The 56,882-nt window shown below is 65.3% G+C and overlaps 1 protein-coding gene across 1 annotated transcript; it reads right to left on the bottom strand.

Annotated features, from left to right (window-relative positions):
* Positions 1–26,275: 26,275 nt before the first annotated feature.
* Positions 26,276–54,528, bottom strand: LOC147412862 (ATP-dependent chromatin remodeler CHD3-like). Its single transcript, XM_086480936.1, is given in 14 exon segments — positions 26,276–26,379; positions 27,702–27,828; positions 31,471–31,634; positions 33,371–33,566; positions 39,370–39,502; positions 44,243–44,351; positions 44,466–44,579; positions 44,847–44,945; positions 45,061–45,196; positions 46,220–46,365; positions 48,295–48,400; positions 48,402–48,425; positions 53,968–54,112; positions 54,212–54,528. Coding segments are annotated over 14 exon segments (1,920 nt in total).
* Between the last annotated feature and the right edge of the window lie 2,354 nt (positions 54,529–56,882).

The raw sequence follows: 56,882 nt of genomic DNA on the forward strand, positions 1-56,882 counted from the left end.
TGACGTGATGGGGTGGCAGCTGGTGCCGAGGGGATGGGGGGGGGGGTGGCACAAGGTGACAGGGGGTGGGGGGGTCCCCAGGGGGGTCCCAGTGTGCCGAGGGGATGGGGGGGGGGGTGACAGTGGGTGACATGGGGTGACAGCGGGTGCTGGTGTCCTCAGGGTGGTCCCAGTGTCCCAGTATGGGGGGTGGGTGACACAGGGTGACATGGGGGTGGCACAAGGTGACAGGGGGTGGGGGTGTCCCCAGGGTGGTCCCAGAGTGTCAAGGGGATGGGGGGGGGGGTGACAGTGGGTGACATGGGGTGGCAGTGGGTGCTGGTGTCCCCAGGGGGGTCCCAGTGTGCCAAGGGGATGGGGGGGGGGTGACAGTGGGTGACATGGGGTGGCAGTGGGTGCTGGTGTCCTCAGGGTGGTCCCAGTGTCCCAGTATGGGGGGTGGGTGACACAGGGTGACAGGGGGGTGGCACAAGGTGACAGGGGGTGGGGGGGGTCCCCAGGGTGGTCCCAGAGTGTCAAGGGGATGGGGGGGGGGTGACAGTGGGTGACATGGGGTGGCAGTGGGTGCTGGTGTCCCCAGGGTGGTCCCAGTGTCTCAGTATGGAGGGGGGGGGGTGACACAGGGTGACATGGGGGTGGCACAAGGTGACAGGGGGTGGGGGTGTCCCCAGGGGGGTCCCAGTGTGCCAAGGGGATGGGGGGGGGGGGGGACAGTGGGTGACATGGGGTGGCAGTGGGTGCTGGTGTCCCCAGGGGGGGTCCCAGTGTGCCAAGGGGATGGGGGGGGGGTGACAGTGGGTGACATGGGGTGGCAGTGGGTGCTGGTGTCCCCAGGGTGGTCCCAGTGTCCCAGTATGGGGGGGGGGGGGGGTGACACAGGGTGACAGGGGGTGGGGGTGTCCCCAGGGTGGTCCCAGAGTGTCAAGGGGATGGGGAGGGGGTGACAGTGGGTGACATGGGGTGGCAGTGGGTGCTGGTGTCCCCAGGGGGGTCCCAGTGTCCCAGTATGGGGGGTGGGTGACACAGGGTGACATGGGGGTGGCACAAGGTGACAGGGGGTGGGGGTGTCCCAGGGGGGTCCCAGAGTGCCAAGGAGATGGGGGGGGGTGACAGTGGGTGACATGGGGTGACAGTGGGTGCTGGTGTCCCCAGGGGGGTCCCAGTGTCCCAGTATGGGGGGGGGGGGGACACAGGGTGACAGGGGGGGTGGCACAAGGTGACAGGGGGTGGGGGTGTCCCCAGGGTGGTCCCAGTGTGCCAAGGGGATGGGGGGGGTGTGACAGTGGGTGACATGGGGTGGCAGTGGGTGCTGGTGTCCCCAGGGGGGGTCCCAGTGTCCCAGTATGGGGAGGGGGGGGGACGACACAGGGTGACATGGGGGTGGCACAAGGTGACAGGGGGTGGGGGTGTCCCCAGGGTGGTCCCAGTGTGCCAAGGGGATGGGGGGGGTGACAGTGGGTGACATGGGGTGGCAGTGGGTGCTGGTGTCCCCAGGGTGGTCCCAGTGTTCCAGTATGGGGGGGGGGGGGTGACACAGGGTGACATGGGGGTGGCACAAGGTGACAGGGGGTGGGGGTGTCCCCAGGGTGGTCCCAGTGTGCCAAGGAGATGGGGGGGGGGGGTGACAGTGGGTGACATGGGGTGGCAGTGGGTGCTGGTGTCCCCAGGGGGGGTCCCAGTGTGCCAAGGGGATGGGGGGGGTGTGACAGTGGGTGACATGGGGTGGCAGTGGGTGCTGGTGTCCCTAGGGGGGTCCCAGTGTGTCAAGGGGATGGGGGGTGGGTGACAGTGGGTGACATGGTGGTGACAGTGGGTGCTGGTGTCCTCAGGGTGGTCCCAGTGTCCCAGTATGGGGGGTGGGTGACACAGGGTGACATGGGGGTGGCACAAGGTGACAGGGGGTGGGGGTGTCCCCAGGGGGGTCCCAGTGTGCCAAGGGGATGGGGGGGGGGTGACAGTGGGTGACATGGGGTGGCAGTGGGTGCTGGTGTCCCCAAGGGGGTCCCAGGGTCCCAGTATGGGGGGGGGGGGGGGGGGTGACACAGGGTGACAGGGGGTGGGGGTGTCCCCAGGGTGGTCCCAGTGTCCCAGTATGGGGGGTGGGTGACACAGGGTGACAGGGGGTGGGGGTGTCCCCAGGGTGGTCCCAGTGTGCCAAGGGGATGGGGGGGGGGGTGACAGTGGGTGACATGGGGTGGCAGTGGGTGCTGGTGTCCCCAGGGGGGGTCCCAGTGTCCCAGTATGGGGAGGGGGGGGGACGACACAGGGTGACATGGGGGTGGCACAAGGTGACAGGGGGTGGGGGTGTCCCCAGGGTGGTCCCAGAGTGCCAAGGGGATGGGGGGGGGGGACAGTGGGTGACATGGGGTGACAGTGGGTGCTGGTGTCCCCAGGGGGGTCCCAGTGTTCCAGTATGGGGGGGGGGTGTGACACAGGGTGACATGGGGGTGGCACAAGGTGACAGGGGGTGGGGGTGTCCCCAGGGTGGTCCCAGTGTGCCAAGGGGATGGGGGGGGACACAGTGGGTGACATGGGGTGACAGTGGGTGCTGGTGTCCTCAGGGTGGTCCCAGTGTCCCAGTATGGGGGGGGGGGGGTGACACAGGGTGACATGGGGTGCTGGTGTCCCCAGGGTGGTCCCAGTGTGCCAAGGGGATGGGGGGGGGGGGTGACAGTGGGTGACATGGGGTGGCAGCGGGTGCTGGTGTCCCCAGGGGGGTCCCAGTGTGTCAAGGGGATGGGGGGGGGTGACAGTGGGTGACATGGGGTGGCAGCGGGTGCTGGTGTCCCCAGGGTGGTCCCAGTGTGTCAAGGGGATGGGGGGGGGTGACAGTGGGTGACATGGGGTGACAGTGGGGCGCTGGTGTCCCCAGGGGGGTCCCAGTGTGTCAAGGGGATGGGGGGGGGGTGACAGTGGGTGACATGGGGTGGCAGTGGGTGACACTGGGGGGGGGGGGTGTGTCCCCAGCCTGGTCCCTGCGGGCCGAGGGCGTCAGCTCCGTCCTGGTGGGGGCCGAGACCCCCCGGCTGCTGCGGGAGCAGCTCCGCGCCCTGCAGGTGAGGGGGGGGGCGGGGGGGGGGGGTCTATGGGGTGTCCTGGGGTCCCTATAGAGGGTCCAGGGTCCCTATGGGGTATCCTGGGGTCCCTATGGGGTGTCCTGGGGTCCCTATAGGGGGTCTTGGGGTCCCTATGGGGGGTCCTGGGGTCCCTACGGGGGGTCCCAGGGTCCCACGGGAGGGTCCTGAGGTCCCTATAGAGGGTCCTGGGTCCCTATGGGGGGTCCTGGGGTCCCTATGGGGGTCCTGGGATCCCACGGGAGGGTCCTGTGTCCCTATAGAGGGTCCTGAGGTCCCTACAGGAGGTCCCGGGGTCCCACGGGAGGGTCCTGGGGTCCCTATGGGGGGTCCTGGGGTCCCACGGGAGGGTCCTGAGTCCCTATAGAGGGTCCTGGGGTCCCTACGGCGGGTCCTGGGGTCCCACGGGAGGGTCCTGGGGTCCCTATGGGGGGTCCTGGGGTCCCACGGGAGGGTCCTGGGTCCCTATGGGGGGTCCTGGATCCCTACAGGGGGTCCTGGGGTCCCACGGGAGGGTCCAGGGGTCCCTACGGGGGGGTCCCTATGGGGGGTCCTGGGTCCCTACAGGGGGTCCTGGGGTCCCACGGGAGGGTCCTGGGGTCCCTACAGAGGGTCCTGGGGTCCCACGGGAGTGTCCGGGGGTCCCTACGGAGGGGTCCCTATGGGGGGTCCTGGGTCCTGGGTCCCATGGGAGGGTCCTGGGGTCCCTACGGGGGGTCCTGGGGGTCCCTATGGGGGGTCCTGGGTCCCTATGGGAGGGTCCTGGGTCCCTACGGGGGGTCCTGGGGTCCCTATGGGGGGTCCTGGGTCCCTATGGGGGGTCCTGGGTCCCTACAGGGGGTCCTGGGGTCCCACGGGAGGGTCCTGGGTCCCTATAGAGGGTCCTGGGCTCCCTACGGGGGGTTCTGGTGTCCCACGGGGGGGTCCGGGGGTACCTATGGGGGGTCCTGGGTCCCTACGGGAGGTCCCAGGGTCCCACGGGAGGGTCCTGGGGTCCCTATGGGGGGTCCTGGGGTCCCTATAGAGGGTCCTGGGGTCCCTAACAGGGGGGTCCCACGGGAGGGTCCCCCCAACCCCCTGGGTCCGTGTCCCCCCCCCCCCCCCCCCCAGGTGCTGCCCCAGCTCAGCCCCGCGACGCTGCAGGAGCTCGAGACCCTCCTGGGGGAGGTGGCCCCGCCCTAGGCCCCGCCCCTCGCCTCCCATTGGCTGCCTCTCCTGCATGAGCACGCCCCCTACCCCCCCCCCATACGCCCCCCCCCCCCCCCCCTTTCAGCCGGCTCCAGCCCCGCCTCTCGCCCCGCCCCCTTGGGTGAAAGGGGTGCGGGCAGGAGGGCGGGGCCCTCATGGGTTGGTTGAGGGGGTGGAGCCAGCGAGCATAGCCCCGCCCACCTCGCCCCGTCCCCGCCCCCTTCCCACAATGCCTTGCGCCCCGGTGAGGGGGAGGAGCCATGTTAATCGATAGCAATAATACCGCCCCCCCCCGCCAGGGGGTGGGGCCTTTTAAGCACAAGCCCCGCCCCTTTTTGGACCATTTCCCCCTCCCTCCCAATCGCAGAGCTTCCAGTGGGGGCGGGGCCCCCGCCTTGCCCCGCCCCTTCCCACCCCCCCACCCCCCCCCCAAAGGTGGGGCAATAAAGTGGCTTTTCCCACGTGGGGGGCGGGGCCTCGTGCTTGGGGGGGGAGGGGCTGGGACTTGGGGGGGGGGCTGTATTTTGGGGGGGGGGGGTTATGGGGTGGGGGCTGGGGTGTGGGGGGAGCTGGGGGGGGCATTTAGGGGCGGGGCTGGATTTGGGGGGGGGGGGGCCGGGATTTGGGGGCTGGGGGTTCATTTGGGGGTGGGGGGGCTGGATTTGGGGGGGGGGGGTTATGGGGTGAGGGCTTGGATTTGGGGGGTGCATTTGGGGGTGGGGTTTGAATTTGGGGGTGGGATTTGAATTTGGGGGGGTGGGGGGCTGGATTTTAGGGGGTGATGGGGTGGGGGCTGGGATTTGGGGGGACTGGGGGTTCATTGGGGGGGGTGTGGGCTGGATTTTGGGGGGTCTTGGGGTGAGGGGGTGCATTTAGGGGGGTGGCGGGTGCTGGATTTTGGGGGTCATGGGGGGGCTGGGATTGGGGGTTGGTTAGCTGTTTTTTTGGGGAGTGAGGGCTTGGATTTGGGGGGCTCTGGCATGGGGGGCTGGGGGGGGCACTGCATTTTGAGGGGCTGGGGGCTGTAATTGGGGGGCTGGGATTTGGGGGGGGGGTCATGGGGTGGGGATTTGGGGCTGGGGGGGCCACTGAATTTTGGGGTGCTGTGGGGTGGGGGGTCTGGGATTGAGGGGCTGGGATTTGAGGGGGCTGGGGGGCTGTATTTTGGGGGGCTCACGGGGTGGGGGCTGGGATTTGGGGTAGGGGGCACTGAATTCTGGGGGTCTGGGGGGTGGGGGGGGGACTATGGGGGGGTGCCGGGATTTGGGGGTCCTGGGGGGCTGTTTTTTGGGGGGGTGAGGGCTGGGATTTGGGGGGCTGTGGCATGGGGGGTAGCTGGGGAGGGCACTGCATTTTGGGGGGGCTGGGGCTGTTTTGGGGGGCTGGGGGACAAGGGGCTAGGGATTGGGGGGGCTATGGGGGGGTGAGGGGGGCTATGGGGGTGTGCTGGGATTTGGGGGGCTGTGCCATGGGGGGTAGCTGGGGAGGGCACTGCATTTTGGGGGGACTGGGGGCTGTTTTGGGGGGCTGTGGGACAGGGGGCTGGGATTGGGGGGGCTATGGGGGGTGAGGGGGGCTATGGGGGGTGTGCTGGGATTTGGGGGGCTGTTTTTGGGGGGGCGTGAGGGCTAGGACTGGGGGGGCTGTGGCATGGGGATCCGGGGGGGCACTGCATTTGGGGGGGGGGGCTGGGATTTGGGGGGGGGTCATGGGGTGGGGGATTTGGGGGCTGGGGGGGGGGGGGGGCACTGAATTTTGGGATGCTGTGGGGTGAGGGGCTGGGATTGGGGGTAGGGGCTGGGATTGGGGGGGGGGGCTGGAGGGCACTGGGATTTTGGGGGAGGTGGGGGCTGTGGGGCGGGCACTGCATTTTGGGGGGGCGAGGGGGGGGGGGGACGGACATGGGGGGGTGTTTCTGAGGGTGCCCCCCCACCCCCACCCCGAGCGGGGGAGGAGAATCGAGGTCACCTCCCGCTTTGGGTGATTTTTCTCCCGCTTTGGCTCATTCCGCCGGTTTATTTTCGGCGCCGCCGAAACGGCCCCAATTTCGGGGCGGATTTGGGTCAAAGCTGCGATTCTCAAAGACGCCATTTTGGGGGGGGGGTGTGGGGGTGGGGGGTGGGGGTGGGGGTTGGCCGAGGTTCCCCTCCCCCACCCCAAAATAACCCCACCACCCCCACAGGGGCTGCCCCACAGGGGCTGCCCCACAGGGTCAGGGTTCCCCCACGGAATGGGTTGGGTGGGGAGGGACCTTCAAGACCCCCTGGGTCCAACCCCTCCCCCCCCCCCCCCCATCATGGTGGGGGGGCACCTTCCACCAGACCCAGTAGCTCCCACTTGGCCCTGGTCACCTCCCATGACAGAACCAGTGAAGGGTTTGGGGACACGGTCCCACCACCAGCATCATTGATGAGGAGCACTGGTCCCAGTATGGGTCTCCGGAGGGTCACCAGTTGTCATCAGTCTCCGTCATCGAGATGTTGACCTCAACGGTTGTCCCAAAGACTCATGGGATGGGTTGGGTTGGAAGGGACCTTGAAGATCATCCAGTTCCAGCACCTTCCACCAGACCCAGTAGCTCCCACTGGGCCTTGGTCACCTCCCATGACAGAACCAGTGAAGGGTCTGGGGACACAGTCCCACCACCAGCATCATTGATGAAGAGCACTGGTCCCAGTATGGGTCTCCGGAGGGTCATCAGTTGTCATCAGTCTCCATCATCAAGCTGTTGACCTCAACGGTTGGCCCAAAGACTCATGGGATGGGTTGGGTTGGAAGGGACCTTGAAGATCATCCAGTTCCAGCACCTTCCACCAGACCCAGTAGCTCCCACTGGGCCTTGGTCACCTCCCATGACAGAACCAGTGAAGGGTCTGGGGACACGGTCCCACCACCGGCATCGTTGATGAAGATGATGAAGAGCACCGGTGCCGGAGAGCAGAAGGTCTGGAGGCCGTGTCCCCACGATCAACTGGTTGATGGTGGTCGTGTCCCATGTTCAGCCACTGGTTGGGGGCCGTGTCCCCACAATCAGCCACTGGTTGGTGGCCGTGTCCCCATGATGAGCCCAGTTCCTGGTGGCCATATGCCCATAATGAACCAGTCAATGGTGGCAGTGTCCCCATGTCCAGCCAGTTCCTGGTGGCCATGTCCCCACGATCAACCAGTCAATGGTGGTCGCTCCCCATGTTCAGCCACTGGTTGGTGGCCGCATCCCCACGATGAGCCCAGTTCCTGGTGGCAACATCTCCATGATGAACCGGTCAATGGTGGCCGTGTCCCCATGTCCAGCCAGTTCCTGGTGGCCATGTCCCCACAATCAGCCAGTTATTGGTGGCCATGTCCCCATGATCAGCCACTGGTTGGTGGCCGCGTCCCCATGTTCAGCCAGTCAATGGTGGCCACATCCCCATGATGAACCAGTCAATGGTGGCCGTGTCCCCATGATGAGCCCAGTGCCTGGTGGCCATACGCCCATGATGAACCAGTTGACGGTGGCCGTGTCTCCATGTCCAGCCAGTTCTTGGTGGCTGTGTCCCCACAATCAACCAGTCAATGGTGGCCGTGTCCCCATGATGAGCCCAGTTCCTGGTGGCCACATCCCATGATGAGCCAGTCAATGGTGGCCATGTCCCCATGTCCAGGCAGTTCCTGGTGGCCATGTCCCCACAATCAGCCAATTATTGGTGGCCGTGTCCCCACAATCAACCAGTCGTTGGTGGCCGCGTCCCCATGATCAGCCACTGGTTGGTGGCCGCGTCGCCACGATCAACCAGTCGATGGTGGCCGCGTCCCACGATGAGCCCAGTTCCTGGTGACGACATCCCCATGATAAATCGGTCAATGGTGGCCGTGTCCCCATGTCCAGCCAGTTCCTGGTGGCCATGTGCCCACAATCAGCCAGTTATTGGTGGCCACGTCCCCACGATCAGCCAGTCGATGGTGGCCGTGCCCCCATGATCAGCCACTGGTTGGTGGCCATGTCGCTATGATCAACGAGTCGATGGTGGCCGTGTCCCCACGATCAGCCAGTCAATGGTGGCCATGTCCCCATGTCCAGGCAGTTCCTGGTGGCCATGTCCCCACAATCAGCCAATTATTGGTGGCCGTGTCCCCACAATCAACCAGTCGTTGGTGGCCGCGTCCCCATGATCAGCCACTGGTTGGTGGCCGCGTCGCCACGATCAACCAGTCGATGGTGGCCGCGTCCCCACGATGAGCCCAGTTCCTGGTGACGACATCCCCATGATAAATCGGTCAATGGTGGCCGTGTCCCCATGTCCAGCCAGTTCCTGGTGGCCATGTGCCCACAATCAGCCAGTTATTGGTGGCCACGTCCCCACGATCAGCCAGTCGATGGTGGCCGTGCCCCCATGATCAGCCACTGGTTGGTGGCCATGTCGCTATGATCAACGAGTCGATGGTGGCCGTGTCCCCACGATCAGCCAGTCAATGGTGGCTGTGTCCCCGTGATGAGCCCAGTTCCTGGTGGCCACATCCCCATGATGAACCAGTCGATGGTGGCCATGTCCCCATGTCCAGCCAGTTCCTGGTGGCCGTGTCCCCACAATCAGCCAGTTCTTGGTGGCCGTGTCGCCATGATCAACCAGTCGATGGTGGCCGCGTCCCCACGGTCAACCAGCCGGTGGGGGCCGCGTCACAGAGGGCGGCGCGGCGCTGACGTCACAGTGGGCAGCGCTGTCCTCAGCGGCCGTGTCACCGCCATGTCACAATGGGGTGGGGGGAGTCCCCTGTGCCTCACGCCCAGGGGTCCACAAGGGGCCGCGGGGCGGTGGGTCGCGCACCCTGCAGAGGCGCCCGCGGGCCGAGCGCAGGGCCCGGCTCCGCCATGGCCGTCGCCGGCGTGGGGGAGCGATTCGGCGTCCCGAGGCCGCCCGGGAGGCTGGACTTGTGGGACGGGCTGGAGCCCACCTGCACCGTGACCAGCACCACCGCGGCAGGTGCGGGCCCCCGCGGCCACCCCGGGGGTGGGGGGGGCCGGGGCCGGGCGCCGGCGGCCGCGCCGCCTCACCGCGTGTCCTTGTCTTGGCAGAGCGAAGGGCCGTCTGGGACGCGGTGGCCCGCTGCGTTCGGGGGCGGCTCCTGCGGCACCAGGTAGGGCGGCGGCAGAGGGGCGGGCGGGGGGTCCCCAGGGCCCCGCCGCGGCCGGCGGCCCCTCCCGCTCGGGGGCCACCCCCAGCCCTTCCCCCCCCCCGGCCCATCCTCACCCTCCGGCCCGTCTCTCCCGCCCGCCCGCAGGGCGTCCGGATTCCCACCCTCGGCTCCTTCGACGTGCTCCCCGCGCGGAGCCCGGCCGGCAGCGTCCCCCGCAGGCCCGTGTTCCGCCTGGCCAGGAACCTGGTCCTCGTCCACCACCTGACGGACGACAAGGACTACCTGCCGGGTAAGACGGCGGGCCCAGCCCTGCCCGGCGGCCGCCCCCGCCGCCTCCTCCCCGCTCCCAAAGCCCCCGGCCCCCTCCGCCGGGCGGGAAGGGCCCCCGGGGACGCGGCCCCATCCCTCCCGTCCGCTCTCGCAGGCCACAGGGAGCTGGAGCCCCTCAAATACTCCAAGGTGGCCGCGGCCGCCAGCGTGTCGCGGCGCAAGGTGGAGGCGTGCGTCGAGGGCACCACGTCCCTGCTCTCCCGCTGCCTGGGCAAGGGGCAGAGCGTCGCCCTGGTCCTCCGCGACGTCGGCGTGCTGCTGCTCGAGGGCACCCGGGTGCGGATGTGGTTCTACGGCGACTTGCTGGAGCAGATGGCGGCGCCGGCGCTCGCGGAAGGGCCCGCGCCCGGCGCCGGCGTTCCGCTTCTCCCACCGCCGCCGGGACCCTCGCCCACGTCGAGGGCGTCCCGCCAGCCCCACCTTCCCCCCTCGGAGCGTCTCCAGCCGCTGTCCCGCCAGGTGCCCGTCGCCTCCCTGACCCGCTCCGGCCACGCCATCGTCTTTCCCGAGTGAGTCCCGCGGCGTTCGGTAGCCCCGGGCCGGCGCAGGCTGAGCCCGGCGGGCGTTGGGGAGCTCGGGCTGCTCGTGGCCACGGGGGGGGGGGTGGGGTGGGTCCTGCTGCGGGGACACCCTGTGGCTGCTGGGTGGGGTCTGGGGACACCCCGTGGTGACTGGGTAACGGGGGGTCCGGCGATAGCCCGTGTCGACCAGGTGGGGGTCCGGGGACGCCCTGTGGCAACTGGGTGGGCTTTAGGCACACCCTGTGGCGACTGGTTGGGGTCTGGGGACACCCCGTGGTGACTGGGTGGGGTCTGGGGACATCCTGTGGCCACTGGGTGGGGGTCTGGGGACACCCCGTGGTGACTGGCTGGGGGTCTGGGGACACCCCGTGGCGACTGGGTGGGAGTTTGGGGACACCCCTTGGTGACTGAGTGGGGGTCCGGGGACACCTCATGGCGACTCAGTGGGGTTTGGGGACACCCCTTGGTGACTGAGTGGGGGTCCGGGGACACCTCATGGCGACTCAGTGGGGTTTGGGGACACCCCTTGGTGACTGAGTGGGGGTCCGGGGACACCTCATGGCGACTCAGTGGGGTTTGGGGACACCCCTTGGTGACTGAGTGGGGGTCCGGGGACACCTCATGGCGACTCAGTGGGGTTTGGGGACACCCCTTGGTGACTGGGTGGGAGTTTGGGGACACCTCATGGCGACTCAGTGGGGTCTGGGGACACCCCGTGGTGACTGGGTGGGGGTCTGGGGACACCCCTTGGTGACTGAGTGGGGGTCCGGGGACACCTCATGGCGACTCAGTGGGGTCTGGGGACACCCCTTGGTGACTGGGTGGGGGTCCGGCCCACGGGGTCGCGCCGTGAGCAGCCCTGGGGGGGGGGGGACGGGGACGGACACGGGCGGGACTTTGGGCCCCACGTTCATCCCGCGGTGGCCAGGACTCGTGCTCTGGGCCACCCGAGGACGGTCCTCGGGGCTGACGGGGCCGGGCGAGCAACGGCCCTTACGGCGATGCCGAAAGCTGCCCGTGGGCCGGGGAGGGCGGCCGGGGGTGCCGTGGGTCACGCGGGCGGTGTCTGGTTGTCCCCAGGTTCGAGCTGGAGCTCCTGTCCCCGCGCTGGCGCCGGGGCCATCCCACGGTCCTGAGGAGGACCCTCGGCGAGGACAAGCGGAAGAAAGAAGAGGCTCTGCCGCCTCTCGGCCCGGACAAGGAAGGTAAAGCCGCTCCCGGCTCCTGGCCGCGACGCCCGCTCCCGCCTTCTGCCGGGCACCGGGGAAAACCCTTCGGCGACGGCTGCCGAAAGGCTCCGGCAAAGCCGGCGCCGTGACGCGGCCGCTGACCGACCCCCCCCCCCCCACCGCCGCGCCGTGGCGAGGAGGAGTTGGGCCAGAGCCGGCGTCCGGGCGGCGGGGAGGCCGGAGGAGCCTCCCGGCGTGTCGCCGGGGCCGGCAGCGTCCCAGCGGTGCTTCTCTGACGGCGTCTCTCCTTCCCAGGGGCGGCGGGATCGCGTGGACAGCCCTGGCCGGCGGGATCACACGGACAGTCCTGGCCGGTGGGACCAGACGGACGGCGCTTGCGCGTGGGACCAGATGGACGGCGCTTGCCCGTGGGATCAGACGGACACTCCTGGCTGGTGGGACCAGACGGACGGCGCTTGCCCGTGGGATCAGACGGACACTCCTGGCCGGTGGGACCAGACGGACGGCGCTTGCCCGTGGGATCAGACGGACAGTCCTGGCTGGTGGGACCAGACGGACAGTCCTGGCCGGTGGGACCAGACGGACGGCGCTTGCCGGTGGGACCAGACGGAAAGCCCTTGCCGGCGGGCGGCTCCGGCCTCGCTCCTGACGAAGACAAGGAGCTCGCGGGAGCGGGGACGAGGGCGAAGAAGAGGAAGAAGCAGCAGCAGCCTCGGGCGAGGTGAGGCCGGAGGGGAGGGTGGGACGAGGCTGCCGGGACCCCCGCCCGTGTCGCGAGGCCGCCCCTTCCCCAGCCCTTCAGGGGAGCCCCGGCGCGGCCTGGGGACACGGGGACGGCCGCCGGCCCGCCGAGGGTCCCGGCACAAGGGGGGGGGGGGGTGGGATGTGGGGTTTCCTCGGCGGAGCTGCCCCCCTCCGGGGCGGGATGTGGGGGGCAGGATGCGGCGCCCCTCAACCGCGGCGCCCTCAGCAGAGCTCTCCCCTCGTGTCCTTCCAGGCGGCGGCCGGTGGCCCCGTGGGACGGCTCCGCCAAAACGCAGCCCGGCACCGGCCCAGCCCAGGGCCGACCCGTTCCCGGCGCCCAAGCCTCATCGCGGAGCCCTGGGCGGGCAGAGAAGGCTCCAGGGAAAGCTCCGAAGGGCAAAGGAGGAGGAGGAAGAGGACGAGGAGGAGCGGAGCGCGGCCCCGGCGGCAGCAAATTCCCGGCGGCGGCGGCGGCGGCCGAGGCCGGGGTGCCCGCGGGGTTCACCTACAACGTCTTCGTCCCGCAGCCGCCGGGGCCGGAGGTGGCCCAGGTGCTGGCGTCGAGGCCGGAGGCGTTCTGGTCGGTGCTGGCAGAGCCGCAGAGGGCCGTGCTGGCGGGGCGCACCTTCCGACCCTCCCTTTTCGTGCCGCCAAGCCACGAGGGGCCCGGCTCCTCGCCTCAGTGCCGCCCGCCGAAAGCCGGGCAGGCCGTCCCCAAGATGCAGTGGCCCTGGCAGGAGTGGCCCTGGCTGGACTTTCAGTGGCCGGAATGAGGAGGGCGCGGGGTGCCCGGAGCGGAGGGCAAAGGGGTACGTGGTTCGGATCCGGGTCGTTCCTGGGCGCCGGTTGCCCAAATTCCCCAAGGCGTCCCTCCCCTGCCACAGCCCGGGGAAGGGGGGGAGCGCGTCGCCCCGGCCCTCGGGGGCGCCGGGGTGCTGGTCGCGAGCCTCGGCCACGGCGAGGACGTCGCGGCGCCTTCGGGCTCCTCCCAAGACCCCCAACCCAAGACCTGTCCCCTCGTGTCCTTCCCGGCAGGGGCCGGTGGTCCTGAGCGACGGCTCTGCCCGAAAGCAGCCCGTGGGCGACCAAGCCGAGGGCAAACGGGCGCCCGAAGGCCGAGCCTCACCGCGGAGCCCAGCGCGGGCAGAGACACCTTGGGGGCGCCGGGGAGGAGGAGGAGACGGTGGAGGACGAGGAGGAGAAGAAGCAGGACGTGGTAGAGGATGAGGAGAAGAAGCAGGACGTGGTAGAGGATGATGAGGAGGAGAAGGACGTCGTAGAGGAGGAGGAGGAGGAGGAGAAGGATGTGGTCAAGGACGAGGAGGAGGTCAAGGACGAGGAGGAAGTCAAGGATGAGGAGGAAGTCAAGGACGAGGAGGAAGTCAAGGATGAGGAGGAAGTCAAGGATGAGGAGGAAGTCAAGGACGAGGAGGAGGTCAAGGACTCCCCCAGCGCTGGCTCGGCCGGAGAGGCACCGGCTGGAGCCGTGCGGAAAGAGCCGAATAAACCACAGAGGAGACGTCGCAGCAGAGCGTTGCCTTTTCGGACTGTCCCTGGCCGGAACGGGACACGAGCCGGGGGGGGGTGGGGAGCCACCGGCGGGACCTTCCCCACGGCCACTGCGGAGAGAGGCCACCCTGGGGTATCATTTGGCCACCTTGGGGTGTCGCTGGGCCGCCTTGGGGCATCGTTTGGCCACCCTGGGGTATCCTTTGGCCACCTTGGGTTGTCCCTCAGCCACCTTGGGCTGTCCCTTGGCCACCTTGGGGTATCCTTTGGCAACCTTGGGGTATCATTTGGACACCCTGGGGTATCATTTGGCCACCTTGGGTTGTCCCTCAGCCACCTTGGGGTGTCCCTTGGCCACCTTGGGGTATCCTTTGGCCACCCTGGGGTATCATTTGGACACCCTGGGGTATCATTTGGCCACCTTGGGGTGTTGCTTGGCCATCTTGGGGTATCATTTGGCTGTCTTGGGGTGTCACTTGGCTACCTTGGGGTGTCGCTTGGCCACCTTGGGGTATTGTTTGGCCACCCTGGGGTATCATTTGGCTGTTTTGGGGTGTCACTTGGCCACTTTGGGGTGTCACTTGGCCATCTGGGGTGTCCCTTGGCCACCTTGGGGTGTTGCTTGGCCACCCCGGGGTATCCTTTGGCCACCTTGGGGTGTCACTCGGACACCTTGGGTTGTTTCTTGGCCACCTTGGGGTATCTTTTGGCCACCTTGGGGTGTCACTTCACCACCTTGGGGTGTCACTTCGCCACCTTGGGGTGTCACTTGGCCACCTTGGGGTGTCACTTGGCCATCTGGGGTGTCCCTTGGCCACCTTGGGGTGTTGCTTGGCCACCCTGGGGTATCATTTGGACACCCTGGGGTATCATTTGGCCACCTTGGGGTGTCACTCGGCCACCTTGAGGTGTCCCTTGAGGTGGCGACGGCTGAGGAGATCCAAGCGACACCCCACGATGGCCTCACCAGTTCCTGCCGGCACTCCCAGCGCCCCCACCAGGTCGTTTTTACCATAACTCCCGCCAATTCTCCCCATAAATCCCTTCCCAGCGAGCCAACGGCTCTGCCTTCCATGACGGCAAGCTGACGGCACGATCCCCGCGGAGCAGCTTCTACGAATGAAGGGATTTTCCTACAAATAAAGGGATTTTCCTACAAATAAAGGGATTTTTCTACAAATAAAGGGGTTTTCCTACAAATAAAGGGATTTTTCTACAAATAAAGGGATTTTCCTACAAATAAAGGGATTTTTCTACAAATAAAGGGGTTTTCCTACAAATAAAGGGATTTTTCTACAAATAAAGGGATTTTCCTACAAATAAGGTCATTTTTCTACAAATAAAGGGATTTTCCTACAAATAAAGGGATTTTCCTACAAATAAAGGGATTCTTCTACAAATAAAGGGAATTTTCTACAAATAAAGGGATTTTCCTACAAATAAAGGGATTTTCCTACAAATAAAGGGATTTTTCTACAAATAAAGGGAATTTTCTACAAATAAAGGGATTTTCCTACAAATAAAGGGATTTTCCTACAAATAAAGGGATTCTTCTACAAATAAAGGGAATTTTCTACAAATAAAGGGATTTTTCTACAAATAAAGGGGTTTTCCTACAAATAAAGGGGTTTTTCTACAAATAAAGGGATTTTCCTACAAATAAAGGGGTTTTCCTACAAATAAAGGGATTTTCCTACAAATAAAGGGAATTTTCTACAAATAAAGGGGTTTTTCTACAAATAAAGGGGTTTTCCTACAAATAAAGGGATTTTTCTACAAATAAAGGGGTTTTTCTACAAATAAAGGGGTTTTCCTACAAATAAAGGGATTTTTCTACAAATAAAGGGATTTTCCTAAAGGGATTTTTCTACAAATAAAGGGATTTTCCTACAAATAGAGGGATTTTTCTACAAATAAAGGGATTTTCCTACAAATAAAGGGATTTTCCTACAAATAAAGGGATTTTTTTTCCCCCACCCCTTCACCGCTCACGGGGAGGAGGGAGAGAAATCGGGAACAGAGTTCACCCCGGGAAAGACGGGGAGGGGGGGGGGGGGGGGAAGGTGTTTTAAGATCTGCTTTTATTTCTCAGTGCTTCTCTCTGAGTTGATCGGTAACAAAAATCGCCTTTTTTTCGCCCCAAATCGGGTCTGTTTGGCCTGTGCCGGTAAACACCGAGCGATCGCGCCGCCCTCATCTCGACCCACGAGCCCCTCGGGATATTTTTTTCCCTCTCTCCTCTCCAGCTGGGGGAGGGGGCTGGGGGACCGAGCGGCGGCTCCGGTATCCAGCCGGGGTCAACCCACCCCCCCCCCAAACCAACTGGGCCGAACCGGCGGCGCCCATCGAGGGGGCTCCTCCCGCCGCTGGCGCTCCGCGGCTGCCCCGCGCTCGGCCGAGGGCACTCCGGGCGGCGGCCGGAGCTTCTCCGCGCTCAGCGTCCCCACCCGTGCTGCCGCCACCACGGCAGCGGCGGCGGCGGCGGCGGCCAGCCGAGCGCCGCGTCGCCGAGCTCCTCCAGCCTCACCGCCGACAGGATGGAGACCACCGGGGTGGTGAAGGGGAAGGCGTCCTGGCGGCGCGAGGGCCTGGGGTTGGCCGTCAGCGCCTCCATCGCCGCGATGTCGGCCAGGATTTGGTCCACCAGCGCTCCTCCTCCTTCTCCCTCGCCGACCGCTCCTCCGCGTCCTCCTCCGCCTCCACCGACTCCTTCTCTTCGTCCTCCTCCGCCTCCACCAATTCCTTCTCTTCGTCTTCCTCCACCTCCACCGACTCCTCCTCTTTGTCCTCCTCTACCTCCACCAGTTCCTTCTCTTCGTCCTCCTCCACCTCCACCAATTCCTTCTCTTCGTCCTCCTCCACCTCCACCAATTCCTCCTCTTCGTCCTCCTCCGCCTCCACCAGTTCCTCCTCTTCGTCCTCCTCCACCTCCACCAGTTCCTTCTCTTCGTCCTCCTCCACCTCCACCAGTTCTTCCTCTTCGTCCTCCTCCACCTCCACCAGTTCCTCCTCTTCGTCCTCCTCTGCCTCCACCAGTTCCTCCTCTTCGTCCTCCTCCGCCTCCACCAGTTCCTCCTCTTCGTCCTCCTCCGCCTCCACCGGTTCCTCCTCTTCGTCCTCCTCCGCCTCCACCGGTTCCTTCTCTTCGTCCTCCTCCTCCTCTGCCGCCTCCTTCTCCTCCTCCTCCTCGTCTTCCTCCTGCTCCTCCTGGGCGCCTCTGAGCTGTCTCTGCCCGCGCTTGGCTCCCCGGGGCCGCTCGCCCTTCGGGCTGGGGTTTGGGCGCGAATTTCGGCACAAATTCGGGCCGGGGCGCGGGCACAGGGCCGGGCGAGCGGCCGGCGGTCCCGGACGGCTTTTTGGCCGCGCTCTCCCTCGCGACCCCCGGCGGTTGCCTGCGAGGACACGAGGAGGGCGACGGTTGGGGGCGCCCAATCCTGCCCCCCGCCCCTACCCCCCCCCCCCCCTCTCCCGCCCCCGGAGGGCAGCTCCGCCGAGGAAACCCCCCACGCCGGGACCCTCGGCGGGCCGGCGGCCGTCCCCGGGGCGCGCCGGGGCTCCCCTAAAGGGCTGGGGAAAGGGGCGACACGTGCAGACGCCGGCCCCGAGCCTTCGGCCTCACCTCCCCGCGGACGTCCCGCTCTTCCTCGCCCCCGCTGGTCCCTCAAGCTCATCTTTTGCGTCGTCGTCGTCGTCTTCTTCTCCCGAGCTCCGGCTGGCGGCGAAGAGAAACCCAGGAAGCCCCCCTGGGAGCAGGGAGGGGGCGCCCCCCGTCAGCAGAGCACCGCTGGGAGGGGGGGGGGGGGGGGTTTGGGGGGCTCCGGCGTCTCCCCAAAAGACGCTGTGGGGGGAGCAGGGGGGGAACGTTCTGCTCCCCTCGCAACCCCAGCGTCGGCTCCGGGTTTGGGAAGGAGGATGGCGGGTGGTGCTGGGGAGGTGAGAGGGACTTTTTGGGGGGGGGGTGGGGGTGGCCGTGGTGCTCCCGCCGTACCCCTGGGCGCAATCCCCACCCCCCCCCCGAGGGGCTGCGTTTTGGGGCAGCGGACGAGTCGTGAGGCCGAGGCGGCGTGAAACAACCCACCTCCTCGTCCCGTCTGACCGGGGACGCGTCTCCAGGCCCGGAGCAGAGCCCTGGGAAGCGGCTGGGCCACGCGCTGCGGGACAAACCTGCCGAGGAGGAGGAGGAGGAGGAGGAGGAGGAGGAGGAGGAGGAGGAGGAGGAAGAGGAGGAGGAGGAGGAGGAAGAGACGCCGCCATGAGCCGGAGCTCCCCCCGGGGCCTGGCCGCTCGCCGGGATCGCCCGCTCCCGGCCGCGTTCCGGCATCGCCGCCAAGGCCGTCGGTTTCCCCCCCCCCCCCGTCTCCCCTGGTTTTGCCCCAATCCACCGCGCCCCGTCCCCGGAGCCCCGTGACACGGAGCCGCGCGGCAAACGGGGCGCAGGCCGCCGCGGGAGGGGGAGAAGGGCTCCCCCCACGCCGCCCTCCGGCCCGTCCGCTCGGCCTGGAGGAGCGACCGCGGCGGCGGGACGCCAGCCCGAGGCGCCGACGGCGCAAGGTTGGGGGGGGGGGGTCACCGGGAGCGAACGCCGCCGCCGGCTGCCGCGCCAAGCGGGGGCCGCGCCCGCCGCGGTACTCACTCGGGAAAGACGATGGCGCGGCCGGTGGAGCTCAGCGCGGCCACGGGAACCGTCGGGGACACCACCGTGTCCAGCAGCTCGGGGACCTGCAACGGAGGAGCCCGTCGGGTGGCGCGACGGCCTCGCCGCGGCCGAGGCGCCCGGGAGGGCGGCGGTGGGAGCCGGTGGCGCCGGGGTTCTCGCCCGGCCCCGGGGGGGGCCGGGACACGCGAGAGACCCGAACGCTCACCTGGAAAACCATTTTCTCCAAGTTCCCCTTCCCCGTCAGCCGCTGCACGAAGCTGTGGTAGAACCACATCCGCACCCGGGTGCCCTCGAGCAGCAGCACGCCGACGTCGCGGAGGACCAGGGCGACGCTCTGCCCCTTGCCCAGGCAGCGGGAGAGCAGGGACGTGGTGCCCTCGACGCACGCCTCCACCTTGCGCCGCGACACGCCGGCGGCCGCGGCCACCTTGGAGTATTTGAGGGGCTCCAGCTCCCTGTGGCCTGCGAGAGCGGACGGGAGGGATGGGGCCGCGTCCCCGGGGGCCCTTCCCGCCCGGCGGAGGGGGCCGGGGGCTTTGGGAGCGGGGAGGAGGCGGCGGGGGCGGCCGCCGGGCAGGGCTGGGCCCGCCGTCTTACCCGGCAGGTAGTCCTTGTCGTCCGTCAGGTGGTGGACGAGGACCAGGTTCCTGGCCAGGCGGAACACGGGCCTGCGGGGGACGCTGCCGGCCGGGCTCCGCGCGGGGAGCACGTCGAAGGAGCCGAGGGTGGGAATCCGGACGCCCTGCGGGCGGGCGGGAGAGACGGGCCGGAGGGTGAGGATGGGCCGGGGGGGGAAGGGCTGGGGGTGGCCCCCGGCCGCGGCGGGGCCCTGGGGACCCCCCGCCCGCCCCTCTGCCGCCGCCCTACCTGGTGCCGCAGGAGCCGCCCCCGAACGCAGCGGGCCACCGCGTCCCAGACGGCCCTTCGCTCTGCCAAGACAAGGACACGCGGTGAGGCGGCGCGGCCGCCGGCGCCCGGCCCCGGCCCCCCCCACCCCCGGGGTGGCCGCGGGGGCCCGCACCTGCCGCGGTGGTGCTGGTCACGGTGCAGGTGGGCTCCAGCCCGTCCCACAAGTCCAGCCTCCCGGGCGGCCTCGGGACGCCGAATCGCTCCCCCACGCCGGCGACGGCCATGGCGGAGCCGGGCCCTGCGCTCGGCCCGCGGGCGCCTCTGCAGGGTGCGGGACCCACCGCCCTGCGGCCCCTTGTGGACCCCTGGGCGCGAGGCACAGGGGACTCCCCCCCCCGCATTGTGACATGGCGGTGACACGGCCGCTGAGGACAGCGCTGCCCACTGTGACGTCAGCGCCGCGCCGCCCTCTGTGACGCGGCCCCCACCGGCTGGTTGACCGTGGGGACGCGGCCACCATCGACTGGTTCATCATGGGGATGTGGCCACCAGGAACTGGGCTGATCATGGGGACGCGGCCACCAACGACTGGTTGATCGTGGGGATATGGCCACCAGGAACTGGCTGGACATGGGGACACGGCCACCATTCACTGGCTCACCATGGGGATGTGGCCAGCAGGAACTGGGCTGATCGTCGGGACACGGCCAACAACCAGTGGCTGAACATGGGGACGCGACCACCATTGACTGGTTGACCGTGAGGACATGGCCACCAGGAACTGGCTGGACATGGGGACATGGCCACCATCAGCCAGCTGATTATGGGGACACGGCCACCAACCAGTGGCTGAACGTGGGGACACGGCCACCATTGACTGGTTCATCATGGGGATGTGGCCACCAGGAACTGGACTCATCATGGGGACACGGCCACCATCGACTGGCTGATCGTGGGGATGCGGCCACCAACCAGTGGCTGATCGTGGGGACGCGGCCACCATCAACTGGTTGATCATGGCGACACGGCCACCAAGAACTGGCTGATTGTGGGGACACGGCCACCAGGAACTGGCTGGACACGGGGACACGGCCACCATCGACTGGTTCATCATGGGGATGTGGCCACCAGGAACTGGGCTCATCATGGGGACACGGCCACCATCGACTGGTTGATCGTGGGGACGCGGCCACCAACCAGTGGCTGATCGTGGGGACATGGCCACAGTTGACTGGTTGATCGTGGGGACACGGCCACCAGGAACTGGCTGGACATGGGGACATGGCCACTATCAGCCATCTGATTGTTGGGACACGGCCACCAACCAGTGGCTGATTCTGGGGACTCGGCCACCATTGACTGGTTCATCATGGGGATGTGGCCACCAGGAACTGGGCTCATCGTGAGGACACGGCCACCATCGACTGGTTGATTGTGGAGACACGGCCACCAGGAACTGGCTGGACATGGGGTCACGGCCACCACTGACTGGTTCATCATGGGGATGTGGCCATCAGAAACTGGGCTCATCATGGGGACATGGCCACCAACCAGTGGCTGATCGTGGGGATACGGCCATCAACCAGTGGCTGAACATGGGGACACGACCACCATTGACTGGTTGATCGTGGGGACACGGCCACCAGGAACTGGCTGGATATGGGGACACCACGACCATTGACTGGCTCATCACGGGGATGTGGCCACCAGGAACTGGGCTCATCATGGGGACATGGCCACCAACCAGTGGCTGAACACAGGGACACGGCCACCATCAACTGGTTCATCATGGGGACACGGCCACCAACCAGTGGCTGTTGGGACACGGCCACCATTGACTGGTTCATCATGGGGACACGGCCCCCACCGACCTGCTGCCCTCCAGGACGGGGCTGCCACCAGCTCCTTCCCCCACACCCAGCGCCCACCCGCGCTGGCCCACCCCCAAACCCCTCGGCGTTCCCCTCAAACCGGTGCCGTGGGACAGCGCTCGGCCCTCCCACGCCGTGCCCAAATCCTCATGTTTTAACCCCAGTTTCCACCGGCAGCGGTGCCTCACTCACATCCCAGTCACAGAACCGTGGGCTTGTAGAGCGTTTTGGGCTGGAAGGGACCTTCCAGCCCACCCAGTGCCACCCCTCTGCCACGGTGGGGACACCTCCCACCGGACCAGCTTCCTCAAGGCTCCGTCCAACGTGGCCTTCAACACCCCGAGGTCCCTTTTCCCCTCGTAGGGAGGTTTAGGAAGGGGGGGGATCAACGGGAGGGCCGGGAGGTGGGTTGGGAAGTGGCTGAAGGACCGAGCTCGGAGGGTTGTGAGCGGTGGTGGTGGCTCCAGCTGGAGGCCTGTGTGTCCCCCGCAGGGCCTGTCTTATTCAATGGATTCCTCGGTGACGTCGATGAAGGGACAATGACGTCGATGAAGGGACGACGACGTAGGTGAAGGGACGATGACGTAGGTGAAGGGACAATGATGTAGATGAAGGGACAACGATGACGCAGGTCAAGCTACGACGACGTAGGTGAAGGGACGACGACGTCGATGAAGGGATGACGACGTAGGTGAAGGGACAAGGACGTCGGTGAAGGGACAAGGATGTAGATGAAGGGACAACGACATCAATGAAGGGACAACGTAGATGAAGGGACGACGACGTAGATGAAGGGACGACGACGTCGGTGAAGGGACGACAACGTAGGTGAAGGGACGATGACATCGACGAAGGGACAACGTAGATGAAGGGACAACGACGTAGATCAAGCTACGACGACGTAGGTGAAGGGACGACGACGTCGATGAAGGGACGACGACGTAGGTGAAGGGACAATGATGTAGATGAAGGGACAATGTAGATGAAGGGATAGTGACGTACATGAAGGGACGACAACGTAGGTGAAGGACGACGACGTAGGTGAAGGGACGGCGACGCCGATGAAGGGACGGCGACGTAGGTGAAGGGACAAGGACGTCGGTGAAGGGGCAAGGATGTAGATGAAGGGACAACGACGTCAATGAAGGGACAACGTAGATGAAGGGACGACGACGACGTAGGTGAAGGGATGATGATGTTGGTGAAGGGACGACGACATAGACGAAGGGACGATGACGTAGATGAAGGGACGACAACATAGGTGAAGGGACGACGACGTAGGTGAAGGGACAAGGACGTAGGTGAAGGGACGATGACGTAGGTGAAGGGACGACATAGGTGAAGGGACAACAACGTAGGTGAAAGGACAAGGACGTAGGTGAAGGGACAACGACGTAGATGAAGGGATGGCGACGTAGGTGAAGGGACAAGGATGCAGGTGAAGGGACGACGACGTCGATGAAGGGACGATGACGTAGATGAAGCGATGACATTGTAGATGAAGGGACGATGACGTAGATGAAGGGACAACGATGTCAATGAAGGGACAATGTCGATGAAGGGACAACAACGTAGGTGAAGGGACGACAACGACGTAGGTGAAGGGACGATGACATCGATGAAGGGACAATGACGCAGGTGAAGGGACGACAATGTAGATGAAGGGACGATGACGTAGATGAAGGGACAACGATGTCAACGAAGGGACAATGTCGATGAAGGGAAAACAACGTAGGTGAAGGGACGACGACATCGATGAAGGGACAGCGACGCAGGTGAAGGGACGACGACGTAGGTGAAGGGACGATGACATCGATGAAGGGACAACGTAGATGAAGGGACAACGACGTAGATCAAGCTACGATGACATAGGTGAAGGGACGACGACGTCGATGAAGGGACGACGACGTAGGTGAAGGGATGACGACGTCGGTGAAGGGACAACGTAGATGAAGGGACGACGACGTCGGTGAAGGGACGACGACGTAGATGAAGGGACGATGACATCGATGAAGGGACAACGTAGATGAAGGGACAACGACGTAGATCAAGCTACGACGATGTAGGTGAAGGGACGACGACGTAGGTGAAGGGACAATGATGTAGATGAAGGGACAACGACGTCAATGAAGGGACAACGTAGATGAAGGGACGACGACGACGTAGGTGAAGGGACGACGGAGGTGAAGGGACGACGGAGGTGAAGGGACGACGGAGGTGAAGGGACGACAACGTCGATGAAGGGACAATGACGTAGATGAAGGGACGGCAACGTAGGTGAAGGGACGATGACGTAGATGAAGGGACAACGATGTCAATGAAGGGACAATGTCGATGAAGGGACAACAACGTAGGTGAAGGGACGACAACATTGATGAAGGGACAGCGACGCAGGTGAAGGGACGACGACGTAGGTGAAGGGACCACGACGTAGGTGAAGGGACAAAGGATGTAGATGAAGGGACAACGTAGATGAAGGGACGACGACGACGACGTAGGTGAAGGGACAATGATGTAGATGAAGGGACAACGATGTAAGTGAAGGGATGACGACGTAGGTGAAGAGACGACGACATCGATGAAGGGACAGTGACGTAGGTGAAGGGAGGACGATGTAGATGAAGGGACGGTGTCGTAGGTGCGGGAACGACGACGTCGGTGAAGGGACAATGATGTCGATGAAGGGACAACGATGTAAGTGAAGGGATGACGACGTAGGTGAAGGGACGATGACATCGATGAAGGGATGGAGACGCCGGTGAAGGGAGGACGACGCAGGTGAAGGGACGGCGACGCAGGTGACGGGCCAGAGCGTACCCTCAGCGAACCAGTTGATGACACGAAGCTGGGAGGACCAGCAGACCCCGCGGAAGGGTCTCCATCGGGGAGACCAGGGTGGGCTGGAGAGGAACGTGACGAGGTTCCACAAGGGCAGGGTCCGGCGCTGGGGGAGGAACAACCCCGCGCACCAGCGCGGGCTGGGGGGTCGGCCTGCTGGAGAGCAGCTCAGCGGTGAAGGACCCGGGCGCCGGGGTGGGCCACGGGATGACCACGGGCCGGCAACCGTAGGGGCCAAGATGGCCGCCGGCATCCTGGGGCGCACGGAGAAGAGCGTGGCCAGCAGGGCGAGGGAGGTTCTCCTCCCCCCTCTGCTCTGCTCTGCCCTGGTGGGGGCACAACTGGAGTGTTGTGTCCAGTTCGGCACCCCCGGGGGGGGGGGGGGGGGCGGGGGGCAGTGACCCTGGGTGCCCACCGAAGCCACCGCTCGGTCACCCCCCTCCTCAGCCATCCCCATGGTGGCCATGACCGTAGCCATCCCCATGGCCACGCTGGTGGCCATGACCCCATGGTTGACCATCCCTATGGTGGCCATGACCTCACGCTTGACCATCCTCATGGTGGCCATGACCTCATGGTTGACCATCCCCATGGTGGCCATGACCGTAGACATCCCCATGGCCACGCTGGTGGCCATGACCCCATGGTTGACCATCCTCATGGTGGCCATGACCTCATGGTTGACCATCCTCATGGTGGCCATGACCGTAGACATCCCCGTGACCACGCCAGTGACCACGACCCCACGGTTGACCATCCCCATGGTGGCCATGACCGTAACCATCCCCATGACCACCCTGGTGGCCGTCCCTATGATCATGCTGGTGGCCATGACCTCATGGTTGACCATCCCCATGGTGGCCATGACCATAACCATCCCCATGGCCACGCTGGTGGCCATGACCCCATGACTGACCATCCCCATGGTGGCCATGACCTCACGCTTGACCATCCCCACGGTGGCCACGACCGTAGCCATCCCCATGACCACCCTGGTGGCCATCCCTATGACCACACCGGTGGCCATGACCCCACAGTTGACCATCTCCATGGTGGCCACAACCGTAGCCATCCCCATGACCACCCTGGTGGCCATCCCTATGATCATGCCGGTGGCCATGACCTCATGGTTGACCATCCCCATGGTGGCCATGACTGTAACCATCCCCATGACCACCCTGGTGGCCATCCCTATGATCATGCCGGTGGCCACCATGACCATGGTTGACCATCCCTACGGTGGCCATGACCGTAGACATCCCCATGGCCACGCTGGTGGCCATGACCCCATGACTGACCATCCCCATGGTGGCCATGACCTCACGGTTGACCATCCCCATGGTGCCCATGACCATAGACATCCCCATGGCCACACTAGTGGCCATGACCCCATGGTTGACCATCCTCATGATGGCCATGACCGTAGACATCCCCATGGCCACGCTGGTGGCCATGACCCCATGGTTGACCATCCTCATGATGGCCATGACCGTAGACATCCCCATGGCCACGCTGGTGGCCATGACCCCATGACTGACCATCCCCATGGTGGCCATGACCTCATGGTTGACCGTCCTCATGGTGGCCACGACCGTAGCCATCCCCATGACCACCCTGGTGGCCATCCCTATGATCATGCTGGTGGCCACCATGACCACGGTTGACCATCCCCATGGTGGCCGTGGCCATGACCCTATGGTTGACCATCCCCATGGTAGTCATGACCCCACTGTTGACCCTCCCCACGGTGGCCACGACCGTAGCCATCCCCCACGACCACCCTGGTGGCCATCCCCCTGGCCGCGCCGGCGGCCACGACCCCGCGGGTGACGGCGCCGCCGAGGGGACGAGCGGAGCCGGGTGCCGTAGCCAAGGAACCGGGTTTTATTCTGCTGCGGTTAAACAAGTGCCCGAGCCCCGGGGTGGGGGTGGGGGGGACCCTGGGGACACCGGGGGGACCCCCGGGGAGGACACCGGGGCCACCCGGACACCGGGGTCCCCCCCCGCCACCGGGGATATATATATATATTCATATTTATAGTTGCAGTGGTCCTCGTCACCCCCACCCCCCCCCACCCCCCCAACCCCCAACCACACCCCCACCCCTGGGTGCTGCCCCACCCCCGCACCGCGTTTTAGGGTGAAACGAGGCATTTCTGGCAGTGCGCCCCCCACCCCCCACCCCCCCCCCCCTCCCCCCCCTTCCATTGGATTTGGAGGGGGGCGGGGAGGAGGAGCAGGGAGGGGGGGGGGGGGGCGGGGTGTGTGGATTGGGGCAGGGTGGGGTGGCCCGGGGTGGGGTGGGGGAGTAGGGGTGGGGGTGGGGGGGCCCTTCGCGCCCCCCCCCCCTCCCCCCTCCCCTCCCCCCCCCGGCCCCCCCCCCTCCTCCTCAGTCGTCGATGCAGATGACTTCGCCCCCGCGCGGCTCCTTCTTCTCGGGCCCTTCGGCCTCGCGCTCCCGTTTCACCAGCACCGGGGGGCCGTTGGCGGCGGCTGCGGGAGGGACCCGGGTGTTTGGGGGGGGGGGGGGCTGGGTCCAGACAAAGCCCCCCCCCCCCCCCCCCCGACACCCTCCTGGGGAACCAGGCACCCCGAGAACCCCCCCCCCCCCTGGTGATTCCCCGCCCCGAGGGACAAAGGTGTCCCCAACGCATAGACCCAGGTGTCTGGGACACCCCCCCCACCCCCCCAGCCATGGGACCAGGCATCTGGGACCCCCCCTCATCACATGGACTCAGGTGTCCGGGACACCCCCCCCCCCCCCCACCATGGACCCAGGCACCCAGACCCCCCCCCCCCATAGACCCAGGTGTCTGGGACCCCCCCCACCCATGGGATCAGGCACCCAGACCCCCCCCACCCATAGACCCAGGCACCCAGACCCCCCCCCCCCCCATAGACCCAGGTGTCTGGGACCCCCCCCCACCCATAGACCCAGGCACCCAGACCCCCCCCACCCATAGACCCAGGCGTCTGGGACCCCCCCCCCATGGGACCAGGTGTCCAGGACCACCCCCCCCCACGGGACCAGGCACCCAGACCCCCCCCCCCCACCCATGGGACCAGGCATTTGGGACCCCCCACCCATAGACCCAGGTGTCTGGGACCGCCCCCCCCCATGGACCCAGGTATCCAGGACCCCCCCCCCCCCATGGCACCAGGCACCCAGACCCCCCCCCACCCATGGGACCAGGCATTTGGGATGCCCCCCACCCATAGACCCAGGCACCCAGACCCCCCCCCACCCATAGACCCAGGTGTCTGGGACCCCCCCCCATGGACCCAGGTGTCCAGGACCCCCCCCCCCCCCATGGCACCAGGCACCCAGACCCCCCCCCACCCATGGGACCAGGCATTTGGGATGCCCCCCACCCATAGACCCAGGCACCCAGACCCCCCCCCACCCATAGACCCAGGTGTCTGGGACCCCCCCCCCATGGACCCAGGTGTCCGGGACCCCCCCCACCCATGGGACCAGGCACCCAGACCCCCCCCACCCAGGGGACCAGGCATTTGGGACCCCCCACCCATAGACCCAGGCACCCAGACCCCCCCCCCCCCATAGACCCAGGCGTCTGGGACCGCCCCCCCCCATGGATCCAGGTGTCCAGGACCACCCCCCCCCCATGGGACCAGGCACCCAGACCCCCCCCCCCATAGACCCAGGCATCTGGGACGCCCCCCCCCATGGACCCAGGAGTCTGTGACCCCCCACCCCCTCATGGACCCAGGCCCCCAGCCCCCCCCCCTCCCCCCCCCCCCATGGGACCAAGCACCCATCCCCCCCCCCCCCCCCGCCCGGAGCGGGCGCTCACCGGTGATGAAGGAGCCCGGCGGCATCTGGCTGTAGTTGGCCCCTCCAGGGGGGAGGGCTCCGGCCGGGGGGGTCCCAAAAGTGCCCCCATAGCTCTGGGGGGTGGCGTAGGGCCCCGGCGGGAAGGTCTGGAGAGACGGGGACATCGCTGTCACCCCCTGACACCCCCCCCCCCCCCCTCCCTGCTGCCACCAGGTCCCCGAGGTGGGGGTGTCCTCCACGTGTCCCCAGGGCTGAGGGTGGCTCCGAGAGGGCGGCCGTGGGGCAGGAGGGTCCCCAGCGGGGGTCCCCAGGGGAGGGATGTCCCCAAGGCTGAGGATGTCCCCAAGGGCGAGGGGTGGCCCCCAAGGTGAAGGATGGCCCCCAAAATAATGCCCCCAAGAAAAGGATGTCCCCAAAAATTCATGTCCCAAAAATTCATGTCCCCAAGAAAAAGCTGTCCCCAAAAAAATGATGTCCCCAAAAATGATGTCCCCAAGAAAAGGATGACCCCAAACAATCATGCCCTCCAAAAAAGGTTGTCCCCAAACAATCATGTCCCCAAGAAATGATGCCCCCAAGAAAAGAATGTCCCCAAAAATTCATGTCCCAAAAATTCATGTCCCCAAGAAAAAGATGTCCCCAAAAAAATGATTTACCCAAAAATTATGTCCCCAAGAAATCGTCCCCAAGAAAAGGATGCCCCCAAAAAATCATGTCCCCAAAAAACCATGTCCTAAAAATTCATGTCCCCAAGAGGATGTCCCCAAACAATCATGCCCCCAAAAAAAGGTTGTCCCCAAACAATCACGTCCCAAAGAAATCGTCCCCAAGAAAAGGATGTCCCCAAAAAAATGATGTCCCCAAAAATGATGTCCTCAAGAAATCATGTCCCCAAGAGAAGGATGTCCCCAAAAAATCATGCCCCCCAAAAAAGTTTGTCCCGAAACAAACATGTCCCCAAGAAATGATGTCAAGAAAAGGCTGTCCCCAAACAATCACGTCCCCAAGAAATGATGTCAAGAAAAGGATGTCCCCAAAAATTATGTCCCCAAGAAATGATGTCCCCAAGAAAAGGATGTCCCAAAACCACCATGTCCCCAAAAATTATGTCCCCAAAAATTCATGTCCCCAAGAAAAGGATGTCCCCAAAAATGATGCCCCCAAGAAAAAGATGTCCCCAAAAAAATGATGTCCCCAAAAATGATGTCCTCAAGAAAACATGTCCCCAAGAAAAGGATGTCCCCAAAAAATCATGTCCCCAAAAAAGTTTGTCCCGAAACAAACATGTCCCCAAGAAATGATGTCAAGAAAAGGATGTCCCCAAAAATTATGTCCCCAAGAAATGATGTCCTCAAGAAAAGGATGTCCCAAAACCACCATGTCCCCAAAAATTACATCCCCAAAAATTCATGTCCCCAAGAAAAGGATGTCCCCCCAAAATGATGCCCCCAAGAAAAGAATGTCCCCAAAAATTCATGTCCCAAAAAGTCATGTCCCCAAGAAAAAGATGTCCCCAAAAAAATGATGTCCCCAAAAATGATGTCCCCAAGAAATCGTCCCCAAGAAAAAGATGTCCCCAAAAAAATGATGTCCCCAAAAATGATGTCCTCAAGAAATCATGTCCCCAAGAAAAGGATGTCCCCAAAAAATCATGCCCCCAAAAAAAGGTTGTCCCCAAACAATCATGTCCCCAAGAAATGATGTCAAGAAAAGGATGTCCCCAAAAATTATGTCCCCAAGAATTCATGTCCCCAAGAAAGGATGTCCCCAAAAATGATGTCCCCAAGAAAATGATGTCCCCAAGAAAATGATGTCCCCAAGAAAAAGCTGTCCCCAAGAAAATGATGTCCCCAAAAAATATGTCCCCAAGAAATCATGTCCCCAAGAAAAGGATGTCCCCAAAAAATTATGTCCCCAAGAAAAGGATGTCCCCAAAAAAATGATGTCCCCAAAAATGATGTCCTCAAGAAATCATGTCCCCAAGAAAAGGATGTCCCCAAAAAATCATGTTCCCAAAAAATCATGTCCCCAAAAAATCATGTCCCCAAGAAATGATGTCAAGAAAAGGATGTCCCCAAAAATTATGTCCCCAAGAAATGATGTCCCCAAGAAAAGGATGTCCCAAAACCACCATGTCCCCAAAAATTATGTCCCCAAAAATTCATGTCCCCAAGAAAAGGATGTCCCCAAAAATGATGCCTCCAAGAAAAGAATGTCCCCAAAAATTCATGTCCCAAAAAGTCATGTCCCCAAGAAAAAGATGTCCCCAAAAAAATGATGTCCCCAAAAATGATGTCCTCAAGAAATCAGGTCCCCAAGAAAAGGATGTCCCCAAAAAATCATGTTCCCAAAAAATCATGTCCCCAAACAATCATGTCCCCAAGAAATGATGTCAAGAAAAGGATGTCCCCAAAAATTACGTCCCCAAGAAATGATGTCCCCAAGAAAAGGATGTCCCAAAACCACCATGTCCCCAAAAATTATGTCCCCAAGAATTCATGTCCCCAAGAAAGGATGTCCCCAAAAATGATGCCCCCAAGAAAAGGATGTCCCCAAAAATTCATGTCCCAAAAATTCATGTCCCCAAGAAAAAGATGTTCCCAAAAAATCATGTCCCCAAAAAACCATGTCCCCAAAATTCATGTCCCCAAGAAAAGGCTGTCCTCAAACAATCATGTCCCCAAGAAATGATGTCAAGAAAAGGATGTCCCCAAAAATTACGTCCCCAAGAAATGATGTCCCCAAGAAAACGATGTCCCAAAACCACCATGTCCCCAAAAATTATGTCCCCAAGAAAAGGATGTCCCCAAAAATGATGCCCCCAAGAAAAGAATGTCCCCAAAAATTCATGTCCCAAAAAGTCATGTCCCCAAGAAAAAGATGTCCCCAAAAAAATGATGTCCCCAAAAATGATGTCCCCAAGAAATCGTCCCCAAGAAAAAGATGTCCCCAAGAAAAAGCTGTCCCCAAGAAAATGATGTCCCCAAAAAATATGTCCCCAAGAAATCATGTCCCCAAGAAAAGGATGTCCCCAAAAAATTATGTCCCCAAGAAAAGGATGTCCCCAAAAAACCATGTCCCCAAGAATTCATGTCCCCAAGAGAAGGATGTCCCCAAAAAATCATGCCCCCAAAAAAAGGTTGTCCCCAAACAATCATGTCCCCAAGAAATGATGTCAAGAAAAGGATGTCCCCCAAAATTATGTCCCCAAGAAATCATGTCCCAAGAAAAGGATGTCCCAAAACCACCATGTCCCCAAAAATTCATGTCCCAAAAATTCATGTCCCCAAGAAAAGGATGTCCCCAAAAATGATGCCCCCAAGAAAAGGATGTCCCCAAAAATTACGTCCCCAAAAATTCATGTCCCCAAAAATTCATGTCCCCAAAAAAAAGGATGTCCCCAAAAAATTACGTCCCCAAGAATGTCCCCAAAAAACCATATACCCAAACCCTCATGTCCCCAAGAAAAGAATACCCCCAAAATTTCACGTCCCCAAAAACGATACCCCAAAAAAACCCGATGACCCCAAAAAACGGCTGTCCCCAAGAAAAGGAGGTGTCGTGTCCCTCCCCCCCGCCCCCCCCCCCCCCCCCCCCCTCCGGTGGGGGATACCCCAGGGCAGGGGATACCCCAGGGCGGCGGGAGAAGGTCCCCAGGGTGGGGGGAGGGTCCCCAGGGCAGTGCCCCAGCCCGGCCGGGAGCGCGGCGGCGGGTGCCGGGGTGGTGGGGGGGGGGGGGGGGGGGGGGGGGCGGGGGGGTTTGCCGGGGTGGGGGAGGGGTGACTCACGGGCGGGGGGTGGCTCTCGGTGCCCTTGCTGGCGAGGCGGCTGAGGATGCTGCGCTCCGACATCTGGAGGCGGGCGGCGATGGGGGGGATGCGGGAGAGGGTGGCGGGGAGGCGGGTGACGTCGGCCTTCATGTCGCTCAGCAGCTCCTCCAGCTGGTTCAGCACTGGCGCCGGGGGCGGGGCAGGGGGGGCAGAGAGAGAGAGAGAGAGAGAGAAAAAGAGGGGCGGGGAGGGGCCCGTCAGCGCCCGGGGGCCGCCCCGCGCCTTCCGCAGCTTACTCATAGGTTACTCATAGGTTACTCATAGGTTACTCATAGGTTACTCATAGGTTACTCAGGCTACTGGAAGGGTGGGGGTGGAGATACTCACGTGAGAACAGGGAGGGGGGGGGTGGGGAAGGGCGGGGGGAAAGGCTGAGAGCTACTCAAGGGCTACTCGGGGGATACACCTAGTCGGAGCGACGGGGGGGGGGCACGCGAGGGGTGCGAGGCCCGAGTACACCGCGGGGCGGGGGGTTTCTCCTTCCTCCAAGGATACTCCTTGCACGCACTGGGGAGGGGGGGCGGGGGGGGAGGGGTGAGACGGTTTACTCTCTAGCCACAGCGGGGATACTCCAGGTTTACTCTGGGGATACTCCTTAGACACACGGGAGCTGCCCCGGGCACACCCGTTACGTCCTCCTCTCCCCGCGCACGGGAGACCCTCTGCTCTTAGGGGCACCAGAGATACTCCGAGCTCGGGCCCTGCGCCGTAGCTACACGGGGGGCTACTCCGGACATACTCCTCGGACACCGTCAACGCGCCCTGGACACAGCGGAGCTACTCCAGGGTCCAACGTTTAGCGACACCTGGGATACTCCGGGGTTACTCCTTGCTCCGGGCTTTTTCTACACGCTCTGGAGAGACTCCTCCGACACACTAAAGATACTCCCGGGATACTCCGTGGATACGCCAGAGCTACTCCAGATCCACTCTACAGCCACGCCAGAGCTACTCGGGGCATCCTCAGCACTCGCCTCCGCTCGGGCTAAGAGGCTGCAGCCACGTCACCGATACTCCGGGGATACTCGCAGCCCCCCGCGATCCTCCGCGCAAGACCCCTCCAAGCCTACACCAAGGATACTCAACCGCTTAAACTCCAGCGACACCGCAGCCACCAGAGGTACTCCGGGCTGGCTCAGCGCGCTCCTCTGGAGTACACCCCGCTTACTCCTCCAATACACCAGGGATCCTCCAGGGAAACACCCAGGGAGACTCCGGTCAAAGCCGCGACCTGCCATCAGCATTACTCCAGCCTTACTCCTCACATGCAACCAGGGATGCTCCGGCCACGGGGATACTCCGCATAGACTCCTGCCCTGCCCCCCCGAGATACTCGGGGTCAACACACGACCTACTCCAGGGGGACAAGGGACACCCTTAGCGACCTACTCCAGGGGGACAGGGGACACCCTAGCGCCCTACTCCGGCCTTACACCACAGATACTCAGCAGCCACGTCACAGCGCAAAGCGACAAGAGGCCCCCGCCTGCTCCCTACGCGCCCCAGAGCCCCTCGGCCGCCCTCCGGCCGCGCCCCGCCTTCCTCCGAGCTTACTCCGAGCTTACTCCGAGCTTACTCCGGGTTTACTCCGGGTTTACTCACACCCCAAAAAACCCTTCGGGGACCTTCCAGCGGCTTCCCCGCCACCCCCTCCAACACCCCCCCCACCCCCCCACCCCCCACACCCCCCCGCTTCAAGACGCCACCCGCCTCCCGGAAGCGCACGCAGAGCAAGGATACACGGGGAGCCGGTTGGGAGGAGGAACCCCACTTTAATGATCCGCGAGCGCGGTGTACAGAGGTGCGCGGCGCTACACGGGGCGCCCGCGCCGGGCGCGCCGGCCCGCCCGCCTCTTACCCTTGTGCAGGACGGCGTTCGCGGGCTTGTTGCCCGCCAGCGACTCCTTGGACAAGTGCTGGTGGCTCTCGGCCAGGCACTCGACCTCGGCGAAGCGGGTGTTGAGGGCCATGGCGGGGTGGCTGGGGTCCTGCGTCATGTTCAGGTAGGCGGCGCGGCGGAGCTGCTCCTCGATCACCAGCGCCTGCTCCAGCAGCTGCAAGGGGGTGGGGGGGGGTGGGGTTTGGGGGGGGGGGGGGGGGGGGGAGGGAGGGAGGGAGGGGAGAGGGGTGGTGGAGGAAGGGGAGGGGGAGGCAGGAGGGCGGGCGCCCCTGCTCTGACCGCACGCCGTGACCGCGTCGCGTCGCCGACGGGGCCCGGGAGGGGGAGCCGGGCACCCAGGTCGGACCTCACGCTGTGACGTCATCGCACCCCGACAGACAGGCACCCAGCTCTGACCTCACGCTGTGACCTCACACCGTGACCTCATCACACCCAACAGGGCCCAGAAGGGACCCACGCGTCTGGGTACCCAGCTCTGACCTCAGACCGTGACCTCAGACCGTGACCTCACACCGTGACCTCACACCATGACCTCACACCATGACCTCACGCTGTGACCTCACACTGTGACCTCACACCATGACCTCACACCATGACCTCACACTGTGACCTCACACGATGACCTCATCACACCCAGCAGGGCCCAGAAGGGACCCACGCGTCTGGGTACCCAGCTCTGACCTCACACCGTGACCTCACACTGTGACTTCATCACACCCAACAGTGCCCGGAAGGGGACCCAGGTGGCCCAGAAAGCCAGCTCTGACCTTACACTGTGACCTCACACCATGACCTCACACTGTGACCTCACACGATGACCTCATCACACCCAGCAAGGCCCAGAAGGGACCCACGCGTCTGGGTACCCAGCTCTGACCTCACACCGTGACGTCACTCCATGACCTCACACCATGACCTCATCACACCCCGACAGGGCCTGGAGGGGGAGCCGGGCACCCAGCTCTGACCTCACGCCGTGACCTCACACCGTGACCTCACACCATGACCTCACACTGTGACCTCACACCGTGACCTCATCACACCCAGCAGGGCCCAGAAGGGACCCACGCGTCTGGGTACCCAGCTCTGACCTCACACCGTGACCTCAGACCGTGACCTCACACCGTGACCTCACACCGTGACCTCACACCGTGACCTCACGCTGTGACCTCACACCATGACCTCACACCATGACCTCACACCGTGACCTCACACCATGACCTCATCACACCCAGCAGGGCCCAGAAAGGACCCACGCGTCTGGGTACCCAGCTCTGACCTCAGATTGTGACCTCACACCGTGACCTCACACCATGACCTCACGCTGTGACCTCACACCATGACCTCACACTGTGACCTCACACCATGACCTCACACTGTGACCTCACACCATGACCTCACACCATGACCTCACGCCGTGACCTCACACCATGACCTCACGCTGTGACCTCACACCGTGACCTCACACCGTGACCTCATCACACCCAGCAGGTCCCAGAAGGGACCCACGCGTCTGGGTACCCAGCTCTGACCTCACACCGTGACCTCAGACCGTGACCTCACACCATGACCTCACACCGTGACCTCACACCATGACCTCATCACACCCAGCAGGGACCAGAAGGGACCCTCACATCTGGGTACCCAGCTCTGACCTCACACCGTGACCTCACACCGTGACCTCACACCGTGACCTCACACCGTGACCTCACACCATGACCTCACACTGTGACCTCACACGATGACCTCATCACACCCAGCAAGGCCCAGAAGGGACCCACGCGTCTGGGTACCCAGCTCTGACCTCACACCGTGACCTCACACCGTGACGTCACTCCATGACCTCATCACACCGAACAGGGCCCAGAACGAACCCAGGCGGCCACAGAACCAGCTCTGACCTCACACCGTGACCTCATCACATCCAACAGGTCCTGGAGGGGACGTAAACATCCAGGCAACCAGCTCTGACCTCACACCGTGACCTCACACTGTGACCTCACACTGTGACCTCACATCATGACCTCATCACACCCCAACAGGGCCCAGAAGGGAGCCAGGCAGCCGGGCACCCAGCTCTGACCTCACACTGTGACCTCACGCTGTGACCTCACACCATGATGACATCACACCCAACAGGTCCTGGAGGGGACGCAAACATCCGGGCACCCAGCTCTGACCTCACACTGTGACCTCACACTGTGACCTCACACCATGATGACATCACACTCAACAGGGCCCGGAGGGGACCCAGGTCTCTGGGCACCCAGCTCTGACCTCACACTATGACCTCACACTGTGACCTCACACTATGACCTCACACTGTGATGACATCACACCCAACAGGGCCCGGAGGGGACCCAAACATCCGGGCACCCAGCTCTGACCTCACACGATGACCTCACACCGTGACCTCACACCGTGACCTCACACCATAATGACATCACACCCAACAGAGCCCGTAAGGGACCCAAACATCCGGGCACCCAGCTCTGACCTCACACTGTGACCTCACACCGTGATGACATCACACCCAACAGGGCCCGGAGGGGACCCAAACATCCGGGCACCCAGCTCTGACCTCACACTGTGACCTCACACCATGACCTCACACTGTGACCTCACACGATGACCTCATCACACCCAGCAAGGCCCAGAAGGGACCCACGCGTCTGGGTACCCAGCTCTGACCTCACACCGTGACGTCACTCCATGACCTCAGACCGTGACCTCACACTGTGACCTCACACCATGACCTCACGCTGTGACCTCACACCGTGACTCCCCCCATGACCTCACGCTGTGACCTCACACTGTGACCTCACACCATGACCTCAGACAGTGACCTCACACTGTGACCTCACACCATGACCTCACACCGTGACCTCACACCATGACCTCATCACACCCAGCAGGGCCCAGAAGGGACCCTCACATCTGGGTACCCAGCTCTGACCTCACACCGTGACCTCATCACACCCCGACAGGGCCTGGAGGGGGACTCGGGCACCCAGCTCTGACCTCACGCTGTGACGTCATCGCACCCCGACAGACAGGCACCCAGCTCTGACCTCACGCTGTGACCTCACACCATGACCTCACACTGTGACCTCACACCGTGACCTCACACTGTGACCTCACACCGTGACCTCACACCATGACCTCACACTGTGACCTCACACCATGACCTCACACTGTGACCTCACACCATGACCTCACACCGTGACCTCACACCGTGACCTCACACCGTGACCTCACACCGTGACCTCACACCATGACCTCAGACCGTGACCTCACACCATGACCTCATCACACCCAGCAGGGCCCAGAAGGGACCCACGCGTCTGGGTACCCAGCTCTGACCTCACACCGTGACCTCAGACTGTGACCTCAGACCGTGACCTCACACCATGACCTCATCACACCCAGCAGGGCCCAGATGGGACCCTCACACCTGGGTACCCAGCTCTGACCTCACACCGTGACCTCACACCGTGACGTCACTCCATGACCTCATCACACCGAACAGGGCCCGGAACAAACCCAGGCGGCCACAGAACCAGCTCTGACCTCACACCGTGACCTCATCACATCCAACAGGTCCTGGAGGGGACGTAAACATCCAGGCAACCAGCTCTGACCTCACACCGTGACCTCACACTGTGACCTCACACTGTGACCTCACACTATGACCTCACACCGTGACCTCACACTGTGATGACATCACACCCAACAGGGCCCGGAGGGGACCCAAACATCCGGGCACCCAGCTCTGACGTCACACTGTGACCTCACACCTTGACCTCACACCGTGATGACATCACACCCATCAGGGCCCAGAGGGGACCCAGCTCTCTGGGCACCCAGCTCTGACCTCACACTGTGACCTCATGCTGTGACCTCACACCGTGACCTCACACCATGACCTCATCACACCCAGCAGGGCCCAGAAGGGACCCTGGCGTCTGGGTACCGAGCTCTGACCTCACACCGTGACCTCACACTGTGATGACATCACACCCAACAGTGCCCGGAGGGGACCCAAACATCCGGGCACCCAGCTCTGACCTCACATTGTGACCTCACACCATGATGACATCACACCCAACAGGGTTCAGAGGGGACCCAGCTCTCTGGACACCCAGCTCTGACCTCACACCGTGACCTCACACTATGACCTCGCACCATGATGACATCACACCCAACAGGGCCCGGAAGCGACCCAGCTCTCTGGGCACCCAGCTCTGACCTCACACCGTGACCTCACACCGTGATGACATCACACCCAACAGGGCCCAGAGGGGACCCAAACATCCGGGCACCCAGCTCTGACCTCACACTATGACCTCACACCGTGATGACATCACACCCAACAGGGCCCGGAAGCGACTCAGCTCTCTGGACACCCAGCTCTGACCTCACACCGTGACCTCACACCGTGACCTCACATGATGACCTCACACCATGACCTCACACTATGATCTCACATCTTGACCTCACATTGTGACCTCACACCGTGACCTCACACGATGACCTCACACCGTGACCTCACACTATGACCTCACACCGTGATGACATCACACCCAACAGGGCCCGGAAGTGACCCAGTTCTCTGGACGCCCAGCTCTGACCTCACACCGTGACCTCACACCGTGACCTCACACGATGACCTCACACGATGACCTCACACCGTGACCTCACACCGTGACCTCACACGATGACCTCACACCGTGACCTCACACCGTGACCTCACACGATGACCTCACACCGTGACCTCACACCGTAACCTCGCACTATGACCTCACACCGTGCCCTCACACTATGACCTCACACTATGACCTCACACCGTGATGACATCACACCCAACAGGGCCCGGAAGTGACCCAGTTCTCTGGACGCCCAGCTCTGACCTCACACCGTGACCTCACACCGTGACCTCACATCGTGACCTCACACGATGACCTCACACGATGACCTCACACCGTGACCTCACACCGTGACCTCACACCGTGACCTCACACGATGACCTCACACCGTGACCTCACACCGTGACCTCACACGATGACCTCACACCGTGACCTCACACCGTAACCTCGCACTATGACCTCACACCGTGCCCTCACACTATGACCTCACACCGTGATGACATCACACCCAACAGGGCCCGGAAGTGACCCAGTTCTCTGGACGCCCAGCTCTGACCTCACACCGTGACCTCACACCGTGACCTCACACGATGACCTCACACCGTGACCTCACACCGTGACCTCACACGATGACCTCACACCGTGACCTCACACCGTGACCCCCCCACACCCAACAGCGCCCAGAGGGGACCCCAGGTCTCCAACCCCCCAGCTCTGCCCCTCCCCCCCCCCCAACCCACTTCCACGAGCCGCCCCCCCCCCCCCGCTCTCGTGCCCAACCCCTCGCGCAAGCCCCGCCCCCTTGCCCACACCCACCTCCCCCCCCCCCCTCCCCCCCGTGACCCCGGGGCACTTGTGCAAGGCCCTGACGGGATCCCCGCGCCCTCGTGCGAGACCCCCGCGCCCTCGCCCTCCACCCCCCGTGCAAAGCCCCTCCTCGTGCAAAGCCCCTCCTCGCGCAAAGCCCCTCCTCGTGCAAAGCCCTTCCTCGTGCAAAGCCCCTCCTCGCGCAAAGCCCCTCCTCGCGCAAAGCCCCTCCTCGCGCAAAACCCCTCCTCGTGCAAAGCCCCTCCTCGTGCAAAGCCCCTCCTCGTGCAAAGCCCTTCCTCGTGCAAAGCCCCTCCTCGTGCAAAACCCCTCCTCGCGCAAAGCCCCTCCTCGTGCAAAGCCCCTCCTCGTGCAAAGCCCCTCCTCGCGCAAAGCCCCTCCTCGTGCAAAGCCCTTCCTCGTGCAAAGCCCCTCCTCGCGCAAAGCCCCTCCTCGTGCAAAGCCCCTCCTCGTGCAAAGCCCCTCCTCGTGCAAAGCCCCCACCTTGAAGCGCCGCGCCAGGAACTTGTTCTTCATCTCGAGGAAATTCCCTTTGGAGGCTTCGCCCTTGAAGGGCTCGTTGATGACCCCGAAGGCGCCGTCGTTCTGGATGTCGGTCCAGCGGGCGTAGCCGTGGCTGCGCGCTAAGGACTGTCACCGCGTCACCGCGTCACCCTGTCCCCAAGGTCCCCAGGGGCCCCGTCACCCCCCACAGCCAGGGCACGGAGCCGGGGCTGAGCCCTAAGGACTGTCACCCTGTCCCCAAGGTCCCCATCAGCCCCCCCAGCCAGTGTGTGGAGCCAGGGCTGAGCCCTAATGACTGTCACCGTGTCACCCTGTCCCCAAGGTCCCCAGGGGCCCCGTCACCCCCCACAGACGGGGCACGGAGCTGTGGCTGTGCCCTAAGGACTGTCACTGTGTCACCCTGTCCCCAAGGTCCCCAGGGTCCCCGTCACCCCCCACAGACGGGGCACGGAGCCGGGGCTGAGCCCTAAGGACTGTCACTGTGTCCCCAAGGTCCCCATCAGCCCCCACAGCCAGTGTGTGGAGCCGTGGCTGCGCGCTAAGGACTGTCACCGTGTCCCCGTGTCCCCAAGGTCCCCAGGGGCCCCGTCACCCCCCACAGCCAGGGCACGGAGCTGTGGCTGAGCCCTAAGGACTGTCACTGTGTCACCTTGTCCCCAAGGTCCCTATCACCCCCCACAGCCGGTGCACGGAGCTGTGGCTGTGCTCTAAGGACTGTCACCGTGTCACCTTGTCCCCAAGGTCCCCATCAGCCCCCACAGCCGGTGTGTGGAGCCGTGGCTGTGCCCTAAGGACTGTCACCGTGTCACCCTGTCCCCAAGGTCCCCAGGGGCCCCGTCACCCCCCACAGCCGGGGCACGGAGCCAGGGCTGTGCCCTAAGGACCGTGACTGTGTCCCCAAGGTCCCCATCAGCTCCCACAGCCGGGGCACGGAGCTGTGGCTGTGCCCTAAGGACTGTCACCGTGTCACCGCGTCACCCTGTCCCCAAGGTCCCCAGGGGCCCCGTCACCCCCCACAGATGGGGCACGGAGCTGGGGCTGTGCCCTAAGGACTGTCACTGTGTCACCCTGGCCCCAAAGTCCCCAAGGTCGCCGTCACACCCCACAGATGGGGCACGGAGCTGTGGCTGTGCCCTAAGGACTGTCACCACGTCACTGTGTCACCCTGTCCCCAAGGTCCCCAGGGGCCCCGTCACCCCCCACAGCCGGGGCACGGAGCTGGGGCTGCGCCCTAAGGACTGTCACCGCGTCACCCTGTCCCCAAGGTCCCCAGGGTCCCTGTCACCCCCACAGCCGGTGCTCGGAGCTGTGGCTGTGCTCTAAGGACTGTCACCGTGTCCCCAAGGTCCCCATCAGCCCCCACAGCCGGTGTGTGGAGCTGTGGCTGTGCCCTAAGGACTGTCACCGTGTCACCTTGTCCCCAAGGTCCCCATCAGCCCCCACAGCCAGTGTGTGGAGCTGTGGCTGTGCCCTAAGGACCATCACCCTGTCCCCAAGGTCCCCAGGGTCCCCGTCACCCCCCACAGCCAGGGCACGGAGCCGGGGCCGAGCCCTAAGGACTGTCACTGTGTTACCCTGTCCCCAAGGTCCCCAGGGGCCCTGTCACTCCCCACAGCCGGTGCACGGAGCTGGGGCTGTGCCCTAAGGACTGTCACCGTGTCCCCAAGGTCCCCAGGGTCCCTGTCACCCCCACAGCCGGTGCTCGGAGCTGGGGTTGTGCCCTAAGGACTGTCACCACGTCACCCCGTCCCCAGGGTCCCTGTCACCCCCCACAGCTGGGGCACGGAGCCGGGCCTGAGCCCTAAGGACTGTCACTGTGTCACCCTGTCCCCAAGGTCCCCAGGGGCCCTGTCACCCCCCACAGATGGGGCACGGAGCCGTGGCTGCGCCCTAAGGACTGTCACCCTGTCCCCGTGTCCACAAGGTCCCCAGGGGCCCCGTCACCCCCCACAGCCGGGGCACGGAGCTGTGGCTGAGCCCTGTCACCCTGTCCCCAAGGTCCCCAAGGTCCCTGTCACCCCCCACAGCCGGTGCTCGGAGCTGGGGCTGTGCCCTAAGGACTGTCACCCTGTCCCCAAGGTCCTCAGGGTCCCCGTCACCCCCCACAGATGGGGCACGGAGCTGGGGGTGCGCCCTAAGGACTGTCACTGTGTCACCCTGTCCCCAAGGTCCCCAGGGGCCCCGTCACCCCCCACAGATGGGGCACGGAGCTGTGGCTGTGCCCCAAGGACTGTCACTGCGTCACCCTGTCCCCAAGGTCCCCGTCACCCCCACAGCCATGGCTGTTCCCTAACGACGGCCACCGCGTCCCCAACCTCACCGCCTCCTCTGCCACCTCCCCCCGATGGCTGTCCTGTCCCCCACTGTCCCCCGCTGTCCCCCGCTGTCCCTGCCACCGCCCCAGCGTCACCCCCATCATCTTGTCACCCTCTTTGATTGTCACCCTCCGTCCCTGGGGAGGACAACAGTAAACGGGGGGGGGACACAGACACCCAGGGGTCCAGGAGGGGACCCAGGCGTACGGGGAGGGGACTCAGGTGACCAGGGGGGACACCCAGGTGACCAGGAGGGACACCCAGCTGACCAGGGGGGACACCCAGGTGTCTGGGGAGGGGACCCAGGCATTGAGGACAGGACCCAGGTGTCCAGGGAGGGGACCTAGGTGACCAGGGGGGACACCCAGGTGACTGGGGGGGGACACCCAAGTGTCTGGGGGGGACCCAGGTGTCTTGGGGGGTACACCCAGGTGCCCGGGGAGGGGACCCAGGTGTCTTGGGGGACACCCAGGTGCCCGGGGAGGGGACCCAGGTGACCAGGGGGGACACCCAGGTATCTTGGGGGATGTCCAGGAGGGGACCCAGGTGTCTGGGGAGGGGACCCAGGTGACCAGGGGGGACACCTAGGTGACCGGGGAGGGGACACCCAAGTGTCTGGGGGGGACCCAGGTGCCCGGGGGGGACACCCTGGTGTCTGGGGAGGTGACCCAGGTGACCAGGAGGGGACCCAGGTGACCAGGGGGGACACCTAGGTGACCAGGGGGGACACCCAGGTGTCCAGAAGGGGACCCAGGCGCCTTGGGGGGGACACCCAGGTGTCTGGAGAGGGGACCCAGGTGCCCGGGGGGGACATCCAGGTGTCTTGGGGGACACCCAGGCATCCAGGAGGGGACCCAGGTGTCTTGGGGGGGACACCCAGGTGTCTGGGGAGGGGACCCAGGCATTGAGGACAGGACCCAGGTATCCAGGGGGGGCACCCAGGTGACCAGGGGGGACACCCAGGTGTCCGGGGGGGACACCCAAGTGTCTGGGGAGGGGACCCAGGTGGCCGGGGGGGGACACCCAGGTGTCTTGGGGGACACCCTGGTGTCTTGGGGGACACCCAGGCATCCAGGAGGGGACCCAGGTGTCCAGGGGGGACACCCTGGTGTCTGGGGAGGGGACCCAGGTGCCCGGGGAGGGGACCCAGGTGTCTTGGGGGACACCCAGGTGTCCAGAAGGGGACCCAGGCGCCTTGGGGGGGACACCCAGGTGCCCGGGGAGGGGACCCAGGTGACCAGGGGGGACACCCAAGTGTCTGGGGAGGGGACCCAGGTGCCCGGGGGGGACACCCAGGTGTCTTGGGGGACACCCAGACATCCAGGAGGGGACCCAGGTGTCCAGGCAGGGGACCCAGGTGACCAGGGGGGACACATCCAAGTGTCTCAGGGGACACCCAGGTGTCTGGGGAGGGGACCCACGTGCCCGGGGGGGACACCCTGGTGTCTTGGGGGACACCCAGGCATCCAGGAGGGGACCCAGGTGTCTTGGGGGGGACACCCAGGTGACCAGGGGGGCACCCAGGTGACCAGGGAGGACACCCAGGTGTCTGGAGAGGGGACCCAGGTGCCCGGGGGGGACACCCAGGTGTCTTGGGGGACACCCAGGCATCCAGGAGGGGACCCAGGTGTCTTGGGGGGGACACCCAGGTGTCTGGGGAGGGGACCCAGGCATTGAGGACAGGACCCAGGTATCCAGGGGGGGCACCCAGGTGACCAGGGGGGACACTTAGGTGACCAGAGGGGACACCCAGGTGTCCTGGGGGGACACCCAAGTGTCTGGGGAGGGGACCCAGGTGTCTTGGGGGACACCCTGGTGTCTTGGGGGACACCCAGGCATCCAGGAGGGCACCCAGGTGTCCAGGGGGGACACCTAGGTGACCAGGGGGGGACCCCCAGGTGTCTTGGGGGACACCCAGGTGCCCGGGGAGGGGACCCAGGTGACCAGGGGGGACACCCAAGTGTCTGGGGGGAACCCAGGTGCCCGGGGGGGACACCCTGGTGTCTTGGGGGACACCCAGACATCCAGGAGGGGACTCAGGTGTCCAGGGGGGACACCCAGGTGACCAGAGGGGACACCCAGGTGTCCTGGGGGGACACCCAAGTGTCTGGGGAGGGGACCCAGGTGTCTTGGGGGACACCCTGGTGTCTTGGGGGACACCCAGGCATCCAGGAGGGGACCCAAGTGACCAGGGGGGACACCTAGGTGACCAGGGGGGGGGACACCCAAGTGTCTGGGGGGGACCCAGGTGCCTGGGGGGGACACCCAGGTGTCTTGGGGGACACCCAGGCATCCAGGAGGGGACCCAAGTGACCAGGGGGGACACCTAGGTGACCGGGGGGGGGACCCCCAGGTGTCCGGGGGGGGACCCAGGTGTCTTGGGGGGGACACCCAGGTGTCTTGGGGGACACCCAGGCGCCCAGGGGGGGCACCCAGGCATGCGGGGAGGGGACCCAGGTTGTCTGGGGAGGGGACCCAGGGGTCTAGGGGGGCGGGGGGGGGGCGGGGGGAGGGCCCGAGGGGTGGCGGAAGGATACAGGACGATGCCGGCCAGCAGCCAGTAGTCGTGCCGCCGGTGCCAGATCTCGTTGAGCTTCCCCGAGGAGATGGCGGCGCGTTCCTCGTTCTGCCACAGCGTGTGCAGCTCTGGGGGGCGGGAGGGGGGGTGGGGGGGGGTAAGCGGGGTGTCAACCGTGTCGTCCCCGTGTCCCCCGTTCCCCATACACACCCCCCCCCCCCCCCCCGCCCAACCCCGCTGACCCGTGAAGCCGCCGTCGGCGATGTTGAACATGAAGCGCGGCTTCTCGGCCTTGTCGTCCCGCCGCCCGTTGGGGCGCGCCTCCAGCTTGGGCTCCTTCTCAGCCTTCACCTCCTCTGCGAGGGGGCGACACGACACGGGGGGGGGGGGGTCAGCGCCACGTTGCAAACCGCCCCCCCCCCATCCCCCCCCCCCCCCGGCCCAGTCAAATAAGCAAAAAAAAATTCCCTGCCGTCAGTAGGCTTCAGAGTGAACGCGGCGAAAAATAGAGCAAAGCGCTCCGGGCTGATCGCCGTGGTTAAACCCCGCCTCCTCCGGCTTGGCCACACCCCTGGGTGGGTTAGGCCCCCCCCCCTCCATGTCAAGCCCCGCCCCCTGGGTACCTCGTTTGGGGTCAGGGTCCCCTGGCCGCTCTTTGGGCTCCTCCTCGGGGGGTTTCTCGTCGCCTTTCTCTGCCCCAGGACCCTTCTCGGCCTCGGCACCTGCACGGGGTGGGTGCAGGGGTGCTCAGACCCCTGGGTGCGCCCCTCCCCCCCAACCCAGGGGACTTGGGGGGGGGGGGGGGGGAGCACCCGGAGGGGTGGGGGAGGGGCTCACCTGGTCGCTCCTCGCGGGCCGGGAGCCCTTCGGCCTCGGGGTCCCGCTGGCCGGGTCCCTCCTCCTCCTCCCCCTTCCGCGGCCCTTCGGCCTCGCTGCCGTCGCCCGGGGACGGTGGCACCTCGGGGACAGGAGGCTGCGGGGACAGTGGGGGTGGGGGACACACATGGGGGGCAGTGGGGTCACCCCGGGTGACACCTGGGTTCCCCCCCTGTCATGAGACACACCCCCACCCCCCCCCCCCACCCCTGGAGTGGGCAGGGGGGACATGGGGACAACGGTGGGGAGGGGACAGGGAGGGGGAGAGAGGGGACAAGGACAGGGGGGATGGGGATAAGGACAAGGAGGACACGATGGGGGACAGGGTTTGGGGACAGGGGTGGGGACAGGGATAGGGACAGGGGTTTGGGGAGAGGGGTAGGGATGGGGACAGGGAGGACATGATTTGGGACAGGGTTGGGGACAGGGATGGGACAAATGGGAACAGGGATGGGGACAGGGAAGACATGATTTGGGACAGGGATGGGGACAGGGATGGGACAAATGGGGACAGGGAGGACATGATTGGGGACAGCATTGGGGACAGGGATGGGGACAGGGAAGACATGATTGGGGACAGCGTTGGGGACAGGGATGGGGACACAGGACAGATGGGGACAGGGATGGGGATAGGAATGGGGACAGGGAGGACACGATTTGGGACAGGGTTGGGGACAGGGATGGGACAAATGGGGACAGGGATGGGACAAATGGGGACAGGGATGGGGACAGGGAGGACACGACTGGGGACAGGGATGGGGACAGGGATGGGGACATGGAGGACACGATTGGGGACAGCGTTGGGGACAGGGATGGGGACAGGGATGGGGACATGGAGGGCACGATTGGGGACAGCGTTGGGGACAGAGTTGGGGATAAGGAGAACATGACGGGGGACAGGGACACGGAGGACAGGGTTGGGGACAGGAATGGGGGCAGGGAGGACAGGGTTGGGGACAGGGATGGGACAAATGGGGACAGGAATGAGGACAGGGTTGGGGACAAGGATGGGGACAGGGATGGGGACAGGGATGGGGACAGGGATGGGGATAGCAATGGGGACAGGGAGGACATCACTAGGGACGGGGAGGACAGGGTTGGGGACAGCCCTGTCACCCACCTCCGTCTCCATCTTCTCGGGGCCTTTGGGTTCCTTCTCGTCCCTGGTGTCACCGTCGTCCCTGTCCGGGGGTGGCCCTGGCCCGTCCCCTCGCTCGCTGGGCGCCGGCGTGGCTGGGGACAGGGGACAGGGGACATTAGGACGCGGGGACACGGCGTGTCCCCAGCCCCCTGCCCCTGCGTGCCCCGTGTCCCCAGTGTCCTTGTCCCCGTCCCCCACGTCCTCACACCTCCATCCCTGCACCCTGTGTCCCCATTCCCTGTCCCCTCCCCCATGTCCCCATCCCCATCTCGTGTCCCTGTCCCATGTCCCCCTCGTCCCGTGTCCCTATCCCCATCCTGACCCCCATGTCCCCACCCTGTCCCCCATGTCCCCTGTCCCCAGCCTGACCCCCATGTCCCCACCCTGTCCCCCATGTCCCCTGTCCCCAGCCTGACCCCCACGTCCCCACCCTGTCCCCCATGTCCCCTGTCCCCAGCCTGACCCCCATGTCCCCACCCTGTCCCCATGTCCCCTGTCCCCAACCTGACCCCCATGTCCCCATCCCGTGCCCCTGGCCCCATCCTGTCCCCATCCTGTCCCCCCCACCCCTCACGCCATGTCCCCCACCCCCTGTCCCCATCCTGACCCCATGTCCCCCATCCCCATCCTGCCCCCCCCATCCCATGTCCCCTGGCCCCCATGTCCCCCTCCTGACCCCATGACCCCATCCCATGTCCCCCCATCCTGTCCCCCCAAGTCCCCCTGTCCCCATCCTGTCCCCCGCCCCCCTCATCCCCACCTCATGTCCCCATCCCTGGCCCCCCATCCTGTCACCCATGTCCCTTGTTCCTATGTCCCCATCCTGCCCCCCATATCCCCACCCCCATGCCCCCCATCCCGTCCCAATCCTCACCCCCCGCCCCATGTCCCCCCCCCCCGCTGCACCCCCAACGTCCCCCCCCCCATGTCCCCCATCCCCTGTCCCCATCCCATGTCCCCTACCCCCATCCTGACCCCATGTCCCCATCCCATGTCCCCCATATCCCCCACCCCATGTCCCCCCAGTTCCCATCCCCATCCTGTCCCCACCCCATGTCCCCTGTCCCCATGTATGTCCCCCATCCCCCCCCCACGTCCCCCATCCCATCCCCCCATCCTGACCCCCCCATCCCCACCCCATGTCCCCCCTCCATGTCCCCCATCCCATCCCTCATGTCCCCCCTCCCCCCCATGTCCCCCATCCCCCCCCATGTCTCCATCCCATCCCCCCATGTCCCCCCCCCTCTTCTCCCCACCCTCACCCCCCCATGTCCCCCATCCTGTCCCCCCATCCCCCCCCATGTCCCTATCCCATCCCCCATGTCCCCCCTCCTTCTCCCCACCCTCACCCCCCCCCATGTCCCCCATCCTGTCCCCCCCATCCCCAGCCCATGTCCCCTGTCCCCATGTCCCCCCCCCATGTCCCCATCCCATCCCCCATGTCCCCCCTCCCTTCTCCCCACCCTCAACCCCCCCCCCATGTCCCCCATCCTGTCCCCCCCCATCCCCACCCCATGTCCCCTGTCCCCATTTCCCCCCTCCATGTCCCCCATCCCCCCTCCATGTCCCCAATCCATCCCCCATGTCCCCCCTCCCTTCTCCCCATCCATCCCCCATGTCCCCCCCTCCCTTCTCCCCACCCTCACCCCCCCCATGTCCCCCATCCTGTCCCCCCCATCCCCACCCCATGTCCCCTGTCCCCATGTCCCCCCTCCATGTCCCCCATCCCCCCCCCATGTCCCTATCCCATCCCCCATGTCCCCCCTCCCTTCTCCCCACCCTCACCCCCCCATGTCCCCCATCCTGTCCCCCCCATCCCCACCCCCATGTCCCCTGTCCCCATGTCCCCCTCCATGTCCCCCATCCCCCCCCCATGTCCCCATCCCATCCCCCATGTCCCCCCTCCCTTCTCCCCACCCTCACCCCCCCTCCATGTCCGTGTCCCCCCCCCGCTGTCTCCCCACTGTCCCCATCCCCTGCGTGTCCCCCCCCTCCCGCCGTCTCCCCGTCCCCCCAGTACCGGGCGTGGGGGGGCCGGGGCTGGGGGGGCCGCTCTGCTCGGGGCTGGGGGGGACACGTTTTGGCGGGGGAGGAGGCGCGGGACGAGCGCTTGGAGTCGGCGCTGGGCTCCGGGGCCAGCTCGGGCAGGCTCCAGCGCCCCGTTGATGTGCTCGAACTCCTGCACCTGCGGGGGCACCCAGGAGTTTAGGGGGGACCCGGGGGTTGGGGGGCACCCGGGGGTCAGGGGGCATCCGGGGGTTGGGGGGCATCCAGGGGTGGGGGGGCATCCAGGCGTCTGGGGGCTGCACCCCCCACCCACTCCAACAGGGACCCAGGGGGACACGGGAGCCTGGAGGGGGGCACCCAGGTGTTGGGGGGCACCCAGGAGTTTAGGGGGCATCCAGGGGTTGGGGGGCACCCGGGGGTTGGGGGGCACACGGGGGTCAGGGGGCTGCACCCCCCAACCACTCCTACTGGGACCCAGATGGGCACAGGAGTCTGGAGGGGGGCACCCGGGAGATTAGGGGGGACCCGGGGGTTGGGGGGCACCCGGGGTTTGGGGGGCACTCAGGGGTTGGGGGGCACCCAGGAGTTTAGGGGGGACCCGGGGGTTGGGGGGCACCCGGGGGGTCAGGGGCACCCGGGGGTTGGGGGGCACCCGGGGGTCAGGGGGCTGCACCCCCCACCCACTCCTACTGGGACCCAGGGGGACACGGGAGCCTGGAGGGGGGCAACCCAGGAGTTTAGGGGGTACCCGGGGGTTGGGGGGCACCCGGGGGTCTGGGGGGGACCCCCCCGCATTCAGGGGGGACCCCAGGCATTTGGGGGGGACCCAGGCATTTGGGGGGGGGGACCCAGGTGTCCGGGAGACACCCCTGCGTTTGGGGGGGGACCCCAGGCATTTGGGGGGGACCCAGGCGCCTGGGGGACATCCACGTGTTTGGGGGGGGACCCAGGCATTTGGGGGGGGACCCCAGGCATTTGGGGGGGGACCCCCCAGGCATCTGGGGGGACACCCAGCTGTCCGGGAGACACCCCTGCGTTTGGGGGGGGGCCCCAAGGCATTCAGGTGGGACCTGGGCATCTGGGGGACACCCACGTGTTTGGGGGGGGGACCCAGGCATTTGGGGGGGACCCAGGCATTTTGGGGGGGAACCTACACATTCAGGGGGACCCCCAGGCCTCCAGGGGGGGGACCCAGCTGTCCGGGAGACACCCCTGCGTTTGGGGGGGGGCCCCAAGGCATTCAGGTGGGACCCAGGCGCCTGGCGGACACCCACGTGTTTGGGGGGGGGGACCCAGGCATTTGGGGGGGACCCCAGGCATTTGGGGGGGGACCTACGCATTCAGGGGGACCCCCAGGCATTCGGGGGGGGACCCAGCTGTCTGGGAGACACCCCTGCGTTTGGGGGGGGACCTCAGTCATTCAGGTGGGACCCAGGCGCCTGGGGGACATCCACGCGTTCGGGGGGGGGACCCAGACATTTGGGGGGGACCCCAGGCATTTGGGGGGGGACCTACGCATTCAGGGGGACCCCCAGGCATTCGGGGGGGGGACCCAGCTGTCTGGGAGACACCCCTGCGTTTGGGGGGGGGTCCCAAGGCATTCAGGTGGGACCCAGGCATCTGGGGACACCCACGCGTTTGGGGGGGGGACCCAGGCATTTGGGGGGCGACCCCAGGCATTTGGGGGGGACCCAGGCATTTGGGGGGGACCTACGCATTCAGGGGGACCCCCAGGCATTCGGGGGGGGACCCAGCTGTCTGGGAGACACCCCTGCGTTTGGGGGGGGGACACCCAAGGCATTCAGGTGGGACCCGGGCATCTGGGGGACACCCACACGTTCGGGGGGGGGACCCAGGCATTTGGGGGGGACCCCAGGCATTTGGGGGGGACCCAGGCATTTGGGGGGGACCTACGCATTCAGGGGGACCCCCAGGCATTCGGGGGGGACCCAGCTGTCCGGGAGACACCCCTGCGTTTGGGGGGGGGCCCCAAGGCATTCAGGTGGGGACCCGGGCAACTGGGGGACACCCACGCGTTTGGTGGGGGGACCCAGGCATTTGGGGGGGACCCCAGGCATTTGGGGGGGGGACCCACGCATTCAGGGGGGACCCCCAGGCATTTGGGGGGGGACCCAGATGTCCGAGAGACACCCTTCGCCGTTTGGGGGGGGACCCAAGGCATTCAGGTGGGACCTGGGCATCTGGGGGACACCCACGTGTTTGGGGGGGGGACCCCAGGCATTTGGGGGCGACCCCAGGCATTTGGGGGGGAAACCTACACATTCAGGGGGACCCCCAGGCCTCCAGGGGGGGGGACCCAGATGTCTGAGAGACACACCCCTGCATTTGGGGGGGGGCCCCAAGGCATTCAGGTGGGACCCAGGCATCTGGGGGACACCCACGTGTTTGGGGGGGGACCCAGGCATTTGGGGGGGACCCAGGCATTTGGGGGGGGACCTACGCATTCAGGGGGGACCCCCAGGCATTCGGGGGGGGGACCCAGCTGTCTGGGAGACAACCCCTGCATTTGGGGGGGGGACCTCAGTCATTCAGGTGGGACCCAGGCGCCTGGGGGACACCCACCGCGTTCGGGGGGGGGGACCCAGGCATTTGGGGGGGAACCCCAGGCATCCAGGGGGGACCCCCAGGCATTCGGGGGGGACCCCCAGGCCTCCAGGGGGGGACCCAGCTGTCTGGGAGACACCCCTGCATTTGGGGGGGGACCCAAGGCATTCAGGTGGGACCTGGGCATCTGGGGACACCCACGTGTTTGGGGGGGGGACCCAGGCATTTGGGGGGCGACCCCAGGCATTTGGGGGGGACCCAGGCATTTGGGGGGGGGGACCTACGCATTCAGGGGGACCCCCAGGCATTTGGGGGGGGACCCAGCTGTCTGGGAGACACCCCTGCATTTGGGGGGGGACCTCAGTCATTCACGTGGGACCCAGGCGCCTGGGGGACATCCACGTGTTTTGGGGGGGACCCAGGCATTTGGGGGGGGACCCCAGGCATTTGGGGGGACCCAGGCATTTGGGGGGGGACCCACGCATTCAGGGAGACCCCCAGGCATTCGGGGGGGGACCCAGATGTCCGAGAGACACCCCTGCGTTTGGGGGGGGGACACCCAAGGCATTCAGGTGGGACCCGGGCATCTGGGGGACACCCACGTGTTTGGGGGGGGACCCAGGCATTTGGGGGGCAACCCCAGGCATTTGGGGGGGAACCTACACATTCAGGGGGACCCCCAGGCATTCGGGGGGGGACCCAGATGTCTGAGAGACACCCTTGCGTTTGGGGGGGGGCCCCAAGGCATTCAGGTGGGACCCAGGCATCTGGGGGACACCCACGTGTTTGGGGGGGGGACCCAGACATTTGGGGGGGGACCCCAGGCATTTGGGGGGGACCCCAGGCATTTGGGGGGGAACCTACACATTCCAGGGGGACCCCCAGGCATTCGCGGGGGGACCCAGATGTCCGAGAGACACCCTTGCGTTTGGGGGGGGCCCCAAGGCATTCAGGTGAGACCTGGGCATCTGGGGGACACCCACGCGTTCGGGGGGGGACCCAGGCATTTGGGGGGACCCCAGGCATTTGGGGGGGGACCCAGGCATTTGGGGGGCGACCCCAGGCATTTGGGGGGGAACCTACACATTCAGGGGGACCCCCAGGCCTCCAGGGGGGGGACCCAGATGTCTGAGAGACACCCTTGCGTTTGGGGGGGGGACCTCAGTCATTCAGGGTGGGACCCGGGCATCTGGGGGACACCCACGCGTTCGGGGGGGGGACCCAGGCATTTGGGGGGGGACCCCAGGCATTTGGGGGGGACCCAGGCATTTGGGGGGGGGACCTACGCATTCAGGGGGACCCCCGGGCATTCGGGGGGGGACCCAGCTGTCTGGAGACACCCCTGCGTTTGGGGGGGACCTCAGTCATTCACGTGGGACCCAGGCGCCTGGGGGACACCCACGCGTTCGGGGGGGGGACCCAGACATTTGGGGGGGACCCAGGCATCCAGGGGGACCCCCAGCATCCAGGGGGGACCCCCAGGCCTCCAGGGGGGAACCCAAATGTCCGGGAGACACCCCTGCATTTGGGGGGGGACCTCAGTCATTCACGTGGGACCCAGGCGCCTGGGGGGACACCCACGTGTTTGGGGGGGGGACCCCAGGCATTTGGGGGGGACCCAGGCATTTGGGGGGGGGACCTACGCATTCAGGGGGACCCCCAGGCATTCAGGGGGGGACCCAGCTGTCTGGGAGACACCCCTGCGTTTGGGGGGGGGACCCAAGGCATTGAGGTGGGACCCAGGCGCCTGGGGGACACCCACATGTTTGGGGGGGGGACCCCAGGCATTTGGGGGGGACCCAGGCATTTGGGGGGGGACCTACGCATTCAGGGGGACCCCCGGGCATTCGGGGGGGGACCCAGCTGTCTGGGAGACACCCCTGCGTTTGGGGGGGGCCCCAAGGCATTGAGGTGGGACCTGGGCATCTGGGGGACACCCACGTGTTTTGGGGGGGGACCCCAGGCATTTGGGGGGGACCCAGGCATTTGGGGGGGGACCTACACATTCAGGGGGACCCCCAGGCATTCGGGGGGGGGACCCAGCTGTCTAGGAGACACCCCTGCATTTTGGGGGGGGACCTCAGTCATTCACGTGGGACCCAGGTGCCTGGGGACACCCCACGCGTTCGGGGGGGGGACCCAGACATTTGGGGGCGACCCCAGGCATTTGGGGGGGGAACCTACACATTCAGGGGGACCCCCAGGCATTCGGGGGGGGACCCAGATGTCCGAGAGACACCCTTTGCGTTTGGGGGGGGGGCCCCAATGCATTCAGGTGGGACCCAGGCGCCTGGGGACACCCACGTGTTTGGGGGGGGGACCCAGGCATTTGGGGGGGACCCAGGGCATTTGGGGGGGACCCAGGCATTTGGGGGGGGACCCACGCATTCAGGGGGACCCCCCAGGCATTCGGGGGGGGACCCAGATTTCCGAGAGACACCCCTGCGTTTGGGGGGGGACCCAAGGCATTCAGGTGGGACCCAGGCGCCTGGGGGACACCCACGTGTTTGGGGGGGGACCCAGACATTTGGGGGGGGGACCCCAGGCATCCAAGCGGGACCCCCAGGCATTCGGGGGGACCCCCAGGCCTCCAGGGGGGGACTCAGCTGTCTGGGAGACACCTCTGCATTTGGGGGGGGACCCAAGGCATTCAGGTGAGACCTGGGCATCTGGGGGACACCCACGCGTTCGGGGGGGGGGACCCAGACATTTGGGGGGCGACCCCAGGCATTTGGGGGGGAACCTACACATTCAGGGGGACCCCCAGGCCTCCAGGGGGGGGACCCAGATGTCTGAGAGACACCCTTGCGTTTGGGGGGGGACCTCAGTCATTCAGGTGGGACCCGGGCATCTGGGGGACACCCACGCGTTCGGGGGGGGGGGACCCAGACATTTGGGGGGGACCCCAAGGCATCCAGGGGGGACCCCCAGGCATTCGGGGGGACCCCCAGGCCTCCAGGGGGTGGACCCAGATGTCCGAGAGACACCCTTGCGTTTGGGGGGGGGACCCAAGGCATTCAGGTGAGACCTGGGCATCTGGGGGACACCCACGTGTTTGGGGGGGGGGACCCAGGCATTTGGGGGGGACCCAGGCATTTGGGGGGGGGACCCCCAGGCATTTGGGGGTGCCCCGGGGGGGGGGGGGGTGGGGGTACCTTCTTCTTGACGAGGGACATGACGCCGATGCGGGTCAGCACCTGCTGCCGCGAGAGCCCCTCCCGGGGGACCCCGTCCGCGAAGGTCTCGGAGCCGTCGGCCCCCGGCTCGCAGAGGTGCCGCATGAACAGCGACACGTAGGCCCTGGGGGACACGCTCAGGGCCCACCGCCTGCCACCCCCCCCCCCTCCTGGGGACACGGGCACCCACCCCCCTCCTCCCACCGACACATCCACCCCCCACCCAGGGTCCCCTGTCCCCCGGGGTCCCCTGTGCCCCAGGGTCTCTGTCCCCCAGGGTCTCCCATCTCCAGAGTCCCTGGTTCCCAGCATCCCTGTTCTCAGAGTCCCTTGTCCCCAGAGTCCCTTGTCCCCATAGTCCCCCAGAGTCCCCGTCCCCAGAGTCCCCGTCCCCAGGGTCCCCCGTCCCCAGGGTCCCCTGTCCCCAGGGTCTCTGTCCCCCCAGGGTCCCTCGTCCCCAGGGTCCCTGTCCCCCAGGGTCTCCCATCTCCAGAGTCCCTGGTTCCCAGCATCCCTGTCCCCAGAGTCCCTTGTCCCCATAGACACTCCCCCCAGGGTCCCCGTGTCCCCAGGGTCCCCTGTCCCCCAGGGTCCCTGTCCCCCAGGGTCCCCTGTCCCTGGGGTCTCCCATCTCCAGAGTCCCTGTTCCCAGCATCCCTGTCCCCAGAGTCCCTTGTCCCCAAAGTCCCTTGTCCCCATAGACACTCCCCCCAGAGTCCTCGTCCCCAGGGTCCCCCGTCCTCAGGGTCCCTGTCCCCCAGGGTCCCTCGTCCCCAGGGTCCCTGTCCCCCAGGGTCTCCCATCTCCAGAGTCCCTGGTTCCCAGCATCCCTGTTCTCAGAGTCCCTTGTCCCCACAGACACTCCCCCCAGAGTCCCTCGTCCCCAGGGTCTCTGTCCCCAGGGTCCCTGTCCCCCAGGGTCCCTGTCCCCCAGGTCTCCCATCTCCAGAGTCCCTGTTCCCAGCATCCCTGTTCTCAGAGTCCCTTATCCCCAGAGTCCCTTGTCCCCACAGACACTCCCCCCAGAGTCCCCGTCCCCAGGGTCCCTCATCCCCAGGGTCCCTGTCCCCCAGGGTCCCTGTCCCCCAGGGTCCCTGTCCCCCAGGTCTCCCATCTCCAGAGTCCCTGTCCCCAGCATCCCTGTTCTCAGAGTCCCTTGTCCCCATAGACACTCCCCCCAGAGTCCTTGTCCCCAGGGTCTCTGTCCCCCAGGGTCTCTGTCCCCCAGGGTCCCTGTCCCCCAGGGTCCCTGTCCCCCAGGTCTCCCATCTCCAGAGTCCCTGTTCCCAGCATCCCTGTCCCCAGAGTCCCTTGTCCCCATAGACATCACGCCCCCCCGAGGGTCCCTGTCCCCCAGGGTCAATCCATCTCCAGAGTCCCTGGTTCCCAGCATCCCTGTCCCCAGGGTCCCTTGTCCCCAGGGTCCCTTGTCCCCATAGGCACTCCCCCCAGGTCTCCCATCTCCAGAGTCCCTGTCCCCAGCATCCCTGTCCCCAGAGTCCCTTGTCCCCAGAGTCCCTTGTCCCCATAGACATCACGCCCCCCCTAGGGTCCCTGTCCCCCAGGGTCCTGTCCCCGGGGTCTCCCATCTCCAGAGTCCCTGTTCCCAGCATCCCTGTCCTCAGAGTCCCTTGTCCCCATAGACCCTGACCCCAGGTTCCCTTGTCCCCATAGACACATCCCCCCAGGGTCCCTTGTCCCCCCCACGCAACCCCCCAGGGTCCCTGTCCCCAGGGTCCCCCGTCTCCAGAGTCCCTGCCCCCACATTCTCTTGTCCCCAGAGTCCCTCATCCTCACAGACCCTGTCCCCAGGGTCCCTTGTCCCCAACACACATACACACCCCCAGGGTCCCTGTCCCCAGGGTCCCTTGTCCCCACAGACCCTGTCCCCAGGGTCCTTTGTCCCCTGGGTCCCTGTCTCCAGGGTCCCTTGTCCTCACAGACCCCGTCCCCAGGGTCCCTTGTCCCCACAGACCCCATTCTCAGGGTCCCTGTCACCATCCCCGAGGTCCCTGTCCCCAGGGTCCCTGTCCCAGGACTCCTTGTCCCCATAGGCCCCCTCCCCAGGGTCCCCCTCCCCAAAGTCTCTGTCCCCAGGGTTCTTTGTCCCCATTGTCCCCTGTTCCCCAAGAGCCCTCATTTTGAGGGTCCCTTGTCCCCTGGGTCCCTGTCCCCAGGGTCCCTTGTCCTCACAGACCCTGTCCCCAGGGTCCCTTGTCCCCTGGGTCCCTTTCTCCAGGGTCCCTTCTCCCCACAGACCCTGTCCCCAGGGTCCCTTGTCCCCTGGGTCCCTGTCTCCAGGGTCCCTTGTCCTCACAGACCCTGTCCCCAGGGTCCCTTTCTCCAGGGTCCCTTCTCCCACAGACCCTGTCCCCAGGGTCCCTTGTCCCCGGGGTCCCTGTCTCCAGGGTCCCTTCTCCCCCCAGACCCCATCCCCAGGGTCCCTTGTCCCCACAGACCCCATTCTCAGGTCCCTGTCACCATCCCCGAGGTCCCTGTCCCCAGGGTCCCTGTCCCCACAGACTCTGTCCCTGTGCTCTGAGCTCCCTGACCCCATGGTCCCCATCGCTGTCCCCAGCGTCCCCGTTCCATCCCTATTCCCAGGGTCCCCGGTGTCCCCGATGTCCCCAGCATCCCCGATGTCCCCCGTGTCCCCGATGTCCCCAGTGTCCCCGCGCCATCAGCCTGTCCCCTCATCACAGCGCCCGTCCCAGGCTGTGCCGGCTCTGGCCGGGTCCTGCCACCGCTCTGACGTCCCCTGGGCCAGAGCCAGCCCCCCGAGGGGACATGGGGACGCCGGGGGTGACTCTGTGTCGGGGTGAGGGGGACACGGGCTCGTCCGGTCCCCAGGAAAACCGACGGCGATGGCGCTCGGCTGAGTAAGGGCTCATCAA

Source organism: Leptosomus discolor, unplaced genomic scaffold (assembly GCF_034619465.1).
Source record: "Leptosomus discolor isolate bLepDis1 unplaced genomic scaffold, bLepDis1.hap2 HAP2_SCAFFOLD_188, whole genome shotgun sequence".
In the NCBI taxonomy this organism is placed as follows: domain Eukaryota; kingdom Metazoa; phylum Chordata; class Aves; order Leptosomiformes; family Leptosomidae; genus Leptosomus; species Leptosomus discolor.